This window comes from Argiope bruennichi, chromosome 3 (genome assembly GCF_947563725.1).
Source record: "Argiope bruennichi chromosome 3, qqArgBrue1.1, whole genome shotgun sequence".
Lineage (NCBI taxonomy): Eukaryota > Metazoa > Arthropoda > Arachnida > Araneae > Araneidae > Argiope > Argiope bruennichi.
Genome location: NC_079153.1, coordinates 39,768,361 through 39,840,449, shown reverse-complemented (window position 1 = coordinate 39,840,449; position 72,089 = coordinate 39,768,361). Strand labels below are relative to the sequence as shown.

Here is a 72,089-nt window from a genome sequence, read left to right as displayed (position 1 = left end):
CTTTCCAAACTTCAGGGATTTTTTTTTTGTTTTGTTTTTTATTATCTATTACAAAAATTTCTTCTATTGCCATTTGAAAATACTTATTTCATTTTATTTTCTATATTAGAAAACATCACGACACAATTTGAAATACAGTTTTGTTTGTTGCTGCATCTTTAATGTGAATTTAGCGTCTTTTCCAACCAATTGAAATAAAATTTGATCCAAAACTGCAATTGTATTTGCAAAATCACACTCGAAATTCGATATATTTTAACCATTTTCTTTTCGAATTATTTCGATGCTTATAGCTTACAGAAAGTCTATCCCTTAACAGATTTTGTTTCAAATTAGATAAGTAGGTTTGAGTTTAAATTTGGTTTAAATCACTTTAGGTTTTAAAGCTGTGTATTCAATTTTATTTATCTGGCTCTCTTCATTTTGAAGTCATTTGTTAGCTTATATTCAAACAGATTTACACACAAACCCCCCCACCACCACCAAATAATAACTAACTATTATAGCTTTTTTCTATCTGCGATTTAGAGCTCTTTTTTTTTTTAACCCTTTAAAGGGCCATTTTTTTCTAGTCATATTGTTTAAATATTTTTAGGCTTGAAATTAGAATAAGAAAAGGGATTCATTTAGCTTATTAGATAAATTTAATTCGATTAATTAATTAATTTGGTTAATTAATAATTAAGTAACAAATCAAGACACATCATTTTGTGTGAAATAAAGAACTGAAGCATCTAAGTTTCTGTCTTTCTAAAAAAATTAGTCATGCCTACATAATTTCATACAAAGATTGATAAATTTGGTGGGAAGCATACTTCCCACGGTCTTAGAAAGGGTTAATCTCATACTGACAATGTCATATAGTGCAATCTCATAAATATTGTTTTACTAGTAATTTTTTTGTAATTTGTAAATTACTTGCAATTTATAAATTTTTGTGTTATTTGCATTGTTGCCATTGGGTAATAATCTACTGGTACCTCCAAATTTTGTGAGATGGCGCTGTATGACATTATCCGAATACGATTACGTTCATCTCGTATCCAATAGCGACAATGCGATTTTTGTGTTAAGGATTTCAAATAACATGTTAAACTAAGTGCATTCATGATTTTTTTTAAAAAATTTAAATGACCATTCATATGCAGGTAGAATTGAAAAATATTCATATATAATCAATATGATATTTTCTCGTGGAAAAAACCCCTCAATTTAAAAAAAAAAAATTGTCCTGCGAAGTTTTGTTTTTTAGATATTACTCTAAATGAAAGAACAAAGGAAAATAGTTTGTTATTCTCAGATAGTAGAAATTTCATTTTTAAAACCATGATGCTTCCTCCGGTTGACCATCATTGGATAATGATGAATTAATTAAAGTACTGCTCTCAAATACCCCATGTATTATCACTCATGAAATAATACAGAGGCTCGAAGCTTTGAATTCAGTTCTTTGTGAGTATGATACAGCTTGGCTTAGGTAATCGCCTTTATATTTGGGTATCCATTAATTAAAGGAAATCTTTTAATAGACCCAGTTTTTATGTGCATTTTAATTTTTCAAGCACAGCGACAACTCTTCATTTTTTTTCTGCAGATGATAACGGCAATGATAAATGAATCGTCTACAATACCGTTGAGTAAAAATGGTCTTAAAATTATTCGATCGAGCTGTCATTACCAACCCCAAAAGCCAATATTCATTTCCAGAAATTATTTTCTGTTGTTGAGGGGGGGAGGAGTGATTGGGCAGAAAATTTCTTTTACGAGCCGCTGCTTTCTAAACAAGTAATTGATTTTGTTAAATATAGTAGCCAGTTGAAAAATTTGAAGCAAGTCATTGGTCAGAAGCTGTAACACTAAAAGGGTGGTTTTTCATCAAAATAATGCTAGACCAAAATTTTTCTTTATTTACTCATTCATTCATTAGAAGTTGATTGAGGTGTTTTATTATTTGTATAATCTTGGGACTGTTATCAGTTGTAATATTTGAAAAAATTTGCTAGAAAGGAAATATTTTATATTTCTGGCTGACTGCAAACCACATCTCTAGCAGTATTTCAGTAAAAATCTAGGAATATACCAGTAATCCAATTAAACTTCCCAAAAGATGGCTAATCATAATAGAAATAAATGTGTTTGTGCATTTGCGTTCTACAAGCCAAAACATTTGATCTAGAACTACCATTTTTGCACATATATAAGATGGTGGGAATGTACATCTTGGAATTTTTTTAATTTCAGTTAATTAAAAATAAGAAAGATTTAGGGGAATTTCCGTGATAGCTTCCGATAATATTTCTTACAGAGATAATTTTTTACATAGTTTTAAAGGTCACAAAGTTATCTCTTTAATGATACCAATTTAGCTGCTGTAAAATTCTTTAATCTATATTTCATATATTTTCATAACTCATGTATTTTGATTTTAAAACAATATTTTCGTTCAGTCGTTGTATTGTTGATACTGATATTTCATTCTGATTTTTCTTTTAGGTTCGATGATCAAACCATGAATATTTGACTTATTTTTCGATATTGAAGTTTCTGTTTAAAGCATGTTTTTAATAAAATTTTCAATACTGTGGCAATTACAGCTAAAGTTTAACTTCAAAATTAAGCAATAGCGTTGTTTTTTTAAAAAAATCGCATATTTAAACACTTTCAATTTGAATTTTATTTTCTAACTAAAATACGCTAATTTTTTTTATTCGATCAGAAAAATTTTTATTGAATATTTCTTTCATATATTACATAAACCAAAAAATGTATTCTGTAATACAACCAAATGATTTTTTTTCTTCCTATATTTTTTACGAACTTCTTTCGATACAGTAAATAAGTCTGTCACAGCATTAGTTGATCACTATTCTTCCGAAATTAAATGAATTTTAGGTGAAATGAATAGAAAGTTAGTGATTCCTACAACACAATTAAAATAACTGTATAATAATTCTAAAACAATACGCGTTAAATGACTGCTAAATTCTAAAAATTCTTTTCAGAGTGAACTATCAAGACTATGTTACTTACAAATGAATAAATTGAAATTTTACTTAATCAGTAATCTCAGCGAACCAACTGATCTCAATAGACCGCTAATTACCGAATAAAATCTTATATATATGTGGGGAAAGGCAACGACCAGCATTAATATGAGAAATATATTTATTAAGATTAAAGGACAAAGGACAAAACATTACTAACATAGAACACATAAAGATACATGAGCGTCAGCTGCACGTCTTGCAGTCTCACTACCCAACTCTCGTCTGCCAACAAGTGCGGGAAAGCATCATGTGATGCATGGCGCAACATGGCCAACATGGCGCCATACAGGAGATGAGATCTGTTAACAGTTCCCACATATATAATTAAATAGATTGAATTGTTAATCAAAAAATCTTTAAATTCTCCCTCTTTCTCCTTCCAAATTTGATAAACACTCCTGAAATGCATCAAAGTCGTCCAGACCGCAGGTCCTCTTGAAATTGAAGAATATATTTAATAGCTTATACCACAAAATAAGACAGGCTTTTCCAGCGGTTCTTTAAACAAACAGATAGTTTAATAGAGAGTTTCCAGGCCCTCTTATCAATGTGATGTGGAAAAGAGATTACCAGGTTAAATGTAATTCGCTCTACCTGACCATGTTTCAGAATCATGGAATCCGTTACTAAGTAAGCCTATAGTAATTTTAAGTATGAAGTTTCAGTGGAACTCTTGTTAGCTTATGAAATTAGCCTTTTATTCCCTTTCTCCTATTGCCACTTGCAGTCCATGTTCACTTTATTAATGTAAGTTATTGTACGATATCTCCACGATGCTGTTTGATATTCTGAATACCGGACAACATCATAAATATATCATAATAATGTTATTGGGAATTTTGTGCGGATATGACATTGAACTTATCTGGAGTCTGAATAGTTCTGAGTTCAAGGTTGCTGATATGTGTTATGTTCTGTGGTTTCGAGTTGGCCTATGAGTTTTTCATGGGTACATTGACTCACTCCCTTCCAACAGTAATGTGCTGATTTATAGTTTTCTTCTAAAAATTTTAATTGAATATCTAGACTATCTATAATTTTTGTTTAATTTAACATTTTAGAGTTGGTAACACTGCCATAATTGTTGTAGAATTCTATCGAAAGATCAAATATAGCAATGTATCAACTCTTAATTACGTCTAATGTATGTATGTAAATATTAGCAAATAAATTTGTTTTAATATGTAATAAATAGATATTTATAAAGTTCTGTCCATTCATCTATCTAAAATACGCGGACTGCCACATCAAATTTACAACACTATCAGATAGAAAAAGAGAAAATAGGACGTAGCACATTCACAAAAAGCAACTGCATTTTTGATAGTAAAACATTTTCAACATTTATTCAGTTCTATATAATGCTTTTATGATTCAGTCATCAATTATTATTTTATGAACAGGAATCGTAAAATCTAAAATAAATTATCGTTTGAGTTGAACAACAGCACAACTCCAATTTCTAATCAAAAAAGCTTTAGAATTTCATTTCCCACAACATAAATATCATTAAGATAAAAAAAAAAAAAAAAAAAAAAAAAAAAAAAAAAAACGGCAATTTGCTTTCATTGTTATTAGGGTTCAGAAAGCAAAAAAGAAGAAACGGAAACAGAGAATAAGAAATAATCAGAAGAATTAAACTATATAAAGAATTTTTTTACCAGAAATTCTATAATAGTTTAAATTTGTGATACTACGTACCTTTGCGCATTCGAGAGGCATTACTAGTACTTAAATAGAAAGAAATGAGAAGTGATCTTGATAACATTAGAATGAAATTAAAATCTTACTTTAAGTAGATTTTAAAGCTCAAAAATTAAACATTTTTTAATTCAAAATACTGAATGAACTACAATAGATATATTATCGCGTGACACTAAATTTTTGTTTCTACATCACGTTCGCGATATGCATAGTGCAAAGTGAAATTTAGAAATGCTTTTGATTCTGATTAAAATCAGTCTAATTTGTGAAAGTAGATGCAAAAACTTCAATCAATCGTATAATTGTGGATTATTGGATGAACATGGCTATTCTGGACGAAGGGGTAAATATTTTTAAAAAACTTTTTGATGTGCTCCTTGAATTTGTAGTTAATATAGTAACCCAAACAAGAAAGTGAAGTAGTTCTTCAATCAGTCGCTAATTTGCTTACTAATGATTTGCTTTGTTGAATTGTATACCTGCTGCTTTGGCGACATGGCATTCTTGGCGATTAAATGGGTAATACCTTAAAAAGTACCCATTTAATTCAACATTTACCAAAATAATACCTTAAAAAGATTTAAACCAAAATTTTTATTATCAAAATTTTAAAGATCTAAATTTAAAATTAATGTACGATCGTCAAAATAGAATTATTTTGGGGCGCTTTCTCGCTAAATATAATCCAGTCGATATTTTTATTTCAACTCTAAAAGCCGTTTGTTATCATTTCTTATAGCCATTTATAAGGATAAGCTTTTAGCATATTTTTGGAAAATTGGCATAATTTTGGCGAATTAATAGATACTAAACGAAAGTTTTACTTTTTAAACTTAAGAGTTAAGTATAATTAAAGATAAAGCTATGAAGCAAACATTTATTTTAGAGTTCTAGTCCATTTCGACAAGGATGCCAACAATGCCTAAGTAAAAAATCAAGGTGGATTGAAGATGGAATTTTAACAATAAAAATTGTTATCTTCTAATGCCAAAAGAGTTCATTCAATAATATCAAATGATTTCAGAGATAGTAAAAGAATCCAAAAATACTCCTAATTAGAAACAGCTTTTTAAATAAGGACTCTGAAAGATGAAAAAGACTGAAGATGGAAATTAAGTTTTGGCCTATTGATTGCGTATTCGGAACAGAAAAAGATAATGCGTTCTATGCTATTTTCAAGATTACAAAAATAGACATCTGATTAGCACAAGGTATTATACGATATATCAGCGATATTGCCCAACATTCTGAATCATTCGACATTGTCAGCATCCTATGGATATCTTAACAATGTTGTTGGGCGTTTTGTGCTAATAGAAAGCAAGAATTATTATATATATCAAATATATTCAATAAAGCTAGAGTAACAATAGTCCGAGTTAAAAGGCGTACAATTATGATATCATCTGTTCTATTTTTGTGTAAAAGAGTAACATGGAATATTGCCAAGAGATTCTTGACATTCAACATTTTGAAAAATATCACTCGTTCTTTGAAGAGATTTTTTCTAGTAATAAGAAATTATATCTTCCGTAGCAATCCATTCTTGAAATGAGTGCGGTTCTGTTAACGCACCGTGATCAAGATTGCTAACATTATTATTTAACAGTGTTATTCATCTGATCAGCCGTCTTGATTGGAAACTTAGCATTATTATCATCCTTTTTTGAGGTAAAGTGGCCTCTTAAAATAGAATTTAAACTGTAATATATTGTGCCATTTTTTATCAATATCTGCTAAATCTTACCAAGCATTAAAAACTCACCAACTTTCTGCCGCCTCTGATGAATGCAAAATATGTTCTAAAACCAGGTTAGGAAAAAAAATATAGCAGTTAGGCTTAAGATTAATGAATATTCTCCAAAACTGAATTATTTCTAGCTAAATATTATTGTGATAATTTTTATTGCAACCTTAAAAGTCATCTGTTACTATTTATGGTAGCCATCCAAGATGTCGAATTTTTGGATGATTCGCAAGATTTTGACATTCTTGGCGAGAAATCATATATTTATTGCAACTCTGAACCAAAAATGAATTTAAATTCCATTCGGAGAATAAGTTCCATAGAAAATTCCAGTTTGTTAAGGATGTCTTTAGCAGAATTAGAAATTAGAGCGAGGCTTTATATAATAAACAAATTACAATTTAAGTAAAATATGTTTCAAGTTGATTAGGTCAAAAATTTACATAATTTTTCTATCATCATAAACAAACAACTATGTAAACATTAAACATTTCTGGATTTTAATTGTATTATTACTTAATAGCTAGAAATCAAAAATTACAGAGCAGCATTTCTGCTTAAATTAGGTCATTTGAAATTTCCATCAATTGCACCACCTAACTAACTGCATAACTGAATCGTGAATTGATATTCCAGATTCACTAATACCTTTCATGAGATCTCATATAGGGTTCACATTCTTAAGAAGTAGTATAAACTTCTTCAAATTATTATATTTAAGCACGAAGAATTTTTTGATGCCATAAAATAATTTGTTCCAACTCAATTTTGATTTAAATAAAAAAAATGACAATTTTTTTAAATTTTTTATGTACCAATCGATAGTTTCCAATCCTACTAGCACAAAACACTGTCGACATCTCGACGAATTCTTTGCCTAATATTTTAAATGTCCGCCAATATCATAAAGATACTATAACAATGTTACTGCGCATTTTGTGCTAATAGGAAAGTTACTGGATAAATTTAATCAATCATTTTTCATAGCTAGACTGAATTTAGAAGTAAAGTAGAAAACATATCAATATTGCTTCTATGTAGAATCTGCACTAATATTTTTAATTACATTTAGTAAAAATTATTTTTAAGATCCCACTTTTTTAGTGTACTAAAAAAATTTAATATTTTTTTGATTACTTCTATTTTTTATTTTAATTTTTCTATTTATTGTTACAAGTACATATTATGAAATCTGATTTATAATAATTGGAATCTGATAATATACTAGAATCTGATTTTATTAATGATTTATAACAACATTCTTAAAATATTAAAATGATCCATTGCCATAAAAAATACACTAATATCAGTGCTTGTTGATATTTATAGCCTCTGGTTTACACGATTCACAATTTTCAAACTACACCAAGCTCCATTTTACATAAGGTACCAAAATTTCTATTTCGCAAGATATTACATTATGGTTTTATTTGTTGCCGATTAATCGCAGGCGAGTTCAGGTGGCGATATTTATAATTTTTCTAGGGATTAATCAAGAAGGGCAGTAAATATCAACAAGTTCCCAAATATCAAACATTTCCAGGCCCCACTTAAAGTTAATAACCGTTTGCCAAAGTTGAATTTTTGGGATTGTGATTTTCCGCCAATTGTTGTCATGAAATGTTTTTAATTCAAACCTAAAAGCCATTTATAAACATATCTTGCTCAAGCAGGATGGGAAGGGGGGGGTGGCGGGATTTTAAAGATTGGCACTATTTTGTTGCTCTTGGAGAGAAACCGCAAACTAATCATAAGCCTTATCCATTTCCAAAGGATGTTAAAATGTGTCACTGGTACTTTTCGGTTACCCGAGCGCAAGCGAAAAATCGCCAAAGAGTTGAAACCAACGGCAAAAAAATAAAACATCACCCACAAAAGTTGTAGTATTTGGTTTTCATACAAGTTGGCGCAAATCTTGGCAATGTTTTTTGGGCATAGATCTAAATTCTTTGGTGATCTTTCACTTGCGCCCGTCTAAACAAAAAGTGCCTAGCTTTCAATCAATTATTACTGAAGGTAATTGAAAATATATTAATAAAACATGCAATTTCGTAGGTGAATTATAGCAAAAGCGAACGAGAATCAGAAAACAGAGTTCTCGAAAATGGTAAGCTCCTATCAAATTCCAAGAATATTTGTGAAATTCTTGTGTCAGCATTTAATGCTTTGGCCTTATGGAGCGATCCAGTCTGGACAAGTATCAAAGACAGAAACTCCGTTCATTCCACAGCCATTTCCGAATGGGTCCATCATCAGAGGATTTGGATGGCTGTAGATAAAGTCACTGTAGCAGAAATAATTGGAAGCGTTAGAGGTGTCATTCCTAATAGCAAGCTAGCAAGTTACGGGGATTTTAGGTGAGTAATTCAAATGCAATTTCTTTTAACATGATAGTATTTATAAGCTACTAGCTATTACCCGCGATTTTGTTCGCGTAGTTAAAGAACTGACCTAGGTATCTTGCGCCTCAATCAATATCTAAGCTCCGTTAATGATTAGGTCCTTGTGAGTAAAGCGACAACGCCGCCCATCACCACCTGGCTGCCGCGGATGTCCTGCAGGATGCGGTTTAACGCCTCTAACGCATACTTGTGCGACATTGTGCATCGCCCCATAATATTAACCTGCACTGATGCAAAAGGACTTCCCGGCCGCTGTTTTTGGTGATGTTGCATGTTGGGGTATCTTTGCTTGCAAGATTAAGCGGCAGTTTGAAAACGGAATGTGCCGTCCAGCCACCGTTAAGCAAGGTTGCAGCAATGCCCGAGGAAGTTACAGTCAGAGCTATATTGCGGTCCTTGAGGAGTTGGACTAGCAGAAGATTCAAATCAAGTCCGTATTTTTTTAAAATCAAGTCTATTTTATTTATTGATTGAGATAGCTACAACAGCATAATACACTTAATTTTTAAACTTTTAATTAAAATGAAAATACAGTTGTCAACAATAAGAACAAACTGCGCATGCGCGAATTTTCAACGCCAATTGGAATAACATAAATGCATGAATTTTCTACGCCAGTTGGGGTAACGCAATGGAGATTAGAAATTTTTAATTTCCTTTATTCTGTTTTATTTTAATTCAAAAGTATTTCAGAATGAATCCAAAATATCGATTAATTAACGATGTTTAATTTTAAATGAATCAAACATTAAGAAAATAAACACACTCGTTTGAAATAATAGGTCGAAAAAATGTTAAGCCTATCCTCGTTAGCGTGGGGAAAAAAAAGACTGAAGCCTTACTCATTTGGCGGGGTAGAAATGAAAATTTTTTGGCGGGAAAGTTAGTTTTTAATTAATAAAAAAATTAACCGGAATAAATAGTAGCCTATGTCTTATTCCAGGCTATAATCTATCTCTGTGTTAAATTTCATCCAATTCCGTTCAGCCGTTCTGACGTGATTGATTAACAAAAAGAGGTAAACAAAGAAATGTATCGCCTATGCATACCACAGCTCTTGCTATTTGCACATGCGCAGTTTGAGAATTTCGCGCATGCGCGGAATAATTAAAATCGCAATTATAAAACTCCTTTTTTATTTTAATATGACTTCTATATACTAAAACCTTCTCCCAATAAATGCCCTACAAAATTGTACAAATATCTCCAAAATTAGTTAAGTATTTCTCGAGTTTTTCGGGTTTCAACATACAGACGCTTCCAGGAGACTTCTTTTTATACTACGTATAGATGTTACTGTAAACTGTATGGTGTGAATACGTGATGCTGAAATCACTCAAAACGATCTAGAAAATAGAGAGCACAGGATTAAATTTCGTATTATTTACTTTTGAGTAATCATAGGTGCATACTAAGAAAATTTTTATTAAAATTTTAACTTTTAACTGAAAATAAATAAAATTTTAACTGAAAATAAATGAAAATTTAAAAATTTTTCTGAATAACGTCGTAGCTTACTATTACTCACAAAACACTTTTTACGATATTTTAAAATGCACAAAAATAATCCTTGCAAATAGTATCATTTTTTAAAAATTTTGATACATTTAAAAAAATATTTATATATATAACTAAGTGACCCGGTAAATGTTGTTCTGCCATATAAATTATTTCTAGTGAATATTTTGGTTGTAAACTAAAAAATAACGAATGTATTGTAAGTGTGTGGGGATGGGATCTATGACAGAAAGAGGAATGGAGCGCTGTAGACGATGATCGCCGATAAAAACAAAAACAAAAAAAACACCAACCATTCATTTTCTCAATACAACATATTTCATCAATGTAACGAACATATACATAGTTTGATCTCTTAAAAGTTAAACGTAAAGTGAAAAAAGTAATATATTTTTTATCCTAAAGTAAAAAAATGAAATAAAGAAAATTAATATTCATTTCGAAGAGCAATCGAGTGTACGATATTTTTTGTCAGTCCGTCTTTACCCAACACAAATAAGCTCGATGATTTGCCCAGGCGGGAACATGCCACGTATAATTGTCCGTGTGAAAAACATGGTGTGCCCAAATCTAAGCCGCAAACAGATATCGTTTGACCTTGCGACTTATTGATTGTCTTTGCGAATGCCAATCTAATAGGAAATTGAATGCGTTTGAATTCAATTGACATGTCTCTAAGAATCATTGGAATTCGTGGCAGCAAAACATTTTCGGCTCGAAATTTGCTATTCAAAATGGAGGCTAACATTTTTCATCAATTTTTTAATGACCAATCGCGTGCCATTGCATAGCCGTGGAGTTCAAATTCCGAAGTTTACATAACCGGAGATCCAACTTTCAGTCGTAGAAGGTGTGGTGACATGCCTGGCAAATCCAGTGAGTTCAAAAACTCTGTTGGATAATTTACAGCTTCTTTAGCATTGCAAACAATATCGATCGATTTGTGTGATACCAAGTCGCCTGGCAACGACTGCTGTATCTTGAAGTTTAAATCGTCGACGTCCATATTTTTTGCTGCCAAAATGGCTTTTTCTGCCAGCCACGCATAATTTATGTATTGTGTGCGTACATTGGGAAATATGGGGTCAATGAGAGCATTTTGCGAATCAACGATAGTGCAGAAATTAGTGGGCAATTTTATGCACCCAGTATTTTCATAGACAGCGACTTTTCCATCACTGATATCTACAATTGGTCCGATAATGCGGCACCAGACGGATCTTGTAGCATTTGGACACGCAAGTCTATTTTTAGCTGGACTTTTTCAACATTACGCCACAGTGGCGATGATTTCAAGCAAGCGTTGATCTCATCAGCGTACGTTAAACACGGAAGGTTAATTATTTGGATATAATTCATACAAAAATACTAAAATCGCGAATAAAAAATGGGTGGGAGGGTAAAAATTTGAGGATATATTTATTTTTTGATGCCAAATAAAAAAAAATACAAAAATAAATTTTGGCAAAAAAGAAAAAGAAAAAAAAATTCTGGTCACTCTAATTACCTAGCGTTATGAAATATACTTTACGACCTATTCTCATACCTACAAAATACACATAAATAATTTCATAAAAATGGGTCGAGCCGTTTCGGAGGAGTACGAACACAAACACCGTGGCACGAGTTTTTTATATATTAGATTTTATAACCAAATTTTTCTTTGTTTTAATTATTGGATTGATAATGCGCGTACTATGACTATATTGAATGCATTTTTTGTGAGAACTAGCTGTTATATTGATAAAAGGAAATTTTAAGACGTATCAAAGCTGAAACATGCAACGATGTTTTGAACTAGTGATTCGAATTTGCTTTCTTTCTTTCCTTCTGTATATGAGAAAGAGCAAATGAAAATAAATACTATCAACTTATTGTCTTTGGCGTTTTAGTCGTTTTTTCGCTTTTTTTTTTTTTCTGTGAATCCAATCTTAAATGTCAATCGCGATGCAGTTACAATTTTATAATAAGGGTGAAAGAACCAAAATTCGCCAAATGCAGCACCAAAACTAAATTGGCAACTTTATGAGCCTCTAACTAAAAAAACTAATAAACATTTATTTGGTTGTTGTTTGTTTGTTTTTGCCACGAATCGCCAGTGGTTCACCGTTAATTAATAAGTACCAAACGAAACTAAAGATTTAAATTTATCAATGCTTTTGTCGAAAAATCAAATCACTGTAATTAGTTATATTTTCTAGTTTTTAATATAGGCAACAAAAAAAAAATCTCTTTGAAAATATATGCTTGAAATATTTCATCCGCCGTTATTTTGATCTCTGCTACAAATTAATTCTGATATTATTAGCATATTAAAACCAATTAAGTTTTTAAAAAGATAAAAATGAAAAAATTAGTATAAAAAAAGGGTACTTTTCCGTTAGCTGGGCGCAGATGTCGCCAATTGTGAACCAAACGCGAATTTGGCGTAAGAAATTTGGCTGAATTCTACATTATTTGGAGATTTTTCGCTTGCTCCCGGCAAACGGAAAAGTATCAATGATAGCATGTCTTAAATGATTAAATAATCTATCATTCACAATGTGTCATAAAATAAATAGGGGCAAATAAGTTCTATTATAAATATTAACAGACGACAGTCACACAGATCTTGTAACATATCATTTGTTTACATTCTTATTTCTGCTTCATACGCAAATAGAGTTGTGATTAATTGACGATTAGGGTTGCAGGAGGAATGTGTACTTGTGAAATATGCATCCAGTTGCTGAGCCATTGTCCTCAAGCGAACACCAGGGATACACGAAAACTAGTAATTTTTACAACAGAATATCAACGTAACGGATGGTTGTTCCGGGTAGCCTTGTTTAATGCAATGCAGTGAGCTTATAAAAAAACTTTGCCGAAATATGAGGTCTGCCTTCACACACTCTGAGCTTTGAACGTGTTCGAAAAATTTATGAAACATAATAAAATGTTTTGCTTTCTCTTGCTTCTATTAACTGTTTTCAACTTTTTCTTAGCCGCTGCTTAATGTCTGCTTTTTTTCAAGTTGTAGTTATAGTTCCAAAGCCCTTTATGTTTTCTTTTCTTTTAATTTTCGAACTTTTGCCTCTGTAATCGTGATTGTGAGAGTTAGACTGTTACTTTTCTCATTAATATCATGCTCATCCCTTAAAAAGTCTGTATCAAAAATTTGTGAAATTAGATATCTCTTTTTGCCTCCCTTTCCTCCAACATCAAGTGTCCTACACTCAATGACCAAGTAAAACTCAGCACCATAGTTTTTTTCACATCTATTATTATATGCATCCATTATTATCTTTTTAATAGAGATTTTCTTCCTATGCAACCATTAGCAAAATTATTTTATATTGAATATTTTTTAACTGCCTTTTCATCTACTATGTTACGATAACAAATGCAATAAGCATAAAACTCATGAGTTGTTGTTTTTTTAATTCAAAATATAGTAATATTTATTATTACTCCAGATAATTTTTCAATTCTATTAAAAAATAGAAAATCGTAGTAAACATTTTCATATTATTATGATTTTTTTATATGATTGTAAATTCTGCGCAAGCATATTTCTGTTTTATCTTCTGTAAATATTCTGGTGGTTAGTAAAATTTCCGTGACATGTCCATCAAACCATTTAATGACCAGAATGGTTATGGATATATATTTGCAAATTATGAGGGTATGAGACGGTGTTCTGTTCTGTATCCAAAATTTTATTCCGATTCCTTGAACGATATGATTATCAGAGATTCTATTTATCACCAAAGTTTTTTTGTTTTTTTTTGAAGTCACATTGTAAAACGCTAATTAAGAATCCCCATGGCGGTCGTCTGTTGCTTTTGCTACGCCATATTCTGCTATATAATTTATTTGTTTCTATGCATCTGACTTATTTTCAAAGTTTGACCCATGATTTTAGAAAATACTCTGTACAGTAGTTTATTTCATATTTCACAATATTCCGTTATTGATCATAAAAATATTTATTTGACACTTCTTGCAACATATCTTTCAAAATACAAAAAATGAATTAAGCAAAATTATTGCATTACTTTCAGATATGATTTAGATTTAGAAGAGATGTATGATAGTTTAGATGAAATGGAATTGGAGTATTCTTTGATTGATGATTGCTGGATTGCCATTTATGAAGGCGAAAATCTTAAAGCTTCAGAGCAAACAGCGGAAAGCTTGGAAGCCAAAGAAAAAAATAGTAAAGATTGTTTACCAAAGTTTAATTTATCTTCGAATGATGAAAAGAGAAGTGATGCAATGGAGTTCAAAAGAAATAATTCAAAGTAATTAAATTTCTGATAATTGATCATACATTAAAATTAACAATATTTTTCCATGACATATGAAATATACATAGAGAAAATTTCGCAGTCATTAAAAATTAACTTTCAAAGCTCTGATAAAGAGAAAAATAATCGAAAACTGAAAGCCACGAGTTCTCTGCAATTAATCATCATTATTCAAAAACAGGTGAACTGATATGTGTTTTAAGAACAAATAGTTGACAAGTTGATTGTTAGAGGTTCCACCCCCCCGTCCTCCTCAAGCAAAATACAAATGAATATTTTCACCTGGATGTCCTTCAAAACTCCAGTAAGATAATTTTTCTGTATATATGCGTTAATTAAGAATTTTACATCAGACGATACATAGGGATCATGAGGAAGCTTTGACCAATTCAGGTTGTCATGTTTTTCCCTTATCATGACTCCTTATCCAATGGATTTATTTTTATATAGTTAAGGAAAATCCATCCGGTAAGTGCCGGGAAACCTTCAAGGAATTTAATTATGGATAATGGTATTTTATTAAGCGTTTAAGCGCGAAATACAGGTAACAAAAAATAGTTGAAGCGTATACAAAAAAGCACTTGTCGACATCAACAACACATAAGCAGAAAATCATTATTACACAACGCTACGAAGTACTCAGAGAGAACTCGCTGGTGATCAAAGGCTCTAAAGAGAGAATTCACTAGTCAATTCACTCTCTCTTAACTCATTTACTCCTCATCTGTACGCCATAACTTTTATAGATCCCGTGATAAGGCATCGAAAGTTCTATAATAAACATTAAAACAAGATTTCTAACGGAGATATTACCAATTTTTCTCGAATATTCGGAGTTTTTTATTTTGTCAAATCCGCCTTCAAGTTGTCAAATGATAGCCAAATTTTCTACAAGGACGGGAGTCATTGGCTCGTAATCCCCTTAGATACCATTACAATATCCATAAAACTATCTTCCCAGGAAATTTATTGCACAGAAAAGCAATATTACTAATTCATAAAAACATACAAGTTAGGCCAGATAAGATCAAAGTTAATGCTTTTAATCTGTTTCAGACTGGACTCTTTTGATTTCGAAGAATGGATATTAAAATGTCAAACTCTCTTACGCCTCGTGAGATGCATTGTTTCCCAAGATAAGTCTTTCGACGTGTGGTCTGATGTACTCCTGAAAACATGTAGCAAATTCTTCTCTGCTCTCAAGTGTAATAAATCCTTATTAAAAGTAATGGAGGCAGATATGCCTCTTATTACAGATTACAGACAGGTATTGTATGATAACTAAAATCGTTTCTCTGTATAAGAAAGATTGTAAATCAATGAAACTTCTGAACTTGCACGATAAGCAAGTCGAAATCTTAGATTTCCATCCAATTTTCTGTTTGATTGATGGATCAGAAGCCTAACAGCTTATATTTGTATGAATGAAGTATTAAGTTTTTTCGAAGGATTTAAAGTAAATTTTCATAATATATTTGCACAGAATATTAACTTTTTAAATTATTAAATACAGAATGCATTTATTTAGAATTTCACCTTATTATTTGATAAGGCTGAAAATATAAATTTAATTGAATAATTTACTACAAATTATTGCGCATGTGAATTAAATACTATGTATATATTAGCTGATACTGGGCACGTTGCTGCCGTAGAAGAAATAACTTTGAAAATATCATTTAGAATTTAAAATAGCTATCTTGTTTATTTAGGAATGATAGAAATAATTATATTTATTTTTCTTGTCGACAATGAATACATTCAATGAAATTGAATGATATATTATTACGGATTTTCTCTTCCGTCGGGGTTCTTTTTGATTCGATGGTCGATGCAGAAATAAACAGTTCTTTAGTGATAGACGCCGACGACGTTTATTAAACACGAAAACGACAATACAAAAACGTCAAATACACAGACGACAAATATATACAGCCGAGACGAAGACATGAACATTACAGCAAACAGTAACCCACAAGTCGTAATCGGTAGTAATAACAGCCGCAGCACACAAAGCGGCCAGACAGAATTCAGCAGGAGAGGGGACCCTCGGAGTTCCGCTCTACGGTTTTTCCAAACAGCTGAAATTCTCCACTGTCTCCTCGCCTTTATACAATTAGCGACACACTTTGAGACTGTCGACCTATTAAAGTTCCCGGGTGGAGGATTGAGAAGGTTCGCCGACAAATCAGGCGTATCTCAGTCCCTATTGGATGGGTTGATACAATTCTCGAAGTTTCCAGTAATTTCTATTTTGTCGCCAAATTCGTCGCCAGTCGCCAAGTTTGTCACCAAGCTCTGAGGTCACTGATGCGGCACCCAATCAACACCCAATAAGGCTCACCGTAAAACGGTCTTTCTCATGATGAAACCATTTGTGCTGGGAAGCAACATTACAAATTTTTAACAATATAAAGAAGAATTATAAATAATATTTATTCTATTTTTTTTTTACTTTATTATTCAAGCATAATGTAGGATAGACAATATATTTTGTTTTTCCGTCTTCAGCAAAAACAAATAAATTCCATGCCTGTCTGATTCGTGAGCATCCAACATAAAATTGGCCATGTGAAAAATATCGATTTTCTAAGTTCAAAGCAATAAATTGGTAAATTTTATCGCCATCGAATGAACAGTATAACAGCGCTTAAAATAGGAACAAACAAACATTCATTTTTATATATTAGATTAATTAAAAGCTCCTACTTCCGAGTTAAAGGTTTCAAAGAAGCAATTTTTTTAAATCTTAATTTTAATATTTGCAAAATCAAGTAACTGAAGTGTCCAATGGAGGAACGAAATAATTTCATCACCATAATAAAAACATCATTACAAACCTTTTTATATCTAAACTTAACAAAAAAGAATTAATAGCTGAAAGCATCAAAAATGTACTTTATTTTTAATTAACTTTTGAACTTGTAAAAGTGACTGTTTGTTTAAAATCTTAAAAGAAAAATAAGCTGATCATTGCATGTATAAATAAAAAAAACAATTAGAAAGGGCTTTTCCATTTATTGATACGCTAACAAATAATGACAAAAACTTCAAAAAGAGATTTGTTTGTTGATCAATTTAGACATTTTTTTGAGAAACTGAATTTTGTCTAAATTACCTACTTCGATTCTCAGTGCCTTCAGAATTCCACATATTTGGATAAACGGTCTTAATCACACACACACACACACACACACACACACAAAACTTTTGCTTTCCTACAATTTTTATTTCTTTCTGCTACCAAAAAGAGGAAACACAAAACCTTTAAAAAATGAAAAGTCCAATTCCATTCTCTGATACTATTTATGATTGTGTTATAAGTGAATTTCGTTACATTTCTCATAATATTTTCCTGCCTCTCACTTTCCTGAGAAAATACTGTAATCGTCGTAATAACTAATCTCGAGCTTTTGGCGAGTTTTCACATTTTAGACCTTTCAGAGTCCGAAAAACAGATTTTTGAAATTATGTCTGTATGTGAATACGATAATGATTATATTTTTATTATTCAAATGTGTACACGTTAATATTATTTTACAAAAATATAAAACCGTACATTAAAGAATAATAAACATAAAGAAGCGTTCACACGAAGCCAACGACTGCGCGTAATTGAAGGCCACGCCTAACTCAAAATCATCACATGACTCCAATGGGGTCACGTGCTCTTCTTGAGGCGTGTCCTTCTACTGCACGGAATAGTTGCCCTCTTGTGAACGCTGCTTAAGAAGAAAAATGGCTTCTATAATCCAAGGTGAGCTGTATTGCCATGTTCATATAGAGTAACTATGGCCTTTGTGGTGTATCAGATGATCAATAAGAGGTCATTGAAATTAGAGATGGCAAAATAAATGATTAAAGATGATATTGTGATCTACAAATTGAGTTGACATGCTACTGGCTATGGTCATAGAAAGGGATAATATATTATCTTTATCTTTGACATATTTCATAAAAAAATAAAATAGCAAATTTGAGCATTGTGTATTATATAAGAAATTGAAACTAGTTTTTTCTTCATCTTTTTCTTAGTTACTTAGTGAGCCGATAACTATGCTTGAGATATTGTCACTACCCCAGCCTTATCTGGATGATAGTCTGAACCTAGATATCGACCAAGAGGATACTCTTTGGCTGAAACTGTCATCGCCATCTATTAAAAAATTATGGGGACAAAAGCAAAACGAAAGGGAGGACAAAGAATTTTCGAAAAACAGCAGTTCTTCAGGCTTCAATTCATGGCTGGGAACAACAAACTTCCTTAGACGGCAAAGACAAAAAAAGTAAGCCAATAAGATCACTTTTATGATACGCGTGCAATTCTCATCTTAAAGAAACAGAACTGAGCTGAAGCGTTGCTCAAAGCCTAGGGAATATTCTAAAGTATCAACAGAAATTAACTTATCGTTTTTTTCGTTAATAATTCTAGAAAAATTGCAACAGACTAACTTAAAATTCGTAAGCGATTGTAATTATTCAGTAAGCAGCGTAACAGTTCAAATAATTTTCATAAAAACTTATTTTTTTAGATCGACTGCCACGTCGAAAGAGGACATAGAAATATCAGAAACAGAAGCTAGAGGTCTCATCGGCTCGGTATTTGACATTATAGACGGTCAAGATACAGTCTCTATAGGTAAGAAAATAATTATTTAAAATTGGATATTAATGAGTATTGGATTTACCGAAATATTCAAAAATTCACATGAAGAAACATCATCATTATCATCTCATCGTTTTCTTTATTTAATCAAAAATAGAAGGCAAGATTTTTTTGAAACTAATTGATATGAAGCAATTAAATAATGATTTTTCTTTCTTCATTGGTTTAGTTTAGTTATATTAACATCTCGTTTTAAAGTAATACTAGGGTTATTTTGGGACATACCTAGTAATTCTGAACTGCGGTCAGATGATGAGGACAAAACCTCAGCTCGCACTCCCTCACCAAGCTTCCGCACCATACCATCAGGAGGACGTTTAGCCCTCACAGATTTAACATGCTCCAGACCCGCTTACATGACGGTTCTTGCACCAGACCCGCTTACATGAATCGGGGATCGAACTTGAAACCCTCCGATTCCGAAGTCATGACTTTACCACCGAACCCTTCCTTCATTGCATTCATTTCATTCATCAGATTTATACAATCAGCTTTATCAATTATGTCAAAGCAATTTAATTAATAGTGGGTTTACACTCAGCCAATTATAAGATTCCAGTAAGTCACACATGCGCAGAAGATAGATTGAGGATGCGTTGAAAGAGCGGACAATAGCAAGTTTTGTCTGGATGGGACAAGTACTTACTACTGTGCAGTTCCTGCGCATGCATGGTCTTACTGGATGAATTGCAACTGGCTAAATATAAACCCAATTTAAAATTAAACAACCAATATTCCCAGCGAACTATCTGGTTGCCAAACCAGCCAAATCTACCAAATTTATTAAACAAATATAGATAAGAAATTAAAAAAAAGACAGAAATGTAGGATTGTGTTCATTGTTGCGTTTCATAATTATTAGTATTAACTTATTTAAGATAAAATTAAAGTACTATAAGCTACATTACAAAAAAATTCATTCGCGTCTGGTCAACAAAAAAAAAATTTAAATTTGTAAATAAGATATATGTTCAAGTCAAAATTTTTAAATCATCTGTTCATTAAACAATTATAATCAAATTGAAAATAATTCGTTGATGTCTTCCTTCTAGAAACAACCGACACTGAGAATAAGCTTGATGCTCAGACTACTTCCAAAAACTACTTTCCTGAAGCTCATGGTGAATGGACCAGGAATCTCTTTCCTCGCCGTGTCAATATTCAGAACGAAATGAATACAAATGCCACAAGCAATGGAAGTAACTATCTTCAATACCAAACAGACAGACAGATATTCTGCAGACAAATTGTGCCACCAGTACTATCTACAGTGACTTTTCCTCCACCTCTGTATGTTCCACCGCCACCACTTCCAAATACTGTACACTCACAATCCACTCAGAAACTACCATTTTATATTCCATCAAGCAACCAACCTGCACAGATCTACAATTATGAGAAAGTTCATTTAATGTTACCTCGGAATTACATGATTAGCTCAAGGTCTGGGGCAAACGATGTGCAACAAGTAAGTAACAAACATTTTTTAGATTTATATAAATGAGTAAGTTTGAATTATAAGAATAATGCTCCTGTCTGAATCCAGTGGCGGATTTCCGATTATGCAGGTTAGATAGCAGCCTAAAGCTGTTGGCCTGGTAAAAGTCATAGAGGTACTTATTAGGGTAATATTAACATTTTGATAAATATTGTTACGGATCTTCCTCCTTTATGTTCGTAAAGTCAACGGGCTCGCTATATAGTGGGTGTATGGTGTAAAACAGTAAGAAGACCACAATAGCAAATGGCGACGTTAATTTACACGAAGACACGAATACAGAGACGACAAAACACAGCCGAGACGTACACAAGCAACACACAGCAGCACACTTAGAACAAACAGAAGCCCATAAGAGATCAGACAGCACTCAGCAGAAGGAGGGAATCTACGTAGCTATTCTCTACGGTCTCTCGAAACACCTGCTATTCTCCATTGTCTCCTCACTTTAGCTGCATCCATCTGCCGACTCATTACCACACGACTGGCTACTCCACACACGATTCAATGCTGATTCTATAATAAACACCTGGACTCGGCAGACAGTTCAGTTCAGCAATAGCTTGGGTTCCACAACTCACTGGTTCTTCGCTGGACTTTTCCGTGGTTGCTTCGTTATCCTCTCGACGATTTGTTTCACGACTCCAACTCCGATTCCAATTCATTGCAGCTTGAGACTGTTGACCTATTAAAGCACACAGCACAAATCACCAATCGCTCGAGGTCCACTCAACACCTGCGCTTCGCTGGATTGATCCAACTAATTCGCCGTTGACTCGCTGTAAGATTCTATACCAAATACACGACTGTCTTCGATTTGGACTGCCGGCCTTTTATAGTTTCTGGAGCAGGGAAGAGAAAGTTCTTAAACAATCAAGCATATCCCAGCTCCAATTAATTCCATCATCAAAATTCGTGAAGATTCTAGTATCATCTATTTTGTAGTCTAAGTCGCCAAATTCGTTGGCAAGTCTTCAAGCCCGGGGCTCACTGATCCGGCAGCATCCGATAGAGCTGATCGTAAAACGGTCTCTCCTACGATGGAACTAACCGTGCTGGAAAGTAACATTACAAATTAGATTTAAGCAATTAATTTAGATTTAAGCAATTAATTCAGCCATGAATTAGCTAATTAATTTCACACGTTAGGGAAACATAAAAACAAAAACCTGTACTATTTTGCTATGTTCGCGATCCCTTAACATATAGTGGAGACAATTTTAAAAAATTCTAGTAAATACCGAAAAACCGGTATTTAAACTTGTGAATACCGATATTACAAAATTGTAGAAATGGCTCAAAATACCGGTTTTCGGTATCCCGGTATTGCAATCCCTAGTTAAGTTGAATTGATGAGTTTTTTTTTTATTTATTTTTTTTATTAATAAAAGGTCTCAGAAAGTACACTGCTTATTTGCGCATTCATCTTTATTGCTTGTATAGATTGTTTATATGACACGAAGGTTTGAAGAAGAAATTCGGCAAAAAAAATAGTGCTTAAGTTGACTCGGTGGTTAAAGAAATCAGAAATAAATTTCAGTAATTTCATATTCTCTTACGTTTCCCAATTAATCGAATGGGCAATATGAGTATTAGATATATTGTGAATTAGCATGACATCAACGATAAACAATTTCATATAAAAACAAAAGACTTCAAAAATTTAATTAGCAAATTTAAATCAAAAATTACTAATGGAAAAAGTTTAAGAAGATCTCATTTAAAAATATTAAGCGTAATTTCTAAATATTTAGATATCTGAGTAATTTATGAGAAATCCTTTGATAAATAATCTATGCTTCCTTGTTTTATAGTCTCTAGCTACGGTTCCGAATTTCTCAGTGCAGAATGCCTCTGGAACAGGTCTGGTCGTTCAACAAGTCAGCAGATATTATAATCAATCTCTATCTACACCTCCAATGCAAACGAATATATCTAGCATTTCTCAAGCAAAGCAAAGATATGGAGTGCAAGACAATATTCTTTCAGTGAAGTCAATTCAGTTATATCAAATACATTCCACAAGCATAGATAAAAGCACAACGCAGCACAATGAAAATTTCATTAAAGAGGTTATTAAAAATAAATTGCTTCCAAACAATCCAAGTCGAATTTCTACTGTAACTAAACAATCATTCCAAGCTCATGATTTATGTCAATATAACTCAGGATACTCGTTCCAACAGATAGCAAACACAGTGAAAAGTACCAAAGGCGATGTTTTAAGAGTGCAAAATGCCTCTGTATGTTGCCCACAGTATACAATGCCAAAATCCATAAACGTAAGGCAATTTCTGGGTCCGTCAACAGAACCAAAGAAAGTGGAAGAAACTAATGTTTTAACTCACCATAAAAGATCACCTTTAGTGATATATAATCATCAAAGATCACCCGTTATAGAGAAACTGAGAAAAGACTTATCATCGGTTCGTTTGTCTAAACAAGATCTTTCATACAATCCACAGAAATTTCTGGCTGGAAAATTAAAGCAAAATACAATTATTTGTTTGGAAAATAAAATTCAAAAGTGTTCGAAAAAATACTTTCTCAATCTGAAGCATTCAGAAAATGAAATAAACAGCAATTATCTGAAATTATCTGGTGTCTCTGAGCAATTTCATTTAAAAATTTCCTCTTCTGAAAATAAGAATATGCCAAATATTTTCCTCAAAAATGTAGATAATCTTTCCATATTAGAGAATTCAAACGTAAAATGCAACACTGACTATTCGAACAGTTGCCACAATGTAAAAAGAAATCATATAATGTCTAATGCAAAATTGAAACTAACGGCAAGAATCAGAAACTTGGTTCAGAGAAATATCAGATTCGATCAATACAGAATTCTTTTACTATTTTCTAAGAATCTGAAAATCCAGGGAAATATTTCAGGTATGGATTCCGTTCACAAGTGGATTTGGAACTATGTTAAACTTCATAAAAAAGACAATTCGTTTATCAAAGAAGGTTTGGAAGCAAACACATATTCAATAATTCTAAATTATGGTAACAAACGATTTATTTTTAGAATGTGCAAATATGAAAATAGAACTTTAAATATTCTAAGAAATATAAATTCATCTAGATTCAGAATATGTAACAATGAAGGTCATGTTGTAATTATTGATATTTGGAAAGACACCAATAATAAAAAACTGAATAATAATAGTAACAGGTTCAAAGTTGATTGCGAATCTAACAAGACTTGTGATCGAAAAGTAAAAAATACTAGTTTGGATCAATCCTACAAAAAGAATTATATTGTAAAATACCAAAATCTTAAGAATTGTATTGAAAACGATAAAATTTTGAATGTTGAATTTTTGAAGAGAATGGCAGAAAATCTCTTTTTCAATAATGAAGTTATTGTTGCCAGTTCAACTAGCTTTAAAAGCGAACGAATTAACGGATGGATTTATTTTAAAATTGCTATTCAAATGATACTCAAGAAAGTTTCACATATTTTAATGAACAGAAAATATGACAAATAACTTTTGATCCATCACATCGATTGGAAATTTGGGACTACAGTTACGAAGTTATTGTCATTCAAAGCAAGAAAAGGGGACAGTAGTTGACTACGTATTTATTAATTCTCAAAAAATGAGACATCGAGCTTTTTTTATTTGGAATAATCTAATTCACAAATTAATATTATTAGAATGAATACTCAAACGTAGAGATACCACCAATTTTTTTATGTGTATGAATGTATTTAATTTATTTTGAATTCACCAATGATATTTTTTAATTTGAGTGATTTAATGACATTTTGTGAAAAAGAAAGATTAAATTCTGCTGACCTAATCAATAAAAAGTGAATCTTAAGTAATAATAAATATCTTGCATTGAATTTAACTTGCTTCTTACGCAAAACACACAGAAACAAATTCTTAATCTAACAAATTCCTCGAATTTAAATTCTATTTCGCTTTGCCACTTCTGATACCAATTTAACATCTGAAGCTTTTCTGAATAAACACGCTCCCATATATGCAAATACACAAATCTAGAGCCGATCAGCTGATGGACAGATATGGGTCAAAATTCGATACGATCTACATTTTAGACGCTAAAATGTTCACCAAATTTTATGCACTTATTTTTGCTTTACTGTTGTTTACACTCGGACAAACAATCAGATAATTTCCTTTAGGTAGATTTCGCCCTTTGATGTTTTTTTAATACGAAGTTGTAAATATCAGCCTCCTAGGCCAAAGCATTTTTGATTACATTTACAATTTTCTAATTGAATTTTTTAGTCGATATAATTTATTTTTTAAGTTATGTTTTGTAACTGACTTATTTTAATACTAGGAGAGCTGTAACCTGTCACAATACATTCAATATAGTCACATAGTTTTTTCTTCTTCTTGTAAATGAAAAAGGATTTTTCTTTTCTTTTTTAAAGAAGATATTTTAGAAAAATCTTTTTTAAAGAAGATATTTTAGAAAAACACCGCTAATACAGTTTCTAGACTTAAAATATGATATTCATTACATAATCTTAATTTTATATATTTTGCTTTTTAGAAGTTCAGAATACCAATTCATACAATATTTCTATAACAAATAAATCTTTTAAAACAGGACAGCATTAAAAAAATTAATAATGATTTTCATAATTATTATTATTCCTACAATACAAGAACATAATTTTCTTCATGTATAAAAAAAAATTAAAATATTATGAAATCATAATACAATAAATTATAAAATTATAAGCTAAATATTGAAATTCATTTAGAGAAAGGGCAAAGACTCGTGACTATATAAGATTGATCTTTTTTCACTTTCAAGATTGCTCCCAATTTTTACGTTTCAAGTAAAATGTTTTTACTCCACCTGCTTCTGTATTTTGCAGCTTCTGCAACAATGACTCTTGTCTGACCTGTTCCACATTAAAATATTCATTCGTGCAGTCGATAATATCTTATTTTACTTTCGGGCCGATAATATATTCGTGCAGACAATAATATCTTTCGGGTCGATTTCATATCATTTTGAATTTTTTTTCTATGGTATTTTTTTTAATTAAATTACTATCTGCCTTTGCCGACCAGCTGGTTCGTCGAGAACGTTACTTGTGTTTACTTTTAATGAAATCTTTTATGCATAACTTGATTCAGAATTACTTTAAAAACCATTTTTAAGCATTACATTGAGAATCCACAGAAGGATTCCTTTTTATTTTCTCGTATACGAAGTATAGAGAAAATATTTAATAATCAAAAATTCAAATTCGAGATTTTGTCATATCTCCACGTTCCAAACCTCCCAGTATCCGAAAAACGCATTCCTGGCAGTACGTTTGTCTGTCTATGAATGCGATATCTCGAAAGCTTTGAGCAAGAAGGTGAAATTTGGTATGCTGATTTTAGAACAAATTTGTATATTTCTATCAAATTTTGAACAAATTCCATTAAGAAAAAATCTGTCTGTCCTGCTGTTTGAATATAAGTTAACACAATAACTACAAAGCAAAGGGTTATATAAATAAATTTTAGTACAGATTTAAATCTGGCGCAGATATGCATCAAATTTGGAAACAAATCTGTCAAGGGGTTAACTGTCTGTCAGTGACCGAATGTAAACTTTATAATTCAAAAATACAGTGATTTTATATATGAAAGATGGTAAGTGATTTTGTGACTACAATCATAGTTCTGGGTCTAATTATAATTTCAATCGATTAGGAAAAACGCACCATAAAAAAAACCAAATTCGATTTTTATTAACTACATAGCATGGATTAATCGTCAAAAAATCGCCAAGGTTCATATGACAGATACAGTAAAAATGCCAAATTCACGTCAAAGGTCAATATTTCGTAACTAGGAAAGTGTTGGCCAATATTACGACAGGAGGGAGATTGACTTCCTGAAGTTTATTTAAAGGAAACTGTTGGCCCATTTTTGAGAAGATGGAGGGGGAGAGGAAAAGAGATTACTTTCCTGAAGGTTATTTAGAGGAAACTGTTCGATATTTGATGAACATTTGTGTGCGTTTTTTAAATTACAGCCAATTACCCCGTTCCCACAGAACTAAACTGTATAAACTGGGATTATTGTGACTGGCTGTTAAGCTCATTAACTATCCAACTTTTGCATAAGAAACAACGGCCAATAAAAGTTCAAAGAATCTTGAAACTGTTGGTAAAAAGCTAGAACTATTTTCCAGTATTTTTTTTTTCAATATTTTTAAATTTTCAGGGTATTGTAATATTGTGTTAAAATTATCTCTATCCAAAATGAGTCTTCCTCCAATTTCTTTAAGTTCAACACATTCTGTTATGTAGTGCTGAGCTGAGCCTATTTTCCCACATATACATCTGTTGTCTTGCATCTTTCCGAATTCATAGAAGTATTCAAAAAATCTTTCATGTCCGGATATAATCTGCATTATCACTGATGAAATATTCTTTTTTATAACTTTTTGTTCCACTATGAATACACGACAATATCCATCTATCCGGCCACTGCATAGTCATGCGTCTTCTAATTTCCTTCTTTAACATTTGGAATGAACTTGGGACTACAATATCTATTTGGTCTTTCTGTGCAGCCTTTTTCTGCATATTCCATTGTGATCCTCAATCAAGTTAAACCAATTTTTTCCCCCTTAAGTCTTTCTTAAATTTTCCTTTTTGATAAATTGTGTGGAGGAAAACCTTCAGTAAATCAATCTGGGCCAACACAAATAATTTTGTTAAATCCACATTGGCCTATCAATTTTGAAAAAGTGATGACTAACAACACACCCGAAATCCATAACTTACAGTACTCCACTTTATGTTCCAAAGTCATGATATGATGGGTGCAAAAATTCTTCAGTCACAACCCTATATAAACCCTCAAGATTGTATTTAGAAGCCCCCCCCCCTTTCACTATCTGTGACTTATTATTTATATTAAAAATTTTTTAATTCATTTACTAGAATTGTTATATAATTAAGATTAAAAATACACAGCATAATTTAATTCTATTTTATTGCTAACAGAAAGAAGTTGTCATAACAGAAGCACATTACAAAAACATCGCAACACGTTCACCAAAATATTTAGAAATTGTACACTAACTTGGTGTGAGTAATCATTACAGTATGCAGACATTGTAACATAGCAAACAAATCGATAAAACAAATTTAAGATCTTAAGCAATTCAACACCTACCAAGTCACATTCTGGAAATTACAATACAGAGAAGTTCCAAACAACCAAAAAAGATACAAAACCTTCAACTGAGACAAAAAAAAGTGTTATAAATATTGTCTTTTCACAAATAATACATTTCAAATGAAGAAATTTTTTTTAAAAAATAACATTTCAAACTAAGAAACCAACACAGTTCGCAAGCACTCCTTATCAGTTCTGCATGCTACAAATACCCATATAAGAAAAGTTTAGGATCATAATTAAAACATCTGAATCACGTGGTACTTATAAAATCACAACATCTTAAATAACGCTAAGTACCACAAACAAAATCATGGATAAAAACTAGTATAATCCGAGTTCTATCCACATATTAAAATGCACAAAATCATATAAAATCAATCTGTAGAATATTCAATATCAATAATTATGATAACATTAAGTAACACAGATGTGATCATTACAAGAATGAGAACAGCAGATGAAGAAAATACATTGCTGTGAATACAATTATTTAATGACCATGGAGGATAACAAACCAAACTTTTATGAAGCACCTGCATACTGTATTCAGCAAGAACAATTCGTTTTTCATTTATGAAAGAATGGTTCTTAATCAATAACACACAAAAAAAAGAACAATTGGTAGGCATTAAAGAAAAATTTGCTGGAATTCAAAAAGTAAAAACAATGTATGAATTATTTTTAAATAAATAATGAATCTTTTTAAGCCTTAATGTTTCATTTTTAAAGTTTGAGTATATTAACAAGATTATAAAATCTTATCTGTGCACTCCTCTTTAAAAGCACAGATTCGATCAATAGTAGACAAACGCAATGATTCATCCAACAGTTTAGCTTTCAGTATATTTCAGATTCATATTCTTATTAACAATTAGATATGCAATAGCTCTATAAGACTTTTTCTTGTGTACAGATACAAATTTTGGATAATTTTACATTGTATATTCATTTCCAAGATATTAACATTTTACTTCAAATTGAAACCAACATATTCCTTAAATGTATGACCCTAAACGTTCTTTGAAATTAAAAAGAAATTTAAAAGACAGAAGAAATATTTTGACTAAGAATTTGCATTTTTCTCCACTTAAATGGATACGCAATAACATAACCATAAGGAAATATTATTACTTTTGATACAGAAAGGAGTTTTAAAAAAATGTTTATGAAAAAACTTTAAATATGGTTTTAATTACCCAGTCAGCACAATAATAATGTTTGCTTAAATTATGATTTGATCCAAATCAGAATAAGCATGAAAAACTAAGTAGATATTCAAAATTAAAAGTCAACATCTTTATATAATTGAGCAATAAGAGTAAAATTATGAATTTCAATTAAACATATAGTAAGCAAATTATTGTTCTTTAATATGTGAACTGCATTAAAATAAGCTTTAAGAATAATACATTTCAATAAGTTGAATTTTAATAATGAACAAAAACTAATTACATACAAAAATTACTTCGAATATAATTACTGCGACAAGGTAGAACATACAAATTGTTTAATGGTTTTAAAAATAAAAAGAAAAAAATAATAATGAAGTACAAATATTATATTGCAAACTTTCATACAACATTTCAACTAATCAGAAAAGATGAATTCTTATTTCGAATCTCTCTTATAGAATATCAAATATCATTTACTGCTTTAAATTAAGAGCATTCATTAAAAGGTTCACTTATCAAATTTTTTTTATAAGCAGAAACAAATATTTACAATCTTGATAGCAAAAAAAGGGATCAAAATTTAAAAAAGCTGTGCCAGAAATGCACTGAAATATAAATTTGTGTTTTCTATGAAAATCTTTCACAGAAAAAATAGGTTGATATGTTATTGCTAGTGTGAAACTTACTGAACTGGGGGGGGGGGAGTTTTTCACATCGTTTGAAACATGTAATTTTCTGAAATGAGATTCAAATATTATAATTTGCAAATTTAAACACAATGTGGATAAACTTCTGTAACAAAATTTTAAATATGTTAGACCAAGTCACATTGCAAACAAAAAAAGTATATCTTTAGCAATAATAATAATTAAAAAAGTGAATGTCTATAAACAAGTAGAGCTCCATGAAAGAAGTGTCTGATGAATTTTTTTATAAGAAATTTAGGAAGAGATTTTAATAGTTTCAATTACTGAACTAATTAAAATAAGAAAAACAATGTAAGACACTATTGATTGTCATATGCAAGAATTATTAAGACACAATGTGATTTTTATTTAAAAGAATAGGAATATTGAGTTACAAATTTACATTTAAAAACAGCAATGCTTTAATCAATCAAAATTAAATTTATAAAAAAAAGTGATACAGCATACATATTTTTTTTTTTATCAAGCATTTAAATGGAAGGTGGTTATTGTTAGATGTTACTATATTATAAATTTAAATTCAATTACATCTTTTTATTTGATACAAAATTTAAATCATTTTAAAAAATGTAAATAGGTAAAATCATTTTAAATAAGCTGATAACTTTTTTAATTTTTATTAGCAAATTGATGTAATTAAAAAATATTAATAATAAAATCTTCATTTTTGCATAATCAATCCAAATAGCAAACAAAATTATAAATTTTCATTAGATAGAATAGACTTAATTGTGTGCGCAGGATTATGGTATATACATAAATTCCACACTATTCTTTTTCTTATCTTCAGTCCTGAAAGTATATCCTTTAGAATGCGACTCACAAAAAATTGTTTAAATCAAAAATTTTGTAAAACTGGATAAATACATACTCTAATAGGTTTCAGAGATATGCCAAACTTGAATTATTTTCAACAATTTTGATATGAAATTTATTCATTTATCTATCATATGTATTCAACTACTGGTTATTTAAATAAAACATTTAACTTATTAAATCAATAAAATAAGGTTCAAATCAATATATTCAGAAAAGTTTGATTTGAATAGAGAATCAAAGGTTGTGATATGCATAAATACAGTGATAACTCTTAGGGCTTTCAATTTAGGTTCCTTAATTAAACATTCAAGTTTTACAAACAATAGAAAATAAAAAATACTAACAGATAAACTAAAAAGTAATAACTGATTGGAATTCTGCACTACAAAATTTTCATGAAAACATTTAACACAATTAACCAGCCTTTTTATGAAGATCCCACTTAATTACATTATTATACTGATATTCATAAGAAGAATGCAACATTTTTCTTTTCACGCCTTACAATATGCTATTCATTACTTTACAATCCTATATTGAAACTAAAATTCTTACAACACTTTACTACATAAATTATATTAATTGCATGTTAACTTACAAAATAAAACACTGATTTGTTTATAATAACAAGATGACAGTACTTGATTGAGAACAATATTTTCTGTAAACACTTTTAAACTTGTGACATTATTACAGACAAGACTACTAGACTATGTTTAATATAAATATTACATATATCCTTTTTATTATGAAACACTAAATCACACATTTAAAAATCTTTTATGGACAGACCAGTGCCATAACAGTATATTTACTATAATAATTTAGAAACATACAAAGAAAATAATAATAATTATAAAAAAACATGATGGAAACTATTACAGATAGTATTATTCAAACTCAAGGTTTTAAATTATACATAAATAAAACCTTCTACAAGAAAAAAAGTTGCCTCATTTTTATCCTAATAAATTCATAAATAATTTGGCAGCATTAATATTTAATGCAAATAAATGCATGGAACAATGTTCATCATTAAAACAGTGGCACAGACAAACTTCAGGATGGTTTCATGTAGACTAGACATCTGAGGTGGTAATAAATAACATTAACATGGCTACTTTTGAACAAATGGAAGGGTTTATTTCACATAAAAAAGGTAGCTCATAGGACATGTGTTCCACCAATAAGTTATATCAATATTGTTAAAATTTGGTAAAATGAAAAAGAAAAAAAAAAAAAAAAGTTTCCATTTTAATAGTTTGAAAGTGTTACATATTCAACCTGTCTTATTATAATAGGTAGTTACTTTTAAAGGAAATAATTAAATGGATATAATCACAGATGTATATCAGGTACAAACACAAATGATTACACAGCATATTTTTAAGCAATAATGTTATAAAAAAAAGTACCAATGCAAAATTTTAAAATCAGTATACTGATTTTAATCATTTGTATCCACAACATTTCATTTATATGACTACCAATTACTATGAACAGGTGGCAGTGTATTTACGTAAAAATTAAAGTAGAAACACATGTACAGGATTACAATTTATTAAGCAGAAAGAAAACTTCTACAATTCATACAAATAATGAAGTAATGTGTGAAAATTAGGAAAAAGCAGCTTTAATGAGGTATTTTCTTTCCATGTTTTTCACAGAAACTTCAAAACATTTTTTCCCATTTTTTAAAAATGATTTTGAAGTGCATTGAAAAAAAAAAAAAAAAAACATACAGATCATCTACAATAAGACTAAAAGAGAAATTCTTCATTCGTATATGTCAATGGCATGACGTGTTACAAGTCTCTTATATGTTACTTGTGTATAGAGGGAACTTATATTACAAATGGTAGACACTACGAAAAAGAGAGAGAATTAAATTAATTTGAAATGTCACCACAAAAAAACACAAATGCTATTCTAATCACAGAGAAAGTTTGGATTCTTGTTCATGTCACAAGACAATATGGATTTTTTCCAATTCTTCCTGCAATACTCATTCCATAAAAAGCAAGGAAATTAGCCCAGAAATACACATCCTTTTTGTCTACTGGAACAAAATCAAATATAAGAAAATGTCTAGATTTTTTTTTCTCTGAAAGTCTTTACAAATAATCACTTGTGACCAGACTTGTCTTGAATAACTAAAGTAGAGTTAATCATCCCAGCTGTCGTCACTATCCGGCAATTCTGGTATACTATCAACATTTTCATCATCAGAAAGCTCCTCCTCCTCATCCACCTCCTCGTGCTTCCTCTTGCCTAAAATTTCTCTGTTAGCAGTAAACAGTGGTTGTTCTACTTTGATTTTAGATGGTGGTTTAGCAGTTTTGAATTCTTCCACCAATGGAAAGATATGTTCAATTGCCAACTGTGCATTTTTGACACTGGGTGCTAAAAATTCAAATATATATAAATAAAAGTTACAACTTTTTTTAAACATAGAAAAGAAAAAAATAACATTAAAAAAAACCAAAAGAAAATCATGAATATTTTGCAAGGATAAAAGAAAGGATTCGAGCTATTAGAATTTCACAAAGTGTTCTGCTTTGACACTTATTCTAAGAATTTCATGTCCCATTTTTCCTCAAATAAGCATCCTAAATAGTGAAAACTGGAAGTTCTACAGAACATACAAAAAGTATTTTTAAGCATTAGCAGAAAATGTTACAAGATTCTCCTTTACAAATTTACAGAAGCTTTCACTTACCTATTTTTAATAACTCCTCTGTAAACAAAGGGAAAGGGATTTAATGAATAAATTAAAATTAAATATCACATCATATCTGATGTTTACATTTCCAAATATTATAATCTCTTTGGAGAAAACAGAATTTTTTCTACCCAAGCATGTTTTACAATTTTTTTTTTTTTTTTTTTTCATTTTATGATATATTTAATACACATACGAAATAAGGACTAAATATATAAAATTCTTTTATCATTATTAAAAGCTTTAAAGTGCCAGTTTGAATTAAAACTCCATTTTTACCCATTCATTTTTTTTTATTTACATTTTGCTAAAATCTGTTTGTCACAATAATGCTTTTTCTTTATGTAAGTTTGAGCACCAATTATGTTTGAATGGATAATTCAGTATTGACATGATTTTTTACTCCTTCTTTTCCTTTTGCTTCACCAGATTTGTGCTAGAACAGAAGAAATGAAGAGCAGTGGAGAACAGGTTCTATAATTTGTTTTAACTTTTTAAATTACAAAAACAAAACAAAAAAAAAAAAAAAAAAAAAAACCCACCCTATAATACTTTTTTTTTTTTTTAAAGATTATGGATAGCAGAAATAAAGCCTGATTTAAAGTACGTTTTCAAGGAAATCCTACCATAAGAAATCCCCTTTTCCAATTTTGAATGAACTTTGCTAATATATACAAATAATTGAAAGCTAACTCAACAAAGAAATGTTTAAATATAAAATGAAATTATATTTACCAGTCACAGTTATACTTCCAGTAGTAAATATTTTTAAAGTTGCTTTAAGCTCTTTTATTCTATATGTTGCTCCTGGATGCAACTCAGGTTCATAACTGAAATAAAATGAAAATTAGATTAAACAGCCCTTCAAATATTTGGTTCATCAAATTTGAAAAAGTTGCAGCATATTTCAGAGCAAGAAATATTTTTCCAGAACAATAAATATTAGATACTAGGGATTACAATCAAGATCTTCATTTCAGCAATAATTATAGATATCCAAATGATTGAACATAAAAGTGAATAACATAAGCAATACATGTTACTCACTTATTTATAGAAAGATAAGTGCTTGATGAATCAATTCGTTAAAAGTATTTTTCTTAGTTAAAAGTATTTAAATATCATATTAAAAACACAATGCATGGTAAAAATTTAAAAAAAGAAAAGAGGGGGGGGGGACAGTAAAGAATTACACGTAACCTGAATCTAAACATATCTTAACAGTTACAAAACATATAGTATATTTCTAAATAGAATGTTCAATTAGTCAAGTAAAATCCTTTTTAAGACAAAGTTTTATATAAATAAAATAAAAACAATAAATTAGAAATTGCATTTAGAGACTTTAACAAAAATAAGATTGTCAGCATTTAGGTCTAATTATAATTCAAATAGTGAACGCTCCATGGTATTTTTAAACAGTTCTTAATATAAAACTGCAGGGAAAAAAAAAAAAAAAAAAAAAAAAGGAACTAATACTTGATACAATTTTAAACATTTGATGTATATTCTATAAAAAAATAATACTCAAGAAATAGAATTGTAAATTTTATAAATTCCAAATCTGCAATATTCTTCTGTAAAAATGACTTTAAGCACTTGACATATTACCACTTGAATAATCTAATGACTGTAATTAATTGATAAACATAAGACTGGATGCAATCTATACCAGAGCATAAGTTTTTTTTCCCCCTTCAGACATATAGATAAGTAATATGATGCTATATATTTTCCAAATATCTGTTATTATAATAATTGGATTTTGTTTGTGTGTTTTTATATGGAGTAAATTAAGTATATAGCATCATTATGAAATAGAATAAATTTCTAAAAATAACAGTTTCTTTATATAATATATTAACTTTTAGGTTCTATTATAAAAACAAACGGTAGAAATTATATTCTTTTACACAAAGTTTTTAAATAAATTCAAGAAAACTTTTATTTTTATCAAAAATAATTCTTATATCCACACAATTCTAATTCAATAGTAAAAATACACTAAAAGGACAGCATGCACTGAATGGATTGTATTTGTGTATTAGTTAATAAAATCCCTACTTCTGCATCTTTTTAAGGGATTTGTAAAAGATGAATTGTCACAACTGTGACCAATTGACATAAATTCTTATTGATAACATGGCTTTTTACCTGGGTAACTCAGGAAATCGATAAATTTACAAATCATAAATGATCAATTATTTTCATCAAGTTTCATAGTAAATATATTGATCAATAAACATTCTCCAAACTCTACTCATCATTTATGACATGTGTTAAATATTATGTTAGCATTTAGATTTTAAAAAATCCTAAATGAATTTAATATTCTTTCACGTTTTTAAAATGAGAGCATAGTATATATTTTTTAAAGTTTATATAATTTTAGCATTACATTTATATACCTAAATTATTCTTAATGTTATATCTTTTTAGACCAATTTCTGTAAATGTTCAAGATTTTTTCTTCTTTTGAAAATAAATAATAATGAAAATGTATAATGTTTATAATGAAAGTCAACTTTGCTATTTGAAACTTTTAAAAAATTTCACTTAAAATATTGAATGTATTTTGAATGAATGTTTGAACTTTCAAAAAAGTTCAAGAGAGAAATTATAAGTACAACTACCTAAAAAAAGTTTAATATGGCAATCCAACAACTTACCAAACAAGGCCTCTGTGTTTCTCAGCAAACTTGATGAGATTTATACCAAAATACATGATACAAGTACACAACACGTTCACAACACGATAATTACAGAATCTCACTCTAAATCCCAATTGTTGTAGTTTCCTAGCAATTTTTCTAGAAGCTGTTTTTGCATCTTCATCACTACATAATATGAAAGAAATAAATGACAGATATGTACTTTTAACATATTTCAATAAATAAATATACAAATAATAAAATATCCAAATTGCCTACAAAGTTACAAGAAATGTTTTTTAGATCTTTTCTCCCAATGTTTTAGGCTTCATAATTCATTCTGTAACTAATAGATAAATAAGATTAATAATAAAAACAGCATAAAAAATAGTATACAAACCTATCAAACTCATACCTGAAATTCATAAGGAAAATAAATATTGAGCATCATTAACCAATATATCATTTGTTTCCTAATTTAATAGAAATTGCAACATTTTCAAAAGATGGCAATAGAACTACTAATGTAAAAAGTTCGTGGGCACTAGAATACTTTCAAAGCAAGCAAAAAAGTAAGTGATTGAAAACATTTTTCCAATGTCATTGAATAAGATGTATTTATCCATGTAGAGATAAAGAAAAATATATTCTTATTATTTTATTAAATCAGTGTTTTCATACAAACCAGATAAGATTTTAAAATAAATACATTGGAAATTTGTTTATGCATAATTTCTTTAATGTTTGAATGACAAAAATTTTAGCATAGAAAAAAATAACAAACAATATGAATCTCAAAGAGATTGATGTTTCATAAATCAATATACATTTGATCTATATGCAACATCTTCAATGTGTTGATGTTCTCCATGTAGATACTGCATTAGAACATTCTGCACTTTTTTTGTATGAGCAAAATTAAAATCTTTTAACATAATTTATTCAGATGAACTAAAGTAATAAAAAAAAAGGAACTATCAAGACTCAGTATTTTTGTAAGCTTAATTATTGAAAAACAATATTAAAACTTATATTTATGTCAAAAAAAAATTAAATTTGATGATAACAGATATCTTCTAATATCTCCTATAAAATTTAGAAAAACACTATTGTAATTCAACTTATAAGAATTATACAATATATTCAATGCATAATAATATAATATCAACGATGTATTCATCGACATAAATTCAATGAAAACATCAAACATTTATTATTATCAACATATCTGCCTGAATCTATTAACCTTTAATTAATATGTTTCAGATTTAAGTATATGATTGCGTACCAAATAATGTTAGCAGAATTACAATGTTCAGCAAATTTATTCAAGCCAATAACACTGAATTGAATCCCCAAATCCAATTAGATTTTTGCTGGTTCCAAATAATACATTCTTCAGTGTTTTTTGTTTATTTGTTTTTGCCTGCTAATTTTTAAAAAAGTTCTATTAATTTTTTTCTTAATATAATTTTTAAGTATAATCTAAATTATACTTTTAGTAATGCAACTTTTTTTTTCTAACATAAATGATATTTTTTTCTTTCCAATCTCATTTTTTCCTCAATTTCTATCATCAATTTCAAATGTATCCAACAATTTTAGCAACATTCTACTAGCAATATCACATACAAGCACCTCATTTTATAACTGTAAACATATATTTCGCCCAACATGTAAAGCAGGATGCCCTTTAATTTTGTATTTCTTTTTTAATCACATACACATTAAAAAAATTGAATTTTTTTTTAATTCTTTAACATTTTGACTTACATTTATTTTGCCCTATTTACAGCATTTGAGGTGAAAAGAGCATCTTTTGCTTTATTTGTCAATTGCTACTGTTATTTTATTCTACTCATTTTGATACATTTGCTTTTGATCTGTATATATATATATATATATATAAGAAGAGGGTGAATACACAAGTCATTTTTTATTTCAATAATAAAGGATATTTTACTAAAATATCAATTTAGATGAAATTATATATATATAAAAATTAAAGAATTCAAAAAAGATTAAAATACAATTAACAATTTAAAAAATATATTTTTTTATTTCAACATATACAGAAATTAATACTTTAATTGACTTCAATTAAATTCATTTTTAAAGATTCTGGTAGGAATATAGTCTATCATATTCAAATTTATTTCCTGTCAGTTTGATTTATTGCAACCCAAGATGCACTGAATTTAAAGACAAAAGGAACATTTTGCTCCAATGAATAACAAATGCAAATAATAATAATAATGGAATAAATAAGGCAAAAAGGTGTGCTTAATCAATCGCTTCTATTTTAAATTAGTTGTTTAACATTTGAATATTTATTCTTAGCAGTTCTTTATATTTTTGTCAAAAGAAAAAAAAAAATGAAATTTCTTTTCTAATCTGTCATATCTAACTAAAAAGAACATTTTATTTCAATAATCTGATAAGTTTTTAAGCCAATGATTTAAGTTTTATATACTACTGTCAATGCAAATTAATTGTCACATATCATTTTTAAGACATCTTAACTCATGTTTTAAATTCGATTATGTGTATGATATTATAGGTTTCTTATCTGACAATGTTTGAGTAAAAGAAATGATTCAGACAATAAAATATATAAAAAGGATCAACAAAGGAACATTATAATAAAAGCATCAATTCAGAAACATTACTTGTTCTAGTTTTAATATATGCATGCAAATCAATATTTTAGTTAAGTTTAATTCATTTCAATTTTAAAGATAGCATATTCCCTTTAAATTTATTTCCTTTTCTTTTGATATTTGACAAGCTAGTAATATTCAAGAATAGACAAAACAAAAACTCTTTGCTTCATATGATGAATGAATAATCAATGAAACATTTAAAAAAATCCTTAAAATTTCAAGGGAAAACATTTGATTTTATTACATTCTACAAATTTTTAAAATTGAAGCTTTTAAAAATTAATATTCAAAAATTTAAATGGAAAGTCACCTTGATATAAATAATGCAGAAAATTTGCAGATAAAATAAGTTCTGTAGGCAGAAATAATTTTTTTTTTATCACATAAAAATTAGAAAGCAAAATAAATGTTAAACATAAAAGATTTGCAAAAATGTTTATAAATTAATACAAAATAAGTACCTAAAAAAAAGTCTAAAACAAAAACAAAACTTTCACATATCTCAATATATATTTGCAAAATTATGCATCTTAATAAAAATTAAACTCAAAGTTAAAAAAAATATATATATCTAGATTTTTCTTCTCTATTTGTTATAAGAAAAGCTCAACAAAAAAAAATTGAGATTATTATTAAAATATGATACAATTAGTGGTAAACAATGAATAACATTACTGACAAAATGAATTTAAACATAGCTGCTTTACTTGTTAGTATCAAACAAATATTTTATAAATAAAAAAGCAAACACTTAATGTATTCGAGAAAAAATCTTACTTTTAAAATACACTTACGTTATACAAACATTAACTTCCTCTTTATCATTATTTTTTAGTTTTCATGTTAGTTCATTTCAATTTCACATTGAGATCATATTTATCCTTATATAGATAACGAACTCAGTAAAGCAAAAACATTTTAAAGATTATCTAACTTACAAGTTCCAGCTCATTTTTATTCACAGATTATAATCTAATCATGATTAGCTCTTCTAATTGAAGTTATCCATTATTGTATAACATCAAAATTTAAATTTTACTAAAAAATAGTATGAAAATAAAAATCATTCACTGTACTTTTCTGTACAGGGAAAATCAATCTAGTTAACACCATACCTCCTATATATAAGCTTTCAGATGATAGATTAATAAGTTTTTACCTAGTGGCTCCTGTACATGTAACCTTGCCCGAGGACCATATACTAGCAGTGGTGTAAGGCTTCCTAAGCTTCATAGTAACCATCTGCAAGCAGAAATAAAAATTTTAATTACATCAATCAAAAAAAGTTATTAATCTTCAAAAACCATATATTAATACTTTAGATGAACAGCTAATTGTTGATATTAGTAATAAATGCTACTTATTGAATATTTATAATTATAGTTCGTCAACGGATTCTGAGATGACCACATTTTGACGATCCCATCTCATGAAGGGATGAGAAGCGGAACAATAAGCATGTTTTCGGTATAGTTATCTGTAATGTTTATATCTCAGAAAACCGAGAGTCTTCATTGTTAAATGTAAACATCTTCTCCTTTCACCCCTATTTTGACGAATTAAACCCATCCTAACACATGCACAAAAGAGCGGAGGGTTTTACAATCTGTTGCTGAATTATAGCATGAGTATATGATATACATCAATTGCATCTACAAAATAGGTAAATCAAGTATATGCCCAAAGCTTAGATATGGCAAATATCAAGCTGACTTATGTGGGAACAAAAAAATGTTATAAAATTATGAAAAGACAAGACGAATTTTTCTTCCCACACTCCTAAGAATACACACACAAAAGAAAAACTATAAAAATAAAAAAATATTGTAATTAAACAACATTAAAAATCATAATGTTATAACAGATTTCAGAATGAAAAAAATTTATTTGGAATGTTTAATCATTTGGAATATATATAATTTGTGGAGAGATAATTGCCTATTTTATATTTTTTCTAAGGTATCAGAATTCAAAGATTAATTTTGATAAATTGCATTAAAAATCTTTTGTTAAATTACTATTATTCATCTAGATTGCATAAAATAATGGCCTTTACAAAGGTATAATAATTATGTAAAACACCTAATTCTCCAAAAGAAATAATACATGTGAATCTTCTAGAAATTATTGATTGCAACACAAAGAAACATTGAATTATTGTTTTTCTACCTTTGCATATTTAATGTAATATTCAGTCTTTAATAAGAATTTATACAGCAAATATTTGCATCTTGTTATTCAAATTTGTATAAACAACTAATCAAATTATGTCAAGTTAAAACTAATGAAATTACCTTCTTTTCAAACTACCCAACTAAACTGAACTGAATAAAACAAAGGCCAGCATTAATTCAAAAATACATATATTCGAAAAACATTTTTCTTAATATATTATCTTCATAAATACACTCATTTACAAATACCTAAAATAAATATTTAAAACATGACGATTTTGAATACAAGTGAATGCTCCATGTTTAACTGTAAATAAATGAACAAAAATTATTTTTGCTTATTTTCGTACTTTTACAACATTTTACTGAATAAAGGGAAGAAAGTTTTAGTCATTTTTTGGGTAAAAACTATACGCAGAAAGAAACGATTGCATACAAATTTAAAACCATGACAGGAGTATTTTGATAAAGAGTAAATTTTATTAAAATAGATAAAAATATTAATTCTTTTGAACTTTCTAATGTAAGGTGCCCGTGGTATAGGTTTAACATGGATCAGAAGCTGTGCTCAAACAAAAAATAAATAAATAAATCTACAGTAAAATTATTTTGCATCTTCAGCCAATAATTTTCATTTTCTAAGCACTAAGAAATTAGCTTTAAATCTGGACTAACCTATTTTACATTATATAATCAATTAACTGCAATTTTTCTATCTGGAAAATTTTTTTTTTTTAAATTCACAAATAAAAAAAGAGTATTTTCTTTGAAACTGTGCACTAAAAAGAAAGGAAAAGGACTTTTTAGTCTTTAACTTTAATAAAACTGTTAGATTATTAATATAAATGTTACTAATAAGTATTATTGATACTGTTTCATAATAACTTAAAATTACGAACATAAAATTTATAATCATAGTATTGGCAATATCATAAATTATTTATCAAAAAAAGCATTTTATTTATGAAAAAAATCAAAACATATCTTTTATTTTTCTATCATAAAACTAATACATAGAAAATGAATATGGCAGCAAAGATGAAAAATAAATGAAGACTATAAAACAGGAGAAAAATATTTACAAAACTGGAAAAATTTATACCTCTAAAAGTTTTTATTTATAATACTTAATTTCCTTTAGGAGGTGGAATTGTAAATGTTCTGTTTATTTCTCATAAGAACAATCAGAGGCTTTACAAATTGAACTCATCACAGCCACCACACAACATAATCATTAATATAATTAAAATTCCATCTCAATGGTTCTATATGTGAATAGAAATTTTTTTTTAATTAGGTTTCACACTGAGAAGATTTGTTTTAAGCAACTATCCTTTTCATATCAGATTTTTCTTTGTATTCTTAAAATTCATACTTTTTTTTTATAATGAAGAATTGCTTATTGTCCACAAGATTAAAAATTCATGCAATTTTTCAGTGGGTGAATTTACTGTGAGATATTCAATTAAAAACCAAATATGATGCTCATTTTTATTAACTTGCAAGTGTATCTATTTGAAAGCAGGAAACAATTTTAACATGATTTACTAATAACAATTATCAGATCATAATTGGACAAACACCTATTTTTTAAGCAAATTTTATATGTCACACAAACTCTTTATTTTAAATAGAGCAATGCATATAAAAATAAAGAAAGATGGATGATAAGAGAGTGAATTAGTATTAAGATAAAACTATTGCACATGGTTACATTTACTGCATTTTTACATTTTTATGCAAGTCGTAAATAAACAAATCAATAATTACGTTAAATATCGTTTTAGCATATAATAAATAGAACAAACTAATTATCCAATTACATAGATTTTATACAAAAAAAAGGCTTATTTTAAAATTATGGAAAACTTACCCCATTTTCTCGTCTGTATTCTACATTGGATCCATTTAGAGCTATTTGCCGAAGATTTAAATGGCATCGAACATTAAAGCTAGAAACTACATTATTTATCATAATGTCCACTTCTGGGCTATTATCATTAGGATCACCTTGTTCATTAATATTGACCTCTTCATCTTCTTGCTTAGTGTCAGATGTATTAATTATGTTCAAAGGTGTATTTTCTTCTTGCTTAGTTATAGGTGGGTCAGTTACTTTTGAAATCTCATTATTTTCTTCACGTTTTATTATAGGAGCACTAGAGGTGTTCAGTACTTGACTTTCGCCATGGCATTTTATTATAACAGGATTGTTTGTAACATTTACCACATTCAAAGTTTGTGGGTTATAACACATCTCTAGGTAATGATTTCCATAATAATACCCATTTCCCCCGCCGTAAGAGGACATTCTCAAACCGAGAATGCCAAACAATTGATCACCTCGTTGTAATCGGAAATGGAAAGTGAGAAAAGTTACTTAAGATCAATTAAAAGAATATTTCAACTTCAATGCAAATAACACATTCCTGTTATTACATGAAAGGTAAACACACTTCTGCAGTAAAAAACAAATAACTGAAATAAAAATTAATGCTAAGTATGTATCAAGAGCACATTGATTTCGCAGAACAACAATGACGGATCACAGCGAAGCGAAGTACAGGGTTCATGGGACTGTTGCCTATAGTCTGAGAAAACCTCTCGTTTAGAAAAGGAAGAAAGGAAATCACGCATCTCACGCATGTGCGCATGCGCATCAGGAGGGGGAGGAAAATAAGGGAAATTCATTTTAGATTTTCTCAATTTTAAGAGTAAAAATACAGTATTAAAACGTAGAGTAATCCTTTTATTTTAAACAATTTACAATCAATCTATTTATTACGATTTAATAATAAAAAAAGGAAAAAAATTAGAAAAAAGTTACATGTTCAATTGAAATATAACGAATGTAATGACAAATCACGTTCATGCATTATGTATCATTTTTATAATATTTTGTGAGTAAAATTTTTACTAATAATCTTATAGCCTTTCACTATTAATAATATAAACTCTAAATAAAGATATAGTTAATAAAAACTCTCTTTTTTTTTTCTTATTGGAAGTAAAAAAATCTAAGTCCCAGAAAAAATAAAAACATCAAACTTTTTTTACTTATTCAACAAATAACCCCCTGAATGTATGTTTATTATTAATATCAGTGCTAAATGTCAATTGCACGGGCTTAATCCAAGCAAACGCATTACGATCCTTCACTTTTTATTTGTTTGTTTTCTTTCTATCTATGACCTGCTTGCTTGACTACTTGACTTGGCGCAATGTACACAAAAGCAACGGCTGAGGGTGAAATGTTTTGTATAAGCGTTTCGACTTTTAGGAAATTAATTTTTACATCTTTGAATGATTAAAAATAAATAATACCTATGGAGATAGTTGTAAGTAAAAAATATTTGATGTTTCAATCAACAAAATTTCTTTATTTTCTGTATTGATTTCTTTAAATGTCGTCGCCCTTACGTGAAACAGATGGCATTTTATAAAGTAATGTTTGTAATGTAATTTTTATTTGTTTTAAGGTTGTTCTATCTATAAAAACATTAGGGCCAGTTTTATGGTAATTTCACTCAAGCCTTTCAAGAAACTAGAAAAGAGAATACTGATGAGAATGAAATTGTTCCGGTCGACTAACATGTGTGTTACTGGATCGTGGGGCAAAGCGTCTCCCAATCGATGAAGTATGGTATTAAAAGTAACTATTATGTTTATTGCGTACAATTATTCCTCAACTTCTATAGTTAAACTTAAAATTATTAATTTTTTTTTCACATTTGGAGCTGTATTACAGAAATGTCAACTTTCTAATAGTGTTTTGAAACTTTTATGTGTACAAATCGTATTTGGTATTATTATGTAAACATTTTTTTAAAAGTATTTACTAATATTTTGATTTTAAAGTGCATAGATATTTTCTTTTGGATCTTCCATTATTTATAATAATTATCGTCGTAAAATTGAGAAATTGTCGATTTGGGATTGGTATGTGATATGTTATTTTTAAAATTTTAGCTTTGACAGTTAGTTACATTTTAAAATTTTTAATTGTCAAAAAATGCATAATTTTTATTTATTTAATCTTGTGACCGAAAGATTCAAATAAAATCTGATGGAGTAATATTTTTAAACCTAAAAGGATAACAGTTTTGAAATTTTGACCTAAATCTATTTAGTTATATTTGAATAAATAAATAATGTTAAGATTATGATCAGGAAATTGATGGCAATATTTAACTTTATAAACATTATGTATTGATAGTAAATAGAAGGGGACAAACATAAATCGAAAGGTCTCTTGATATATATTGTTTACAATAAATTATCTGTTATATTCAAGGCAGTAGCATTATTGTACTGTATTTTTTTTAGTTTAAATTGTAACTTAAAATTCAACTTATAATGAATTTGTAATCTTGTTAATAATATTAATATGCATAATTAATCATTGTGTGCTCTATTATGCATGATTAATCATTAAGTGCAGTAAATTTAATTGGTTTATTATTTGCAGTAATAAATGTTATTAGTTTATTTGAAATACAGTACAATTTATATCAGTAATTTATTTTTTATGTGGTTTGTTTAAATTTATAAAGTAATTGGCCATTGTTGATTATTAATTAGTAACTTTTATAATTTGTTTTCACATATGAAATTAATGAGTTATCATTGTTAGAATGCTGTGTTGGAATTTTAATCTGAATGCCATATGTAGAAAGTCAATACGTTTTTAAAATGTTAATTTTTTAATAATTATTAAATAATTTTCAAGAATCTTTATACTTGTTTGTCAATATGCATCCTCTGTTATTCTTTGCATGCTTCTGCTTAAGAGTTTCTTAAATTTTGGTCATTATTTCAAGTGAGAAAACATTGGAAGGTATTTGGGTCTTAAAATATCATGGGACATCTTCCTTCTTTTTAGTTATTAGTAATGATGCTTTACTACCTATTTGTTTTCTAACTTTTCTGCCCCAGTAAAACTTTCCTGACCAAAAAGGTGTTATGAAATTTTTTTGTCTTTTACATGAGGCATGGATATAAAAACTAAAGATAAGAAGATTCATGATTAGAAATTATATATTATTAATAATTTAATAGTGCTGTGCTGTAATGGGACTGTCTCCATTAGAAAAGTTCATGTATATAATAAACAAAACTTCGTTAAGACAATTTAAGTTGCACAAATTTATGTCAAATAATTTGGTGGAATCATCAATATAGAGTTATAAATTGCAATATATCTGAAAACAAATAGAAATTTGTCATGTGGTTTTGTAATCATAATGCTGCATCTATTCAGATTTTAGATCGAGTTTATCGTTGAAAGATTGTCTACCAATCTATACACTTGTTCGTGTGTGAATACAATAACTCATAGTTACAAGTTAGATGAATACATTTTATATATAATTTTTACTTTAAAATTATAGATAACTTTTTAATTTTTAAACATATTCATTGATTAGACAGACTATACATTTGTACATGACAACTCCAAAATGCAATAAACATGAAAAATGAATTACGATATATGGTCCTGAATTTAAAACTGTAAATTTGGAACTTGTTATATTAAATTATGAACTTATTATGTTATTATTTTGAAAGTGGTACAAGTCCTTTTTTTTCCCCTTGTTTCAAGAAAATTAATCAGCATATCAATTAATTCAAAGATATACATTATCTCAAGTTTGGCAAAGTTTCTCTAATTTATCAATATACATATTGATTATATGAATTTCTTTTTAGCAATTTCAACTAAAATAATATATATTTATGGACCGTAAATGAACTTTTTCCATTTTCATAATTATTCAGTTGTGAAAATAATTTTAGTTATGAACAATTAAGTATCACTTAAAATATATTTTGTGTTAATCTGGAAGGTAACAACTGCATTATGTCATTATATTTTCGTAGGTAATAGATCAGACACTGTTATACAAAGGCATCAAGGCAATTCTTTGGAATTCTGGCAATTTTCCCGACATCTTGTTGATAAATCTGAAATCTAAAATTCTGAATCCTGTATTGATGCTCTTTATAAAACAGTATACAGTGCACTTTTGCAAAGCCTTGTCTGACATATTTTCACCTAGTGTAATTATTTCTCTGTTAGTATATTTTCTTAATCATTTTTTAATTGTATTTGGAGATTTTTTTTTAAATAAAATTGCTTTATTTTATGTAAAATTTATTTTTTTGTCTACATTATTTTAAAATATCTTGATACTCCTGTTTTTCACAAGAAATTTTTTTCGTAGTGCCAATTCTTTTATATAAAACTTGCATCATTTGGAAGTTACAAAAGCTTGAAAATTTAAAATTTATGATCAATTATTTCAGTGTTATTTTCCAAAGATTGGATAATACTCAACACTTTATTGCCATTTGTAAATTTTGATTTTGTCTTGTATGCATATCACTGTGTGCAGTAATGTGTTTTATTTGTAGATGTTTCAGTGAACAAGAAACTTTTTCCTGCGAACCCCTAGATGCAGTAATTTTGTCCAATGCATACTAATTAGCTTTATTGATGTGGAAATTTAGAGATAGCTCATTCAAAAGATAATTTGTTTATAATATATGATTAAAATAGGTAATTTTGGATATGGCAAGGTTTTTTTGTAAATCAAAAGAAAAGCAAAAGTATTTATTGGGATATTTTTTTTAATCAGAATTTTATCTTATAATACTTTTGCTATTCAGCATTTCAACATTGCACTTTTCAAACAATGACAAAGAAAAAGAGTAGCTTTTTCTTTATTTATTGTCACATTTTGCAAAGGTAACTTTACGTGACTGGAAATGTAACTGAAATCTTGTTTAGTGATATTTCCTATTCCTCCTTCAGTTAATGATTTCCTCCAATCATTAACTGGATTTATTTTCTTTACATTTTTCTAATTACAAATTAATTTTTTTCTTACGTATCATTATGGACTCAAAAACATTCATTATAGATTTTGGAATCAAGTATCATAACTTTGAAATGATGAAAAACTTTTTATGTGTTCCATTACTGTATTTGTTGCTAGTTCAAAATTCTCCAGCAAAAGCCATCTATTTGTTTATGCATGTCTTTCAGAATATTGCACTTTTAAGTCACTGTCAATTTATGTGTAGATATATTAAAATATTAATGAAAAACTTTTGACACACTAAAATATTTTTACAACATGTGACAGTAAAATTTATATATGTAAGTACTCAAAGTACCCCCAAATTTTTGTTAGACTTTTTCTATTTACAATTTCATGATAAACATTACTATAAAGAAATACATCTTGCTTTTTAATATTTACCTATACTCCAGGTTTGATTAAAAATTGTTTTATGTTCTGTTTCATTAACACTTTTTATACATTTCTTCAAACAGTTACAGTTTTTAGAATCAGATTCCTTTGCTGGAAGGATTTTTTTTTTATATATAATATACTTGTTGGGCAGTTCACTTACTTTTGCTTATTTTGTTGCATTCATTTTCTTCTGCAGAATCAAAATTTTGACTGACAGTATCCTCATCTGATAAAGATTCTATTTCTATAATTCTTCTTCTCTTTTTATTTTTCATTAAATACTTGTTTTTCTTAGTGGAATTTTCTGCATCATTTGATTTTAAAAACTTTTTTATTATTTATGGGTTTGGTTTTTGTTATAATTAAATAAATATTTCCAATTGTTATAAAATAATATTGATGTATTATTTCTTCTTATCTTTATTGCTACTTGATATTGATATAAAATTATCATTTTTTTAGGAAAAAAGGGAAATAAGGCTATTTAATAACATTTAAAATAAAACAAATATAATCATTTGGCAGTACCACCTACATGTCTATAAAAATTGATACAACACCATTTTTTTTTTTTTTTTTTCCAATCAATTGCTTCATACTTTCTTTAACTTTCTTTGGCCATTTTTTAAGATATTAAATATTAATTAGTTATAAATGAAAAATTTAAATTAATATAATCACTAATTATGTGATATCACATTTTTTTTAATGCACCATTTTCAAAATAAATTGTCCATGTTTCAATTCTTGAGAAATTTCTTTTGGAGTGCTGTTGTATTTTGAGTTTACTAGCTGTCTCTGTAGTAAACTTTAGAATTATGGTGTATGTACTTCATAGGGGATTTTATTTTAAATTTCGATTACATATCATTTGATACCTTGTGTTTAGATTAAAAAAACAAAAAAAAAATTTATTTGTTTATCTGTTGATGTTTGAAATATAAAATTATATTTTTTATTTAAAAGAATTGAATTGTATTTGTGGAATATTTTCCCATAATATTTGTTTTAAACAGCTAGATCCAAAGAAATTCTTATTTATCAGATATCTTTTTACAGCTTTGAAATTAATTTAAGATTTTTAAAACATATAATTATTGATTTTTTATATAATATATTGTTAAGTAATCTGCTTATTTGGTAATATGATATTGAAAAAAAAAGTATTTTGACTTGATTAACATGAAAGGCTCAGAAATGTTAACTTTTAAATTGAAAGCTTGTTTTTCTGTATTTTAAAATTACTAAGCTACTAGCCACTTTTAGCAACCAGCTGATTTGCCAGTGATATAGCTGAGTTTGCTTCCAGTAAAATCACTTGTGTTCACGATCCCCCCCCCCTCATTGTGAGGGGGGCTATTTAATAATTCTGTAGTTAAATCCATTTTATACAACTATTTTTAGGACTTATCATGAGTGTATTACTTAATTTTTAATTAATGGAAATGTGGAAAGAAAAAAAAATCCTTGATGTTTATATATCCACTTTCCAAAGTACATATATGACATTTGATAGCTCTTGGTCAAATGCTCTGTCTTGTAAACCACCAACACACAGAGATTCTTCTTTATTATTAGCAGAGATATTGCAGTCATGCTTGATTAAAAAATAATCTTATATTATTATTATTGATGTGATAAATTCTTGCATTGATGATTTAGTTTAATATCCTCTACAATGTTTAAGAAACAGATACTTGTATATTAACTGCATGTCATTGGCAAATATACTTAAATGTTACTTATGATTAACATGACATCTTTGGATCTTTTTTGCTTATTTAATTATTATTAGCAATAAATATTGCATCGTTGGTGATATTTTTTTGTGATTAATATACAAGTACCAAAAAACAAAGTAAAACTTATTTTAAGTGTGTTTTACCTATTAGAAAGATTATTTATTCTTATTAATTAGTAACATTTTTAGATAAGGTTTTTTTCTTTACTAATGGAGTAAACACTTATTTTACTTAATTATTGATTGTTATCAGTCATAATAAATAATTGTTTAATACTCATTTGATATCATTCACTATGTTCACCAAAAATTGTTTTCTCTTTTCATCAACTTAGGTTCTAAATCCATTATTAGTTAAAAGTTCAGCACTTTTAAAATGGCAACATCAATACAAACTTGCTTGCCTAATAGTTGTAAAAATCAACACCAAATGAAAGCAGTAACTAAGAGTCCTAATGTTATACGACGTTCAGGAACAAGGCAGAATTCTGGTAATTAGTTCCCATTTTTATCTATAATTCTTGCTTATATTCATAATAATTGATAACTTTTCCCTATGTTTTTCTTTTTTTCTTTTATAACTTTGTGCAATTCTTTTCCTTTACATTATTACATGAATATTGTATCTGGAATCATCATGTCCAGAAATAATCATGATGATTATAGAATATAATCCAATATTCTGAGTTATAAATCTAGTACGCTATGCAAATAAAAACTTTTTGAAGTAATTTTAAATTGCATATAATCTCTTATAAATACTGTATATTGTCAGAAAAAATATTCTAAGATGAAAAATACATTGTGTGTGCGTATGTGAATGCTTTGTCTAATTACTGAACCATAATAATTATATTACATCATAAAAAATTAAAGTGATGAAATTGTACCATCCATTTGATTTCATGTTCTGTTTTTATTTTATATGCTGCGACATTTTTATATTGCTTTAATATTCATTCTGGACTCTGTGTCATTAAGAAAGCATAATTTGGTTCTTAGTTTAAGCTTTAAAATTTTCAACATGTGCAGAAACATTTATAATTAGAGGCTAATCAGTTTTTCTTCTTTAGTTTATACAAAAAAAAAAAAAAAAAAAAAAAATGGAGTAAGTAGTTTGATAAATGACCAAAATATATTTGCAGTGCTATTAAAAACAAGCTATATGAAGCTTTTCCCAGAAGGATTCCCCTCCCCTCCCCTTATCTGTGGTGCCTTTAATTTATTTTAACAGAAATAAACCACATTTGTTGTGTTTATATAGATCAAGTTTATAATGCACATTTGCCTGTTCTTTAGAGACTTGATATTTTGAACATACTAATGGCAAGTGAAATATAAATTATGTAATCATTTCTCTGATTTGCTTAAATTCTCTGGTTGTAGTTTATCATTCTAACAAATTTTATTTAATATGGTTAAAAATGATGAAGATGCTTTTAATACTCATTCAGTTCTAAATTCTGTTCCCTTCTTTTTTTAAAGAATCTTGAAATGCATTTGGATGAATTTGCTTCAATGCCAGAAACCTTATTTTCTTAAATAAGTGCTTGCCCCCCTTCATTCCTAATTCAGATTTTGTTAATATTAGAGAGATTTTAATAAAAAAAATTGAAAGCTCATATGCCATTGTTAAGTGATGCATAAGCATTTATGAGTATAAGAGGTGAAAAAAGGAAATAAAAAATACCAAACAAAAACTATTGATCAATTAAGTTATTTTGTGAAATAAATTTATTTAGGAATTTTAATGGTTTTTTAATTATTTTTACTGATTTTAAAGAATGAAATTGAGGAAGCAACTTTTATTGTCCAGCTTTTCACACAATTTTTATGCTCAAAGCCCTTTTGAAGTAATAATCCATATAATTATAAATTCGTAATGATAATAATAGTGGAACAATTTTGACTATAAACACATCATTGGTCAATAAATTTCTTTAACCTTGAATGAATTTATTCTGTTTTAATTAGCTTGGAATCTATTATTGTTTATTGTACTTTTTTGTTTTTTAAACTCCTTAGTTTGAAAAAAAAATGGATATAAAATTTGTTTTGCTTTTAAAAAATTATACTTTTTTTGTTTTACAATAGGCATAGAGAAATACATTTTTTTTTTAAAAAATTCAGTTATAGAATTTATTATTTATTTACTTTCAATCAATGTAAACAAAATAAATTTATTCGTACAAATTAAACTTATTTTAATTTACATCAAATTAAGTTTTATAATAATTTGGATTTAAATTGTATTAGATAATCAAGTCTTATTATTTCTTAATTTATTCTCAATTTATTCAATAAATCTCAAATTTATTCAATAAATCTCTTAATTCTTACATAAAAGTAATTGGGGAAGATATGTGAACCAAAATGTATTTAGAAAATTTAAATACAGCATTGTTTAAATAATTAAAAAAAAACTTTCATGCTTAATTTTTACATAATGAGTTCATCCCATTTGTCTTCCCTTATTAAGCTCTAATAAATTTTTGTTTGATATTTTACTAAAAAGAGTTCAAAAAGATGTTCTGCACTATAATATTATTTTCATGCATATAGCATCAATTGCTTTTTGCATTTGAATATTTGATTTTTTTCTGTATCTTTAATTTGTTGCATATTTAATTTATTTTCATTTTATAAATTAATGTTGGGATTTATTTATACTGTGTAGAAAAAAAATTGGAATTTGGATTGATTATCTATCCTATATATTTTTTAGCCAATAGAAGAAGTGCTGTTGAGCGTTTAGAAGAAAGTAAAGCAAATTATGTAAAATCAGAACGAGTATTGGATACTAAACAAGAATTCAAGAATAGCTCTCATCTTTGTGTCAGCAATGCACCACAATTAGATTTATTATTTAAGGTTCCTGCTAAACAATCTCATGACAATATAAGACTTACAAATTCTTCTGATGAATTGAAACTTTCATATTTAAGATTGCAACATCAATCTGGTAATCAGCTTTCCATATCTCCTCCTGTAGCTCGAACTAGAGCTAAATCCTATTCAGAATTCCGAGATGCTCAAATAACACGAAAACATTCCTTTGCCAGTCAAGGCAGAAGAAACAGAATTGAAGTCCTTATAGACATTGAATCTCAGTTAAAACAGCTCATAACTTCTGGATCAAGAGAAAATGTCTCAATGACCCATGAATCCATAGTTTCAAGTACTGCTCATGCTGAAGCTCAATTTACATCTAAAACTTTAAAGACTGGTGAGGTACCAAAAGTTCGTAGAGGATATTCTGATCCTATTAGAAAAAGCTGCTGGACACCACCTGACCTATCTATAGAAACTAACAATTGTATTCACAAAAGTATGCCTGACCTATCCCCTTCTCCTTGTACTGCTCAAATTCCTTGTTCCAGTTTGTCCTCTGGGGATTCCAATGATGTACCACATAGTGAAACTGCTGGGTGTGTTCAGTATATGTCTTCTAACCATACTGTAGCCCACTATAGCACCTCAGTTTCACAAGACTCTGAAAAAGATGAAGACGTTTTTGATTCTTATAAGGGGCCTAGAAGATTTTCAAATGGCACTGGTATGTTACATTTGACTCCTTATTATTCAGCCTCAAGTCAGCTTCAGAGGAGGCCTGTAAGCCGTTCCAAGTCGGACGTTTCTCATAGATATTCAAAAAGAGGTTCTGAATATTTTCCCCGTAGAAATAATTACACAAGTGCAGAAATTGAAAGATTCTTTGATACTATGGGACTTGACACTAATGTTTGGCATCATATCACATCTCCATCTTCAGTCTCCAGTCCTCCTTGTTTCTTTGAAAGTGTTAGCTCTGTGGATTCTAATGAAGATCGATCCAGTGTCTGCAGTGATGATTCTGTACCAGAACCTCCTCGGGAAGGTTTGAGAAATCAAGATTTGAGAGTGCATGGCCCATTGGAGACCTCAATAGTCGAGAAAAATGCTAGAGTCATCAAATGGCTATATAATTGTCGTAAAGCAGCTTATGACTCATGATTGCTGAGCTAATTTATTTTTCAGTCTTTCATTAGGTAAGTATATTTTTAAAATCGTACACATACTTTAGTGTTTTTTTGCGTTCAACTGAAGCATTCTGAATATTAAATAATTATAATCAAAATTTAAAAATATTTCTGGTTTCTGCAGTCTTGCTTTTTTTTTAAAACTTTAATAGACATGCTATTAAAAAGAGTCTTATCAAGTGCCCCTCTCCCTCAAAAAGAAAAAAAAAAAACCTGTTATGTCTTGCACTAGAAATAAGAAATTGAAGCCCCCCCCCCTCCCCCCTGAACTCTTTTCCAAAGATAAAAATTAACATATTTTGAAGTGTAGTTTTAGATTAGCAAATTTAGTTTTGCATGTTAGAATTTTAGTTTAATAAATATACTTCAAAAATACTTTAAAAAATATTTTTGCAACATTGTTATATTTTTGTGTTCATTTTTGAATTCCTACTTTGAGTGTGCTCTGTTTATATATGCTTGCAAATATTAATGATAGTTATATTTACATGAATTAAATATAAACGTAACAAATTACATATAACATATTGCTACATTAGTCTTGTTACATATTCCAAATTCAAACATATTCATATTCATATTCAATTACAAAGATTCGCTGTTCTGAATGTTTCATTGTTTTACATTCTCATTAGATAACAAATTATTAAAAATTTCATATAATAACAAACAAATTTCAGATTAAATTTTAATAATGACTATAAATCAGTAATTATATATTGCTTCTTTCTAGCTGGTAAAATGAATTGGTATATTCACTCATGTAATATTGTGCATCTTATTACTTTTCTGGGTGTTAAGCATTAATAGAACAAAAAGATTATTAAATATTGAACTATATCCTCTCTCCCTCCCCTTACAGAAAATTTGTTTTGTAAATTTATTTCTACAGTTAGTCCTTTATTTAAAAATGAACTGATAACTAGCTATTATTTGCAGTGAAAATGTTTCTTTTATATATTTTTAAAAATGAAATATTTAATTGATACAAAATTTTTAATAAAACTTTTTGTATGCAGTTATATTAATAAACGAAATTTGAAGTATAAATAACATAATAATGAGGTTACAATTATGTATCGAGTTAGTGAAGAATGCCTATATATTATAAACATTGTATGCAAGAATATAAAAATATATTTAACTGCAGCATTTTATGAAATGCCAGTTTGCAAGTAAATAAAAGTATTTTTTAAATTATATGTAATTTATTTCAATGTACAAAATGCATTTATAGAAAATGTTATGCAATTCTCTTGTTGTTTGCTACTTTATTTTTTAATTAAAATCAGAAATTAAACTTAACAATTTTAAAAATCTAATTAAACATTGCAAATGACAATTTGGAGGCAATAAAAATATTATTTAAAATAATGTAACTATTTTAATTGAAATGGCAGCACTAAATATAAATTAATCTTTACATCTATGGAAATATAATTTGTAGTCATTAAAATATTTATTTAATTAATTGCTATGAATTCATCACTAGAACCTTTCTTTTACTTCTTAATATGTGTTAGGGGAAAAAAAATATATATATATTTTCTGTAGCATAGGAATGTAGCATACTTACAAATTTTCAGTTTATTTATAAATAGATGCAATTGCTTCATTTTCGTTATTCTAATTATAGGTTCACTGGGTGCTTATGTTGCAGCATTCTTCAGATGATGCAGACGCCTTATATTAAAATTTTGCTAAGTGGTTTGATCATTGTAAAGTAATGTCATGGTTCTGCCTGGTGCAGGAGACTGAACATTTTGCTCATTCCTTGTGATAATTGTGTCATTGACACGTGTACTTAATTGTCTTTTGTAAAGACTTCTAGATACTATGCAATGAAATGAATGACTGTAGATCTCAAAGGGGTTCAGGCTAATATTTTAAACCAGCACTCTTTGTTGTTTCCTAGTTAGTTTTCTTTGGTTGGAAAACGTATCATATTCTAGATCGGTATTTATTTAATGTGGGTATAGTTTGCATTCATGTAGCAATTACAAATAGAAACTTCAGAATTAAAATTAAATCATATAAAAATCAATTATCAATATTTGACATAAATTTGTATTATGCAAATCCATCTTTCATAAAGGAAGTTTACTGCATCCTAATCTGGATTTGTATGAAAGTGCCACATAATTAAGAAACTCTTTTTAACCTGCTTAACATTAAACTTTTTTTTGTTTATATAATTTACTTTTATTAGTTTTTTTTTTTTTATTTTAAAAAATTTAACCTTCTTTCTGAGGTAACAGAGAAATTATTTTTACAGCTGCTCATAAATTTAAGAATTGATTATAAGCCTGTCTTCTTTTTAAATTAGCCATGCAAAGTAGATTATATATTATCAGATTTGCATTATTTTATCCTCTCATTCTTTTGCTAATATGTTATTTAATCTTAAAAACACAATTGTGCAATCGCAAACTACTTCTGGTGCTCATATTGAATTTGTATAAATTTTGGTGCTCTTTTATAATAATTTTCTTCCATGTGACATATATAAACCTTAAAATCTTATTCTTCATTATGCACAAAATTATTTCAATTAAGTATTTATAAATGTTTATCAATTAGATGAATCTTTTTGTCTTGTATCCCATTATATATATATTTTTTTTAACTAAGATCTTCAATACCTTTACATATCTTCTAATTTTGGACATAACTTCTTTAATTTTCTGTTGTTACCATTTTGATTTGCTTTTAATATATATTTGTTGTGCTTTCCTATTTCCTTCTTTCAATGTTTTGCTTCAAAAAATATTTGTGATATTCCAAAGTGAAAACTATGTTTTATTGCTATTTCTCATTCAGTTATTTGTTTGATGTAATGCTCACAAATAGGTTATGCAATATTTATCAAATTAAATATTTTTGTATAAGTAAGGTACATATGTTTTCCATGAAATTAGTTTTAGGAAATTTTCATTCTCCTTAAAACAATTAATTATACTAAACTATGTTTTTTAAAAAAAATTTAAGCCACAGCTTTTTACTTAATATAAGAATAATATAGATACTGTTGTCTCTGTCATTATTATGCATTATTTTTATGTGTACGTTTTTTCTGCAAATCCATCTTCTTTCAGCTCTCTAAAAAAGAATGGAGTGGGGAATGCTAACATGTTATTAATGTAATTTGTTATTTACTACCAAATATGGATAATTTATTATTGATATTTAACTGCAAATTTAAACTATTAACCGCTACTAATAAATTTAACCATTTATTGCAAATTTAAACTTTGATTACAATGTATTTTTTATTGCAATTATGGTACAGAAAAGGGATAGATTTAAAAAAGGAATAACATTTTGCATTTTATAATGCTTAAAATTTGTTATCTAGTTTTTCTTTTGCACAATATTTATTAAAATCTGAAAATGATATTTTAAACTTGTTTGATAAAAAGTTCTATCTAAGAAATGTATTACTTTGAAAAAATAAAAATTGTGCATAATAAATTTAAATTTATTTTTAAAATTCCTTTTAACAATACTTATCTTTTGTTTCTTGCCCTTTAAATAAATTTTAGAAGAAGAAAGGTTTTTTGAATTTTCAGTTATTATTGAAAGCTTAATTTAAATATAATGTTTTATTAATCTTCCATACAAAAGATATCTGATCTAATTTAAAGTTTTTTTTTTTTCCCTGCCTAAATTCATATCATTGAAAAAAATGTCTAATGTATTATGAAAAGAAGTATTACATATTTTTTTGCTTTCTTACTAATCTAAAATGTAATAATTAAATTTATATATTAATTTATGCCATGATCTATATTTAAGGTTTGTGACTTAGATTTACTCCATGTTAATTAGTTCTGCAGTGTTGGAAAATGTTATCTGTATTTGTGTATGATGGTCTTTGTATTCTCATGCTGTGTTAAATTTTTTTTTAAAAAATGTTTCTTTATTTGTGCCTAATGTCAATTTATCAGATTTAAATGTGAAAATTTCCCCAGCGTCTTCCTTTAGTCTGTTTTTAATATTAAACAATTTTTGAAAAAATGGCCTTATACTGATGAACATATCGATATTTATTAGAATAGTATTTTTAAACTAGGATATACATGTGTCACAGTAACTGTATTTTTATGTCAACTTTTACATTAGAGAAAATGGAATTATGTTGTATATCAAATTTAGACTTGACTGAAATGTGTTACGTATGTGAATTCAATTCATAGCTTGCAGTATTATTTCATATAATGGTAGGTGTGCTTAATTTCTTGAAGTTTATTATTACTTATTTAAAAATTGCATAATTAAGTTACTATTATTAGTGTATTAAAAAGGACTTAACTACATTTGTAGTATATAACCAGCCTTATGACTTTAAAATTTCTACATTTTATACATTCACCTTAGCTAATTTAAAATGATTTAACAAGTTAAGCAGCTATTATTTAGAAAATTAGTTAACTAAAATAGCATATAGTAATTAGCTAACAAAAATGGTTTTAACTTTTGAATAAAATGTTCTAATATTTTTGTTTGCTTTAAGAAAAAAAGAATTTTTTTTAGGTAATTGGAATTTGAACTCATTTTGAATATATATGTAAAGATTTTATTTTATTTTTACTGTAGATGTTTTATCTAATGATTCCATTATTAATCCTATTTTAATATTCCATGAATAATTTCTAATTTTGCACTTAAATGACAGTACACTATGACTTTACATTATTTCCTTGATCCCTAGTCTATCATTTGTTAGTGTTTTTATTTATTAGGTTGTGGAATGCTAATGCATTTTTATGTTATGTTGTAAATATATATATTTTTCCTGACATAATTAAGATTTTTTGACTTTGTTAATTGCTGATAACAATATTGAAGTGCATGTACTTTTTGTAAAATTCGATTCTTAAACAGTCAAGAGAAGTTGTGATCTCATCAAATTTTTGTTATACAATCGTGATTCTTTGATATGGATCTTAAATAGTCACAATTTTTCAAATTTATATTGTAAAATATTTGTGATTTTAACTGTGGTGTTTGTTGAACCACCTAAAAGGACCAGTTGTAATTTATAAAAACAGCTTGTCTACCTAGAATAAAATGTTTTCAAAATCTGTTATTTTTTTGCAAATTAAATTTATTTTTAAGGTTGTTGCATTTCATAAACATTTTGTTAAAAATTTTTCTTTATTATATTAGGACTGAGCATTGACTTACTATTAAAGTATATTGCAGTGGTTAATGAAAAATGCACCTTTTATATTTGTTATGAATAAAGCATTATAAATTGGCTAAATGAAGATAAATTTTGATCAGTTTTCTATAGAAACACATGACTGTAAGGTCCCTTCCTTAAGTTATCACAACTTCATATGTAAAATGTAATAAAATACGAGGTGATACATTTTGATTGATTATTACTGTCTTTTATGGAATTTGCTATATTTAATTTCATATCTCATTAATTGAAATTTTAGAACCTTTAGTAAATTAATTCAATTTTTGTTATCTTAAAGTAAGATTTTATGCACACTTTTAAATTTTATTCAGTAAGAATCATAAAATAGAGCTTAGAGATAAGAATTACTACATTAAAAGTTAAAATACAAAAAAAAAAAAAAAAAAAAAACACGAGTTAAAGAAAAAAAAAAAAATTTACCTGTTTCTTGCTTAAGACCCAGATATTCCTTTTTTGTACTCTGAAAATTAACTAGACTTGCCATGTATTAATTGCTTTATTGTTGTTAAAAATGCAGAAATATAAAAAGTAGAGAAAGCAGCCAATCAGAGTTGAGAAAAAAATTATTGTCAGATTTATTTTCTATCTATAATTTTATGAAACATTCACATATTATATTCATTGTTTGCAAAACCAGTCAGATGCTTAGTCATTTAAAAGTTAATTGGATGAAAAATGACTCTCAGAAACTGAACCTAACACAATGAATTGCAATTTCAAGCATTTACATTCACGACTATTAATTAAAAATTGCTGGTTGTACTTAAAGATGATCATATTTTTGATGTTGCTTTTATTAAACAATTCTTTTCTATATATTTAAAAAAAAAATCTTTATTAAAAATCATCACAATTTTGTAAGATAAATTTACATTTCTATTGTTTGTGATATTTATATTAAATAATACATTTTATAAATAGCTTGTTCAAAATAACTTAATTATGAAAATACTAGCAAAAAAGAAAAACTAAAGATAAATTACAGAATATCAAACTGATAACAGCTCATCGAATGGATTGTTAATATCAGTTGCAGTCTAAGTCAAACATTATTGTCTATAAAAGATTGTACATACTAATCACAGAGAAGTTTCACCTTCATCCCATAAATCTCTTTTTTGATCTAGAGCTTGCTGCAGCAATGAGAAAATTTCTGGGTGCCACCGGCGTACAAAATTTTCTTCAGCTATATCCAAAGCTTTAAGGAGTCCTTTTTCATATTCAGCATCACTGTACACCTCTAATAAAAGTTCCACTACTTTAGTAAAACCACTTTCTACTGCATTAAGAAGTGGTGTTGAACCACGGATATTTTGCACATTAACATCAATTTCAGGATACGATATTAATACTTTAACCATATCTGTCAATCCTTTACTTGAGGCAATATGAAGAGCAGTGTCACCATTCAGATCTGTTGCATTGATATCACATTGTGTATTAAGTAACAATTTAACCAAACTCAGCTGGTTTTTTTGAACACTGTGGTGCAAAGCAGTTTGAAAATGTCTGTCTTTAATATTCACATTAGTTCCTGCTTTTATCAGTGCTGCAGCCATATTAATATGACCTTTGTCAATGGCACACATGAGGCTAGTTTCTCCTCTTTCATTCTGGGCATCCAGTTTGTAACCTCTATCAATCAAGATTTGAAGCGTGTCGCTGCAATCTGCATTTCCTGCAACGAGACGGTGCATTGCAGTTTCTTTTCTGTAGCTTGTAATTGTTACGTCAGCTTTCTCACTCATCATTTTCAGAACATCCAAAAGATCTTGGTGACAAGTTTTACTTATTTTTGAAGATGCTAATTTTGCTGCTAAATGCATAGGGGTGTATCCATTCATTTTTTCTCTGATATTCTCATCAGCACCATGTTCAAGAAGTAATGTTACAATGTCCTTGGAAAAAGATTTTGGGTGAAATGCATTATGTAAAGCAGTTTCTCCTACTGTGTTCTGTGCATTTGGATCTGCATTGGCATCTAAAAGTATTTTTACTATCTCAACATCTCCTTGATAAGTGGCTTCAAAAATAGCTGGCCTTCCATTTATGTCCCAGTTTGGCTCATCAGGTGAAATTCCATCTTGCAGATATTTTCTAACTTTCTCTGCATCATTTTGCTTAACTGCTGCATGAAACTCTTTCAGTGCTGATTCCATTTTAAATAGTTTCTCACGCATGCACAAAGAATATTAAAACTTTAAAAATCTACACCATTGGCCGATGAACAAACGAAATGCTACAACAGTTGATACAGCCGTTTAGTCTTTCAGGCTTCCAAGCAATGCAGGCAAACAATCACTGAACTTTAACAGCAGTGCAATGCTCTCTTTATTCTCCCGTGCCAGAAGAAGTAAGCGAGCGGCAAGGTAGAAAACACCAGTCTGGTCGAAAAATCAGATTCGCGCGGGCAACATGCGGGTTATCGAGACTGGTTCGTCCCTATATGTGTCATCAATTTTCCCTTTATCCTCGTGTTTCCCTTCGCGACAGACCAATGAAGCTTTTCCGCACTGATAAAGCGGCGTGAACTTCCGGTGGCGATAACAATTCTGGTAAATAACAATAATTTCGTGACTTGAGAAAGTTCTCGTTCTAGGGTTTCTTTAATACAATGTTTCTTTCTTTTTTTTATTATTTTCTAGAGTAGAAAACTAAGAAATAAATAGTCGATCATTTTATTTATATCAAAAGAAAAATAATAGTAATTTCTATGCTGATTTGTACTTGCGGTATTTCATACAGTTCTTTTCGAAATTGTATAAAATAGCTATTTTTCGTGATAATATTGAAGGTGCGTAGGATTTTATTATTCAATATTTATACAGCTTATATTATTACAGCTATGGCTTTTTTTTTTTTCAACTTCCAGTTTCGATTCCTTTCGGGATGAAAAAAAAATTTAAGGGAAAATTAATTACTTACGAAAAAATTAATTAAATCATTCTTATTCCGAATATTTTTTTTTTCACAAAATAAAATGGCAAAAGAAATGAAGAAAATGTAGACGAGAAAAAAAAAGATATATTCCCTATGATTTTGACAGCATGTTTTTTCAGGTTTTATTGTTTGCAATAATTAAGGTATTACATTTATATAAAAATTCATATACGACTGAATAAAAAAAGAAATTATTGATTTTTTTTTAATTCAATGAGAAAAATATTTCAACAATAATTTCATGTGTATGAATATTGTTTTTTATTCGAAAGATTTATTCAAATTACAATCAAATATATCATTATGAAAACATCAATGTATAAAGCGATTGAATATATAATTTATAAATTAATTCAGATTTCATATTATTGCTAAATTATGTCAATTTTATAATAGGATAGGAGAATTTAGATTTACAAGAAGAATATATTTTTAAAATAACTCACGGAACATTTTTACTCAAAATAATAATTGACTTAACATTTTAATTTGAAGTATTACTTTGAAACTTAAAACTGTTTTATTGATTGTTAATTTAAATATGCACAAAAATAGCTTCTTCAAACTGAAGGTTTTTTAGCCTGCTAAAATCTGATCAAATTTCTTGAAGTGGAATTAAAATAACTGAGTTCAATAATAGAAATTTTCTTTTATTTATAATTGCTTACAATGAACAAATAGCAGCATGATTGTGAAAAAAATGAACAATGCGTTTGTTTACAGTACAGGCGTCTTGAATTAAAAGCCGAGATTAGGCAATGAATACAGGATCAAATTAAACTCAGTAGGGGTTCGCTCTTAAAAGATGCGAGTTTCGAGGCCTCTTAAACCTGGCAAACTTTTACAATTATATGTTTCTGTTGATTTTAATTTAATCTTTTTTTTTTAAACCTCTCAGTAATAAATATTACAACCTGAAAAACTAAAACATTTGAATACGAATTACCTTCATGCTAATCAATTTTGTTATCTTGCTTTTAAAAAATTTGTGAACAAAATAATTATAATAAAAATTTTTTTGACGCAATCCAAATACTTTAATACACGGCTTGCAAATGTACACACACAGAAGAGGCTTCACTAATTTGCAAACATTGAAAAAAAAAATCAGAATAACATTCTGAAATTTAATTGATATATGATTATAATTTGAACAGGTATTAATTTTAATAAGTTCAAGTAAACAAAATGAAAGTACAAAACTGATTACCTTGAAAGTACTACAAAAAAAAATCTCAAGGTTCCGGTATTTGTGGATTTCTAGATTAAATCTTTTGCTTTCTTGCCTCATCATTTGAAACATTAGATATTTTACTCTTTAAAAAATAAATATGTAAAAATATCCTCCAAAACGATCTAAAATTGTGAGGAAAAAGCCCAAAGCGAGTTAATAGTTCGCAACATCCTTTTTTTTTTTTTTTAATTTAATTTATTTCTTACTATTATTTTCGGTTCCAGCGAAATGCTTCATTTGAAATTCTGTCTGATAAAAAAATCACCGTTCATAATCCATGTGATTGCATCTAAACTATCTCACCGTAACCAGACAGAAAATCCCTCTTTTCTCATAAATGACACAATCACATGCAGCGACGCGATGGGATATGACGTAGGTGGTAGAAAGACGTTCACGCATGATTCATATGCGATTCCGAGATCGCTTGAGGGAGATTACCCGCTGGAAGTACAACACGGTTTCCGCCATTTTTGTCTCCTGATTGATGCTGCAAAAATGACAAGAAATGTGTTTTTGAGAAAATTTCTATTCATCGAATAAATCTTTTGTATTAAAAAGGTTAATATTCATTAAATTTAAAAATAATTTTCATTTGAAATTTTTTTTATAAATTAAAATTATTTTTTAAAATTAATATTATTTTTTTGTATTATGGTTATGCATTTTTCAGAATTAAAGGAAGAATGGTACAAACTAATTATGTTTGTTCTAATAACTTCATTCGATTTAAATAAAAAAAAAATTCTAATGATTTCGTCATGTTGACAGGAACTTTATATCTGTCAGAAAACAAATTTTCCTTCCTTCCGCCTATCTTAATACACTGGTGCAAAAGTTGGCCTTTTTTTTTTTTACTATTGTTGTTACAATGAGGAAAAAGTTTTATGAATAGATAAAAATATCTGATATAAAAAACCTTTTTGCATGCGAAAAAGATAAAAAGTTTGGATAAAATGTTTTAAATATATTCCAGCTAAAGAAAAAAAATAATTTGAATAAAAATTATTTATTAAGTTCAATTCCACATAATATATCAAAATCTCAAAAATGAATAATTTTTGATATAATTGGTTGATATATAATTTAACAACAGCACGAAATATGATGAAAAAATTCCACCAAAATGGTCTATAGAACTGACTACTGAACCTATTTACCAAAATGTGTGTGAAATTATTTCTTGCGTGATAGTGAAAAAGGAGTATTCAAAATTTTAATTATAAAAAAATATTAATCAAAATTTTCTAATTCTCCCTTTGGAACATATTATTGCATAGAAATTATTTTTACAATAATTTAAAATTAAAAAAAAAACTTTTCAATGACCTAATTTTATTTTCGTATAATTTTTATCAATTTAAATAAAATGTTTTAAAATATTTTAAAATTAACTTTAGTTTTGGCTAATAGATTTGTGTTTCCAAGTGTTATGACGATATTAAATGTATATAATTTTGTTATCTGTGCGTTATTTCTTCTATATAATTAAGAACAAGTAAAAATAAAATAAAAATACTAATCAAACCTAAAATTTGATAATGCTACTATGTTTCAAACCAAGGTTTAAATTTCACTTATTCATTAATTTTTCTTCCTTATTTATAACATAATTTCTCCGACTTTAACCTTAAATGAAGTTTTTATAAATATCCATTTAAATTTTGATAAAATTGCGAAGATACATATTATTCAACAATGAAAGTATTAAAAAGTTTTTTTTTTTTTTAATTTTGTGAAAATGCAGAAAAAAAGTAATTTTTGCATTATATTTTTTGGAAATTATTGTGAAAAGAACTCCTAAATTCCAGTTAATATTTAATTAATTAACATAAGAGCTTCCAAATCTTGTTTGTATCAAATCTGATACCTGTGGAAGTAGCTGTCCTGTAGGAGTCTGCAGACACACGCATATAAGGAGATATAAACATTTACTTTATTGCTAGTAGAGATTTTTAATTATGCTTGCTTAATTTTCTAGACTTTATGTTTTTCATTTATTAAAATCTTCACGCCATGATTGACGAGAGTGCAAAAATCCAATGGCAGTGTGTTGTTCGTGATGTTGGTTAAATTTCGAAATTATCAAAATTCATTTTCATCATCATTCATCTTTCATCTAAAGCGATATTGGTGTATCTAAACAATAAATATCATTATAATAAATAAATGATTGCATTAATATAATATATATTCATCATTTTATTATTCGTTTAAAAATATATGAAATGTGATATCGTATTTATTAACAGCGAGAATGGTTTTCCTGAAACTTTCTAGCATATCCCCCCCCCCCAAAAAAAAGGTGCTATATCTCTTGCCTTCTCTGCATAAAATTTTGATAAAAAATAAAGCCGTGAAGACCACGAGTGCTCAGAATTTTATTTTCAGGATCCCACTCATGTGAATTTTGTGCTTCGTAATACAGGAAAGAAAACTGAATATGCCTTTTAGACTTCCTTTTTTCAACCAATTGAAAAAAAAAATCTGATAAATCGACTATAATTTTAGCTACTAAAGTACATATGGAGTTTCATTTATTTAAGTTGTTGCATTTTTTTAATTATTGCGTTCATATACAACCGATAACTCAGACAGACAGACGGCTATCTTCTGACAGATTTAATTCAAAAATTAAAATTGTGTACCAAATTTCATTTATCTAAATCGTTACGTTTTTGAGTTATCGCGTTTACATATAAGCGAAAGTACAGATAGACAATCAGCCTCTTGATGAGTTCGATTCAAAATTCATTAAGGATTTATATTTCAGATGTTAAATCCATGTGCCAAATTTCATTTATCTAGCGCTTTTCGGTTTTTAAGTTATCCAGTTCATTTGTACTCAGACAAACTTCTGTGAATGGATTTCGCCCCAAATTTGATAGAAATCCACAAATTTGTTGTAAATACTACATACAAAATTTCACCCGTCGATTTCAAAGCGTTTTTTAGTTACAGAATTCACAGATAGGTGGACATAATTGTTAAAGATGTTTTTCAGCTTCAGGGAGATCTGAAATGTGGAGATTTATCAAAATCTCGATTTCGGATTTTTCGACGGTTATAACACTTTCTCTTTTTTTTTACTTCTTACAGAGAAATCAGAAAGCGTTGCATTACTAAAAACCAGTAGAAAGAACTTAGTAATAAAGATTGAATAATCAGAATCGGATCACTTTTAAGAAATATTAGTTGTAGCTTTCAACAATGCAATCTGCTCATTTAACTCGGACTTCTGATCTACGTATCTTTGTTCTCTGTGGCGCATATTCAATGCGAATTGCATGCAAAACTTTGTTACGTGCGTTAGCAAATTTTTTTCGAGTGAAATGTTCTTGCGTTGGCGAAGAAATTTTTAGACTGAGGTGTCAGCTGGAGACTTTTTCATCATCATCTAACCACAGGTCCAAAATAAACGCGCAGGATGATTCAGTTTCAAAATGGTAAATTCTAAATCGTTTTCTGTTTAAAAACATCAAATAGATTAAATATTTTTAACAAAAAAGGAAGTTAAAAATGTTTATATGTAGCTTTGTTTTTATCCAAGATGAATATGATTACGTGAATTTTTATGATCGATTCTTCTGCTTACTGATTTCACTGTGTGAAAGCTTTGTATTTTTTTCGAAAGTCAATGCAAATGTTTATAAAGGAGTGTTTATGTGTGTGTTTGTGCATGCCAAGATAAATCTATCGAACTTTTCAGCCATAAAATTTCGCACACATTTAAAAGTTAAAGCAGAAAATTTTCTGTAATTTTTTTTTATGATGAGTTTTACACTCAGGTTATTGTAACGGCAACTTTGTTTACTTTGGAACTGGAATTTAAAAATTTAGAGCAAAAAAAAAAAATGCTTGTAAAATATTTTGTTTCACTTTGAATGATTTTTTTATAGTATCATTTCTAATGACTGAAGAAAAAAAAGTCGGTGACAATCAAAAACAATAAACAACTGTCATTCTAAGAAAATTTGTTTTTCACTTCTAATATAATTCATTAAAATTCGAGAAATTTTTTAAATTGCTATACTATATCAGAATAATTGCAAAGATTAAACCTAAAATTTCTTCACGATTCTTCTTATTTTTTTTTTTTTTTAATTTGAAATCATTATTTTAATGTTTCTTTCTAATTTAAAATGAGAAAGAAAAATCTTGTTCACTGATTTTTAATTAATGTTTTTCTTGATGACTTCAAAGATTTTCTCATTGATTCATTTCAGGAAATATGATTCTGCGTCGAGAAATTTTACATCTTCGTTAATTTTACGAAGGCTGAATTAGGAAATCAAGAGCCATTACATTTATTAAATATTTAAATCTTTGTAATATCGTTGAATTTTTTTTATTTCCTTTCATTTTCTCTCTCTCTCTCTTTGTTTTCGCTTCTTAATTTTTTTTTTTAATGTTCTGTAGTTCACCAAACGATATTTTTGTTAGCATGTAAAATCAATACACATATACTTCGTTTTTATAATTTTAATTTAAATTTTTATGGCTTTGATTTCGCTGATTTGCATCATGTTTCGATAACAACTTGCTGATTTGGAGTTGACTTTATGATAAAATAAAGAGTATTTTTTGGAGTGGTCATATACAAGTTCAGGTTCAGTAGAGTAATAATCCAGTAGATATCAGATCAGAAGATTGCAGGATTATCGAAAGCAACGGATTTGTAGAAATTTTAAAGACACGTTTTGATAACAAAACCTATGTTTATTGCACAAAATATTGTAATATCCCAAATTAATCATATAATAAATGTTGCAGAATATAATTCAAAATCTTATTGTTTATGTCAAGCCAAGTCACTGAAATCCATATGTAATGACTAGTTTTTATGTTAGCTGTGTCAGAATTAGATTGATAAGAGTCTTGTGGTGAATCGCATATAGTCCCTTACCGCTTCAGTCTACTGTATTGTAATACTGAAAATGTACTTATCACATTTTGTATTTGTGGTTTATCGATGTTTCTCTGAAAATTCAAAATAATCTCTATTTTGCCTTTTGTTTTGAAGCGAATATTCTGTTTTTTTTTTTTTTTTTTTTTTTTTTTTCATTTCACTGAGGTGAACAAAGTTCACATATTTTAATGAATTATTATCTAAAATAATGAATAAATATAAATAAATGCTGACACTGGCATCTCACAGGATAGCTTTCGTGTTTTGTATTTGAGAGCAATTAAACAAAAATGAACCATCTAAAAAATTCTAGTTTTATTTTAGAAGGATATTTGTTTAAAAACCATTGACTTAGAAGTGGTTATTTAAGTGAGATCATGTCTACTTTAAAAATATAAAGGTTTAAAGGTAAAATAAATATCCCTGCTTTGAGACTGCAGCTAAAATTAATTATAGGAATTTGAAATACAGACTGTAGACGGTACACAAAGATGATTTTTTTAAAGTAAATAAATAAAAGAAAGAAAAAATAATCGCCGATCTTGAGCACTGGAAAAACTAGCAGTTGATAAATTTGAACATGAGTCAGAAGATCATAATGTTGATAATTAAAAGATAACTTCTTTTATTTCTCATTCATTTCTATATTTGCATTTTTTTATCACTCCAACAGTGACAAAATTTTTCATAATCTATTTGTTATACATTCTTTATAATTATTTATTCGTTTTCAATTCTGATAGAACCAGGATTTTTTTTTATCAGGGAATTTTATAATAGTTTTATCTTCTTGCATTCTATAGTGAGTATATGAATTTTTTTCTTTCTATTTATCAGTTTCAGTAATAGGTACTTTTTAACAGAGAAAACTATTTTATGTCCGCCCTACCTATAATACGATAAATTAGTACCATCAGCAACAAACGATTTTTTTTTTTTTTATTGTGGAGAGAAGTAATGAATCAAAATATAAAAAGGAAAAAAAAAAGAATTATGGAAATAAAAAATTAAAAGTTGTAACCAAACTTTCCTTCATTTAATAAAAATACGTTTCATCACCATTAAAAATTATTCAATTTAGATAATACAAAAGTATTGCAGTATAATTTATTTTAAAATTCCAAAATATACTCACGAGGTCTGGAATTAAATTAAAATAATTCGAAATGAAGAAGGCTGGAAATTTTATATGGGAACTAATTCTAAAAGCAATAAAAAATTGAAATCTGCTAGAATAAATATATTGTTCGCGGTAACTTTTTGATTTATTTTCTATAGATAATTTTTTTAATATAATTTTTCTATATGTGTTTTTATATCTGAGGTAATGTCTTGTATCAAATTTATAATAACATGATATATCGTTTTCTTCATCGAAAATAGTTGTGATTTTCCACATATTGTGGTTAGAAATGGTAGCCATCATTATAATAGCATGACCCCAGTATGTTCTTACTCATATACCCCAACTGATAATTTCTCTTTCTTTCTCTCTTTCTCTCTCTTTCTTTTTTTTTTTTTTTTTTTTGAGTGGATGTTTTCTGAATCGTGTCTTCGGATGAAATTGCTTCGGCCAAGGTCTTCCCGCTCACTTCCTCAGAGAACCTCCTTCAAGAAAATGCCCTAAGCGTAATTCTTTCTTATCAATTGAAGGGGAAAAAAAGAATGAAAATTCGTAAGCGTGGCAAAATGTCTTGAGGAGGAAATAACAATGGAAAATCGGGAGGATTCCTCTGCGGTAGAGTGGTTCGGATGATCGCCCTTTGAGGGATAAAAATCCAGAAAAATGTGTGTGTGTTTTTTTTTTATTTTTATATTCTTTTTTTCCGATCGGCGCTTTACTTTCGATTTCTTTTCTTCTCTTTAGCCATTTGCAACGTCTCAGAAGATGCAGCTACTACGTGATGTAATCGGAAAATTATTTCTTTGAAGTCTTTGAATGTCCGAATGGAAGTGGATTTTGAAGTGGCTAGGATTGCTTAAAAGGTCAAAAGTAACACGTGTAGCATATACAGTTTACAAGAATACCAGCTTCGGTGTAAAGAGAGTTTTGTGTTAGTAACCTCGAGCTTGCTAAAAGATAAAATATTCCTCTCTCATTTTTTTCGTTCATAAATATGCCATTTTCCCCCCCTAGATATTGCAAATTTTTCTAGATCTTGAGGGTCTTGTTTTAATTTTTATACCAAAATTCATATCAGGATACGTAGTGAATTTATATTCTGCAGTCCTAGGAAGTACACATTATGAGATTCACTTTTAATAAATTGGTCAATTTAGTTTCACATTTTAACACAATTTTAACATGCTAATACTTTATTTCAATTAATATTTTTTCATTTTATTAATTTTGTAAAAATGCATTAGTTTTTATTATCATGTACGTGATTTGATTTAAACTACTCAATTCAATGATTTCTGGGAAAAACGCAAACGATGATTTAAGGAGTTTTTTCATAAATCTTTATTTTATTAAAATTCTATTCTTACAACTGTGAACGTTATTGTGTCACACAATCAAATTTGCATGGTTCCATATCAATTTTATGGATTAAAAGAATTTGATGTTCCAGCATTTTGATAATTAGAGAAGTTTTATTTATAGTATTTTGTCGATACTAAATGCTAATGTAATATTTATTTATCTATTATCATTTCAGGCTGTCCGACAATAATGTTTCTACGCAATATTATTGAAGCAGATGTTCTCTGTTTATAAATATCCTTATAACTAAGTGAACGTGATGAAATATATAAAAACATGACCAATTATACTGGAAATGTTAATATTATCCTATTATTTTATAATTAATGGAATTTGCATTTTCTGCAAACTTATTTGTTTGATAATTAGGATAACAAAGTTTATCAATTGATTTGCTTTCGGTCCTCTTTCAACCTAACGATCCTAAACAGCTATTTTCAGTGGCAAGACTTATTTTAGATGTTTCACTTTTTTTTCATGTACAATGTAGAGAATCTGTTAGAATTATTTATATATTTTTATTTCTTTTTTATATATTCATTTAAGTTAATTTCTAATGTCAACCATGAGGAATAGTCTACCCTAAACTTTCTCCTTAATAAATATACTCCTTAATAATGATATTATTAACCTTTCACATAAAAAAAAAAAAAAAAACTGCAGATATTGTGGAAGGTAGTGAACGCCACGAGTGCTCAGATTTTCAGTTTCTGAGTTCCGCTCATAAGAGTTCTGTGGGTCGTAGATAAAAGAAGAAAACCGATATTGTATTTTGAGAGGCTTTTTTTTCTCGATCTATTGAAATGAAAATGTGAAGAAGAATACAATTTTTGTAACGAGATTGCATACAGACCGACAGACAGTCAACCTATCGACGGAGTTTCCTTCAAAATTTTGTACAGATCTATTCTTTAGATTTTAAAAATGAGGATCAAATTTTATGCACCTATCTCTTTTGTTATTGTTTGCATTCTAACAATTAGAAAGTCTCCTGTTAACTGATTTTGTTCACAATTCGACAGAAATCTACAAACTTAATATAAAGACCTCATGCCAGGTTTCATCCTCGTAACTCTAAATGTTTTTGAGTTATCGTTTTCAGAGACAGAAAGATAAACTTATTTCCGAAACAGGCACAGTCTCAGGGAGATCTGGAATTTGACAATACATGAAAATCATCAGGTAGAATTTTTTTATTATTACAATACTTTCTGTTTGCATACGAGAAAGTAATAATATTGCTAGTTCAAGTGAACTTACAGTCGCATAAAAGACGTTATTACACATGGCTTTATATTGTGTTGTAATTAAATTCTTTTTCTGTAAAATTCATAGA

The 72,089-nt window shown here is 28.3% G+C and overlaps 3 protein-coding genes across 5 annotated transcripts; 1 reads left to right on the top strand and 2 right to left on the bottom strand.

Annotated features, from left to right (window-relative positions):
• Positions 1 to 27,842: 27,842 nt before the first annotated feature.
• On the bottom strand, positions 27,843 to 43,536 carry LOC129963338 (TATA box-binding protein-like 1). The gene is made up of 5 exons (XM_056077655.1): positions 42,831 to 43,536; positions 39,943 to 40,025; positions 36,139 to 36,306; positions 34,205 to 34,299; positions 27,843 to 33,150 (listed from the first exon to the last, which is right to left on the bottom strand). The coding sequence occupies exons 1-5, from the start codon at positions 43,266 to 43,268 to the stop codon at positions 32,912 to 32,914; spliced, it is 1,023 nt and encodes a 340-aa protein (XP_055933630.1). The 5' UTR covers positions 43,269 to 43,536; the 3' UTR covers positions 27,843 to 32,911.
• A 628-nt stretch (positions 43,537 to 44,164) lies between these two features.
• Positions 44,165 to 59,060, top strand: LOC129963879 (uncharacterized). Of its 3 annotated transcripts, none has more exons than XM_056078462.1 (5): positions 44,165 to 44,295; positions 44,462 to 44,609; positions 50,293 to 50,448; positions 52,683 to 53,985; positions 55,613 to 59,060. In XM_056078462.1, exons 3-4 carry the CDS (start codon positions 50,334 to 50,336, stop codon positions 53,948 to 53,950), a joined length of 1,383 nt encoding a protein of 460 aa, XP_055934437.1. In that variant the 5' UTR covers positions 44,165 to 44,295; positions 44,462 to 44,609; positions 50,293 to 50,333; the 3' UTR covers positions 53,951 to 53,985; positions 55,613 to 59,060. The 3 variants fall into 3 exon arrangements, with proteins under 3 accessions (XP_055934437.1, XP_055934436.1, XP_055934434.1); XM_056078461.1 differs by having other exon boundaries at positions 44,437 to 44,595; XM_056078459.1 differs by having other exon boundaries at positions 44,437 to 44,609.
• Positions 59,061 to 60,076: 1,016 nt separating this feature from the next.
• On the bottom strand, positions 60,077 to 61,645 carry LOC129963422 (ankyrin repeat, PH and SEC7 domain containing protein secG-like). The gene has a single exon (XM_056077779.1). The coding sequence runs from the start codon at positions 61,363 to 61,365 to the stop codon at positions 60,265 to 60,267; it is 1,101 nt and encodes a 366-aa protein (XP_055933754.1). The 5' UTR covers positions 61,366 to 61,645; the 3' UTR covers positions 60,077 to 60,264.
• Positions 61,646 to 72,089: the final 10,444 nt, after the last annotated feature.

Bases quoted from the DNA above. Each gene is read 5' to 3' on its own strand.
- LOC129963879 (XM_056078462.1), top strand. From the start codon at position 50,334: ATGGCAACATCAATACAAACTTGCTTGCCTAATAGTTGTAAAAATCAA. The intron at 50,449-52,682 runs GTAATTAGTTCC...TATATTTTTTAG, and splicing joins AGGAACAAGGCAGAATTCTG to CCAATAGAAGAAGTGCTGTT.
- LOC129963338 (XM_056077655.1), bottom strand. From the start codon at position 43,268: ATGTCCTCTTACGGCGGGGGAAATGGGTATTATTATGGAAATCATTAC. The intron at 34,300-36,138 runs GTAAGTTGTTGG...ATTTTATTTCAG, and splicing joins AAACACAGAGGCCTTGTTTG to TTATGAACCTGAGTTGCATC. The intron at 33,151-34,204 runs GTAAATATAATT...TTGAATTTTTAG, and splicing joins TGGAAGTATAACTGTGACTG to CACCCAGTGTCAAAAATGCA.
- LOC129963422 (XM_056077779.1), bottom strand. From the start codon at position 61,365: ATGCGTGAGAAACTATTTAAAATGGAATCAGCACTGAAAGAGTTTCAT.